The sequence below is a fragment of the Neomonachus schauinslandi genome, chromosome 7, assembly GCF_002201575.2.
Source record: "Neomonachus schauinslandi chromosome 7, ASM220157v2, whole genome shotgun sequence".
Taxonomy (NCBI): domain Eukaryota; kingdom Metazoa; phylum Chordata; class Mammalia; order Carnivora; family Phocidae; genus Neomonachus; species Neomonachus schauinslandi.
In genome coordinates, this window is record NC_058409.1 from 100,719,418 (window position 1) to 100,790,124 (window position 70,707).

Below are 70,707 nucleotides of genomic sequence, written 5' to 3' on the forward strand. Positions count from 1 at the left end.
AGATATTTTTTTAAGGTATCTCATGAAAAATGCTCATATTTGGGGCTTAGAAGAGCAGGACACAAAACGATGTATATATGTGATTACAACTTACTGACAACACGGTAATTTGGGCTCACACCTATTCAGTGCCCTGTACACACAAGTCATTATACCACCTGATCTTCGTACAACTCTATAAAGGAGGTGATCTTATTATCTCCGTTTTGCCAACGAGGAACCTGGGGTTAAGTAACTGGCTGAGAGCAGCAACTAGAAAGAAGCAAGTCCAAAGACTGAAGTCTGAGGCGGTGTCACTGAGAACCCAGCCTTACCCACTGAGCTGTCGGAGGCAGAGAGGCCAGGGTGGGAGAAGGGCAGTTCCTCGGAAACGTCCCTGGTGATAGGATTAAGGTCCTTGTATCAGATGAACACTTCAGTTTTCAGGTGCTCAGAACGAAAGTCTTGGAGGTCTTCCTGATTCCCCTCTTTCACACCCCACATCTGGTCCCTCAGCAGGACCTCCTATTAGCCTTAACTTCGAAATATGTTCAGGATCTGGCCTCTTCTCACCTCCTCCACCACGGCCACCTGGAGCCTCCGACCTAGTTTTCCTTGCCCCCCACGGTCTATATGCACCCTGCCCCCCATACCCAGAATACCATGTGGTATCACACAGTTGCCTGGTTCTGGTAGGAGGGTGGCGTTGTTTAGGATCTCAGTAATATTTTTATCATGCTTAGGAGGAGAGTGATACTTCTGTCATCAAAAAAAATTTTAAATAGAAGATTGCCCAGCCTCCCGTCCCCCACCCCAACAGCCTCAGGCTCCCCAGATGAGTGGCTGCTACCCTAATTCTTGGCCCTTCACCCTCAGGTCTCTGCCCACCTGGAAGCTTTGGAAGCACCTCACAGAAGGTGACCTACGGGCGCCCTGCTGCAGGCCGTCAGGACCTTCCCACCTTGAAGGCCCCACCTGCAGGCCCCAACAAGCTTGTCTGGTTGTTTTTTACTGTCCCGGTCTCAGTTTCCTTCCTGTTCATTGTCTTTCGGAGGAGAGGTCTGGCAGGCTCAGGGGCTTTGAAGTTAATGGCTGCTTTTATTTCCTCCTCCTGGAGTCTGGGCTGTTCTGAGGGTCTTGCTCCATTGTTCCCCACAGACTCCTAGTCAGTCTGGGAGGCTCCTTACCACACACCTATTCCAGAGCTCTCAAACTAGGGCTGATGCGGGGTGTGGCCACATGGCATTTTTTTTTTTTTAAGCCAGTGTTTTAAAAATTAAGCAGTATCTCACAGTCTGGCAATGACACGCCCAAATTCTGGAGCTGGAACAATCAGAGGGTGTTGAAGGGGCCTCTTGCTTTGGATGTGCCATAGGCTCTGGCTTCACAGCAGCCCCCCACTCTATACTGCTTCCCTGCACCTCCCTGGCCCTCCGACCTGACCCTCACAGAGAGAAAGACTTCTCTATCCCCATCTCTCTTTCTAAGTGTGTTGGCGCCGGGGAGGGGGGGGGCGGTTCAGGAAAGGTAGACTGGGAGAGCTGTGAGACTTTTCTTCTCAGCAAGCTTCTCTCACTTAAATATTGTCTTCCTGATCTCATTATGCCCCTAGGTCTATGCCTCCCCCCACCCACCATCCCATTTCATCCCTTCCTTTGATAGGAGAAACTGAAGCCCATGGGAAGAAGGCTGCTTATCAAGTCCCTACAGTGAGTTTACACAGTGCTTGCTTTAGGCTCTGAAGAGCAACATTCTAGGAAGGTTCTAGCATGTTTGTTGCTATTCTGAATGACAAATATTAGTGAGCTGTCTGTACTTACCCTCGTGTTTCTTCTTTTCACAGCCATGACAGTTTTAAGGAAAGAGTAGTTCTTGCTTTTTACTAATAGGAATAATGAGGCTCAAAGAGCATAAATGTCCACAGTCACAGAACTTTCTGGGTCTCATGTGAAAAATGGGGACAGTAACTCCTCATCAACCTGAAGTCTCAGCCAGGTGATTCCTTCAGGCCCCATTAGCTCGGCTATCTCTATGTCCCTCATTTATATACTAATTCAGTAAACCTGAATTGACCACGCCTTTATTTTTTCATAAAGATTTTACTTATTTATTTGAGAGAGAGGGCACAAGTTGGGGCAAAGGGAGGGGGAGAAGCAGACTTCCTGCTGAGCAGGGAGCCCAACACCAGTGGTGGTGGCCTACGCCGGGGGCTCAATCCCAGGACCCCAGATCATGACCTGAGCCAAAGGCAGACACTTACTCGACTAGATTACCCAGGCGCCCAACCACCTTCTTTAAATCAGGCACTGTGATTATTGTCCTCAAGGAGCCTACACTGTGTGAGGGTAAATAATAACACTGAGGAGAAAGAGGGAAAATTTTTCCCCAAGTGTTGCCCATGGAGGGGGAGGGGTGAGTTCAGATTAAGTGATACAGCATAGAATATCTTTGGGAGAAAACATAAATGGGTGTCTTAGTCCACTTGGGGTACTAAAACACAATACCATAGACTGGGTCACTTATAAATGACAGGAATTTAATTCTCACAAGTTCTGGAGGCTGGGAAGACAGATCAAGATGGTCCCAGTACGGTCAAGTTCTGTTGAGTCCTCTTCCTGATCCATAGCCAGCACCTTCTTGCTGTGTCTTCACATGGTGGAAGGGGCTAGGGAGCTCCCTGGGGTCTCTAATCCATTCATAAGGGCTCCACCCTCATGACCTAATCACCAAAGACCCCCACCTCCTAATACCAATGTACAAATTTGGGGGTGACACAACATTCAGACCATAACAGTGGATTTCCTCTGGAGTAGACTTCAGAGGGGACAGAGGTGGGAGCTGGGTAAGTGACACAATTTGCAGGACCCCGTGCAAAATAAAAATAGGGGGCTCCGGGTTCATAATGCAGAAATGTGCTGTTAAGGGTAGTAAAATATGAAGGTTTCTCCTTTCTCCTGCCATCTCTCAACTTGTCGTGGGTTTTCTTAGTTGCTATTTAATGTTCTAAATAAAAAAATTTAAAATATTAACATGAGTTTTACTATTCATCTTTATATTGTGAAATGTCACCTTTTGATGCAAAAATAAGAGTATTTAACTCATATGTAGGATCCCTGAAATTACACAATTCATGTTTGATAGCTCATTTGTCCACAGGTATTTAGTTCCTACAATAATGGTAGAAATGCTGCAGAAAGTTAACTCAATGGTTCTTAATTTCACTTTTTTGTTTTCTTTTTTGTTCTGTTTTTGTTTTTAATAAAAACTGTATCTATTTAAGGTGTACAACATGATGTTTTAATATATATGTATATACACATAGTGAAATGATTACTGCAGTCAAGCTAATTAACATATTTATCTCCTTACATAGTTACTTTTTTTTTTTTTGGTGGTGAGAACACCTGAGATCTATTCTCTTGCCAAATTTCCAATATACACTACAGTGAGTATTGACTACAATCATTGTACTGTACTTTAGATCTCTAGAACTTATCCATCCTACATAACTGCAACTTTTGTACACTTTGACCAACATCTTCCCATTTTCCCCACCTCCCTGCTCCTGGTAACCACTATTCTATTCTCTGCTTCTATGACTTGGACGTTTTTAGATTGCACATATAAATGATACCGCGTAGTTATCTGTCCCTCTGTAACTGGCTCACTTCACTTTGCATAATGCCCTCCAGGTTTATCCATGTTGCTGTATACGGCAACATCTCCTTTTTTAAGGCTGAATAAAATTCCATTGTGTGTGCGTGCACACTACAATTTCTTTATCCATTCACCCATCCACAGACATTTAGGTTGTTCGCATGGCTTGGCTATTGTGAGTAATGCGGCAATGAACTTCTTGAGGTGTGCCCATCTCATCAATACTCTACCTTTGGCTTACTGATGACTAAGGAAGGGCAAAAAGGAAAAGGAACGTGGGTTGCCCTGTCTTTTCCTTTTCAATGGTGTCATAATATGTGGTTGCCTAATACAAGGAAGCAACCCCAATAAGAAAGGATATGAGAGAGATCCTTGGTCATTCATGTGTCTTAGAATGCTATTGCCTTCTGTCATAGGTTGAACTGTGTCCCTCCAACAAGAGATGTTGAAATCCTAACACTCGATATGTCAGAATGTGACCTTATTTGGAAATAGGGTCAATCCAGATGGAGTTAAGATAAGACCCGGTAGGGTCTCAATCCTGTATCCCTGACTGGTATCCTTTAAGAAAACTGTGAAGGTGGGGGCAGAGATGGCATTTACGCAGCTGCAGGACAAGGGACACAAAGGATGGATGGCCACCACCAGAAGCTAGGAGGAGGCAAGGGAAGATCCTACCCAGCATCTCAGAGGGAGCATGGCCTTGCTGACACCTTGATTTCAGACTTCTAGTCTCCAGAACTAGAGAGAATACATTTTTGTTGTTTTAAGCCACCCAGTATGTGTACTTTGTTACAGCATCCCTAGGAAACTGATATACCTTCTCTCTGGGTTCAGAGCAAGTTCTAGTTCAAGTGGAAAGCATGGCCTCTCGGGGGTGCGTCCAGGAACTCCCATGCCTAGTAGGTCCACTGGAATTCTGTGCTCATGGGACATGGAGAATATCATATGCGAAGGGTGGCAAGGAACAGCAGACAAGGCTCCTTGGCTCGTGTGCATGCTCCACTGTCCCCTCAGACTTCATTTACAAACACTGCTTTGAAGATCAAACTCAAGAATTTCCAGTGGTGACGGGAGAGCATTAAACCAAGCCCAAGGCCCTTCTGAGCACAGGCCTGTGCAACTGTGAACTGGCCCCCAGGGGGAGGGAGATTTATTTTTTGATCTTCTACCTTTCTTTTTTAATTAAAAAAAAGTAATATGGGCCAGCTTTCCAAATGTCCTAGGTTTTGAGCTCTGTTTGCAAAATGCTGCCTTTTTATTCTTCCTGCCCGGCTCTCAGCACTAGTCTGTAGAGTTGCATCTCAAGAATTTCTAGTTAAGGACCATAAAGGATTGGCCAACGTTCTTCTATGTACAGCACACAGCTAGAAACAGTTTGAAAGTGTTGGCTTGGTTTCTGGTTAAAGACCAAAGTGGTAAGTAAACAAGGCTTATGTCTCTAGGTTTATGGTCCAGATGTCTTCCTTCTGTCCCTATAAACAGAGCCAGCCTTCATGAGTTGGGTCCTAAACGAAGCAAAGCAAACCATTAAGACCCAAAGGAAACGTTACTCAAAGTATATGCTTATCTTCCCCTGAAAAGCTGAGTGCTTGAAGAATTTGTATCACTGACTCACCTGCCACCGCAGGGTGGTCATGGCAGCAAAAGGCTGGAAACAACCTAAATGTCCAGCAGAAAAAGACTGGTTGCCCGTCTCACGATGGATCCATTCTCTGGGACACGGGGTAACGGTGCAGCTCTGCGGCCACAGCCGGGGAACCAAAAGGAAATAACAAGGTGCGGAGGGATGTGGACCATATGCTGTCATTCAAGTACAAGGAAAAAGCAGAAATGTCCACGTTATCAAATGCACATATCACTTCTGGAAGGAAACCTAAGGCACCAGTTTTCCTTGGGGAGGAGAATGAGCCCTGGGACCAGGGTGAGAAGACATACATTTCACCATATATATTTGTAGTGTGAGAGCTTGTATCCTATGAAAAAGGAGAGAAAAAGAAAAAAAGTGAGAATCTGATAATATTAGATTGACTTGTCCTCTGAGGAAGATGGGAAAGGTCAGAGAAATTTTCTTTTTCCTGATTTTATACATGGGCAAGTTGTAGGTAGGTGGGGTGGTCTTGCCCTGAATCTTTGGCTCCCAGCCTGTGAGCCTCAGAGACTGGGGGTAGGAGGGTGTTAACTGGCTCATCATAGTGAGCACTTGATAAAGGTTTGGTTTTGAATGAATGAGTGAGTGAGTGAACCAATGAATACTTCTTGGCTTGGGTGGGGTGTAGTGGTGTGGAGAGTTCCCTTGCTGGTCACGGGAGGAAGCTTCTGCTGCTAAGGGCACTGACGTCATTTCTACCTGTGGACAGTGACTCACCACCCAAACCATCAGTGCAATGTATTTTTATTCTTCAGAGATACTGGGAAAACGAGAGTCTCCTGAGAATGATACACAAAGGACAGCAGAGTATGCATGATTTTTAGAATCCTCTTAAAATCGCTCCTGGAGAAAAGCCAAGTTTCTTCCTCCCTCTGTCATCCGTCAGAACTCCCGATAACAGACAGCTGAAGTTTAGGAAAAGAGGAGTCCAAATTGGTGAATTATAAAGGCCTTTCCTCCTTTGGTGAACCCTGCACAGAGAGGTGATAATACTGCTATGAGGAATGAAGAAGAACAGCAACAGCAACAGAAAGCAAAACAATACTTTGAGTTGTTATTCAATGGAGGCCCCTCTAGTAAGTAAGTGATTTAAAAAAAATAATAATAACACTGATGTGGTGCCTGGGTGGCTCAGTTGGCTAAGCATCTGCCTTTGGCTCAGGCCATGATCTTGGGATCTTGGGATCTTGGAATTGAGTCCCGCATGGGGCTCCTTGCTCAGTGGGGAGTCTGCTTCTCCTGCTTTCCCTCTGCCACTCCATAGCTCATTTTCTCTCTCTCTCAAATAAACAAATAAAATCTTAAAAAAAAAAAAAAGGCATTGGCTTTTTTTCTGATTATAAAAGTAATGCATGTTTCTTGTAGAAAACTTAGAAAATACAGATATCCTAGAATAAAAAGTAAAAGAAAATTTCCCATAATCCTACCACTCTGATTACAGTTAATACTTCTATGGATAGTCTTCAGTTTCTTTTGCATGTGTGCTTAACCAGTCCCTGTTCTAATAGTTCACTATAATAAAAAAAAATGTGATGAAACCCCTTAAAGAAACCTTCGTACTCATCTGCTTATTTTTTTTAAATAAATTTCCAGGGATGCCTGGGTGGCTCAGTCAGCGAATCTTCTGCCTTCAGCTCAGATCATGATCCCAGGGTCCTGGGATTGAGCCCCGCATCAGGCTCCTTGGTCAGCTGGGAGCCTGCTTCTCTCTCTGCCTGCCGTTCCCCCTGCTTGTGCTCTCTCTCTCTCTGACAGATAAATAAAGTCAATAAATAAATAAATAAATGACTGAATAAATAAATAAATAAATTTCCAGGAGTGGAATAGTTAGATCAAAGGATACATTTAAATTTTTTTTGAGTTATATCTTTTAGTAAGATGGTATTTATATTCCCAACAATACTTATATTTGTCAACCTTACATGTTATGTTTTTTGTTTTGTTTTTTTTTTAAAGATTTTATTTATTTATTCATGAGAGATAGAGAGAGAGAGGCAGAGGGAGAAGCAGGCTCCCCGCTCTGCGGGGAGCCCGATGCGGGACTCGATCCCAGGACCCTGGGATCATGACCCGAGCCGAAGGCAGACGCTTAACCGACTGAGCCACCCAGGTGTCCCACGTGTTATGTTTTTTAAAAATCCTCAACAAGGATGTAGCACACTGTTTCTAAAAAATTTTTTTTTAATTTTTTTAAAAAGATTTTATTTATTTATTTGAGAGAGGGAGGGAGAGAGAGTGAGAGAGTGAGCATGCACAAGCTGGGGAAGAGGCAGAGGAAGGGAGAAGCAGACTACCCACTGAGCAGGGAGCCCGATGCAGGGCTCGATCCCAGGACCCTGGGATCATGACCTGAGCCAAAGGCAGATGCTTAACCGACTGAGCCACCCAGGAGCCCCTAAAATTTTTTTTTGTATGTCTTTGCTAGTGAGTATGAACATTTTCAAAATGATACTAATCCATTTGAATTTCTTCTTTCATGGCATGCCTGTTCAACCATTTCTGAATTTTGGTGTTAGTGTTTTATGTAGTATTGATTTCCAAGAGGTCCAGATAGCAAGACAAACTTATGTCACATTTGTTAAAAACATTTTCTCTGATTTGTCATTTGCCTTTTTGATACTCGATATGTTCAAGTCTTGCACATTCATTCAAATATATATACTCATTCTTTGGTTTTTCCTGCGCTTTGTATCTGGGCTTTCTCCTCTGAAATAATTCACCTATGTTTTCTCTTAATTGACTTGTAATTTTGTTGTTGTTGTTTGTTTGTAGTTTTTTGGGCTTGATAAAGCTAATTTATAGAAAGGGACCCATAAAATGGAAGCCACCCTGTCTCACATCACAAATCTAAACCTAAGTCAGACTGTGCTTTTCTGGAAACACCTGGCAAGGAAACCTAACATACACCAATCACGAATCTCCAAATTAGCTTTAGCTAGTTTACCTTACCTTAGAAAATAGGACCTGCTAGCCTTATAAGGAAATCCCCAACCTCCTACCTAGCCAATGATGCCCTGCTTCTGTATCACCTTTTCTAACATTCTGTAAAACTTGCTCTTGCCCAAAATCCCTCTGGAAGACCACTCCACTGCTGGTGAGGCGCTGTATTCCGCCAATCCGTGGACTGTCTTCCCTTGAATAAAGGACATCAAATTTGTTACTAAATTGTTTTAGTTTTTGTCATTTCAGGTTGTTATGTTTATTTTGGTGATGGTTTAAATAAATCTCTAGGGGCACCTGAGTGGCTCAATCATTAAGCGTCTGCCTTCAGCTCAGGTCATGATCCCAGGATCCTGGGATCAAGCCCCACATCAGGCTCCCTGCTCAGCGGAAAGCCTGCTTCTCCCTCTCCCACTCCCCCTGCTTGTGTTCCCTCTCTCGCTGTGTCTCTCTCTGTCAAATAAATATATAAAATCTTTAAATAAATAAATAAATAAGTCTCTAGGGTTTTTTCCTTCAATTAACTAATTTCCCCAGCCTAAATTATTGAAGAAATTAGCCTTTTTCCCACAAAAGTGAAATGCCACATTGATCCTAAGGTTAATATTTAAGTATCTTGTATACGTATCTAGGCTTCAATTACTCCACTGATGCTTATCCATCCATTGTTGTGTCAACACCACACTATTCTAATTACAGCTTGGCAATATGTTCTAAGATTTGGTAACGCAGGTCTATCCTCCATGCTTAAGATATAAAAAGCTTAGGTTTTCTCACAGATATTCTTCCATTTGAGTGTTAGAAGAAGTGTTATGTGTCATCCCTCACCCACCCCTATCTATCTGCAATCATTAGAATTTTATTAAAAGAGCTAATTTGAGGGGTGCCTGGGTGGCTCAGTTGCTCGAGCATCAGACTCATGATCTCAGCTCAGACCTTCATTTCAAGGTTCTGAGTTCAAGCCCCACAGTTGGCTCCATGCTGGGCATGGAGCCCACTTAGAAAAAAAATAATTTGAGTATAGTTGGTATTTTCACCTCCTTCTATTTCTTCAAGCCTTTCTTATTATGTTTCAATTTTTGTAATTTCTTCATTAAGAGCCTGCACTTAACAGTAAGTTTATTCCTAGGTATTTTACACTTTTACAAGAGTATATATATGTATGTGTGTATATATATATATGTATATATATATATTACATTAAAACTGCTCTTTAAGCTCCAATTGAAGCTTATCAAAGCTGACTTAAAAATTTTTTTTCCAGGTGGGTATGTGCTTGCAGGAAATCAGTCAGAAACTAAAGGCTCTTTAGTCGTGGCTATTTATTGAGTGTTCTTTGTACACCTGACATGGCGATTATTCTTTTACACGAATTATCTTATTTAATAATACAATATCTCCAGCAGGCTGCTGCAATTTTTGTTCCCATTTTACACAAGAAGGTTCCCAGGCTTAAAGCGTGTGAGGAACTTGACAAAAATCATCCAGTTTGTAGGTGGGTTGGAAACAGATCTGTGACTCTCCAGAAGTATCACAAAAAAAACCAATCAGCCAAGAGGACAGCCCACTGATGTGCCAATAGACCAGCTGATTCAAGGGAGTGCCTTTCCGAAAACAATCAGCTGAATTAAAATGACAATACTTTCCCGCCACCGGACCCTTCCAATTTTTTTTTAATGATACGGCGACCACCGAGATCTACACTCTGCGGGAACACAATAAATACCAGTTCACTTACTGATCCTCCTTTAGAATGAAGGACTCGTGGATAACCAAGAGTGGCTTTTCTCGAGCTTTCGTGGGAACTGTCCGTTTGGAAATCTACCTCCCCATAGCAGGACAAGTTTAAAAAAAAGAAAGAAAGAAAGGAAAAACAGGTGAAACCTACGTAAGATTGGCTACAGCAGCGCACGCGGGACACAGAACTTTCTGGGGGCATCCTGCCCGCGCGTTTCACGCGTGGTGCGCGCAGGTGGCGCTGCGGTCCCTGCGCTCCCCGCGCAAGCCCGCGAGGCGCCCAGGAGGCCACCCAGAGTCTCCGCGAAGGTGAGAGGAAGCTTTTCCACCCAGGCGGGGGAGGAGGGCGGGCAGGAAGCGGAGCCAGCACTGGCGAAAGAAAAGACTGCAATTCCCAGCCCCCCGCCCCGCGGGGTGCGGGCCGGCGGCGCATGCGCGACGCCCGGGCCCCAATTCCCCCAGCGAGGGAGGGAGGCCCCCGGCGGCCGGGAGGCTGCGAGCCGCGGCGGGACCCGAGCGCACACAGGGGCGCTGCGGCGGCGGCGGCGGCGGGGGCGAGCGGGGCTGCGGAAGCGGCCGTCGAGAGCGTGGAGCGCCCCGCTCGTTCGCCCAGACGCGTGCAGGCACCCGAGGGCACCGCCGGCTCGGCTCTGATAGGGGCCTGGCGCCCGCAGCCCCCCACGCCCGAAGAGGGATGCGTGAGTTTGGCCCCGGCTCTAGGGCAGGATGTGGGAGCAGGACAAAGGCTGGGCGGCGGGGGAGGAGTTGGGGACGGCGAGCCGGTGGCCGCTGCCGGAGCCCCAGCCTCGGGCGACCTAGCGGAGTGGACAAGTTTCTCTGCAACTTTTGCAAAAAGAAAGATAAAAATTCGGCAAGTTGTTGCACAGCTCCAGGTCACCCCGGCTCCCGCGAGCAGAGGGCAGAGGGGCACCGCACCCTTGCCGGGACCGGAGACGACCATCAGCTCCGCCGAGCAGGGCAGGAAGGGGCGCCCGTTCGGGCCCCAGCCGGGGACTAGCGAGGGTAAGGGTGCCGGGGGTCGGAGCCGGGGGGCGTGCTGCGGCTGCTCAAGTTGCCGTGTCCACGCAGGGTGCGCCCTGAGAGCCCGGTAGCGTCGGATCGCTGCGCTGCATACCCGACGATGGATGAGCCGTGGTGGGAAGGACGCGTCGCCTCGGACGTCCACTGCACCCTTCGCGAGAAGGTCAGTTCCTCCCCGGCCGCGGTCCTGGCGCTGGGCATTTAATTGGGTCTCAATTCGATGTCCTCTGGTCGTCCCGCGTAGGTACTCGAAACTCCCGGCGCCTTGCCTTCTTCCTGCCCTTACCCTTCTCCCGGAGTGTCGTGGGGGAGACACTGGAGGTTGGGAGAGCTTTAACTGGTTTTACTTATTAGGAACCCAGACAGCTAAACGGAGATAGTCACTGTACTACTTAAAGCTGTATTTCCCATAGTATTGATACCTGAGATGATTTTAAATAGTAAATTAAAAAAAAAGATTGTGCATTTATTTTAATGTGAAATTTAAAAATGTATATCTAGCAAGTTCTGCATAGGATAAATGATGCTGATTCTCATTGACTGTAACGATGTAGCAGTTTAAGATAGAAAAAGTTGTGACTCGATATAAAGAAATGTTAGGTAAATGAAAGTACACGGAATATATAGTTATGCCCCCCTCAAAAAAAAATCTCTGGGATGGGACTGAATAAAATCTAACTAGTCTAAGTGAGAGGCTACAAAACTGGGAGGATGTGGGGAAAAACAAACACTCCCCTGTCCCCTGCTAGTTTGCCTCTGGGGGCGGCTGATATGTGATCCCTACACTCACTCTGCTCACCTTAAAGAGAGAAGTGCTGATGGGCACTGAGAAGGTAGAACCTCCAGGAAGGTTGGTGGCATGGCCTGTGTGTCTTGACTCCTGCTTCTGGGCTGAGACTGGGAAGGGTGGTTTGGGAAACAGGTGTGAAAGAGAGTGTATTGGTTTTCCTTCCTTTTTTTTTTTTTTTAAGATTTTATTTATTTATTTATTTGAGAGAGAGAGAGCAGGGGGAGGAGGAGAGGGAGAGGCAGGCTCCCATGTGAACAGGGAGCCTGATGCAGGGCTGGATCCGAGGACCATATGATCATGACCCGAGCAGAAGGCAGACACAACCGACTGAGCCACCCAGGCGCCCCTTGTGTATTGGTTTTCTAGGGCTGCTGTGACAAGGGGACTTAAAACAAGAAATGTGTTCTCTCACAATTCTGGAGGCTAGAAGTCTAAAATCAAGGTGTTGGCAGGGCCATCCTAATCCTTAGCGTTCCTTGGCTTGTAGATGCATCATTGCATACTCTGAGTTGGTTGTCACAGGGCGTTCTATCTGTGTGTCTGTCTTGTTTTCTCTCCTTATAAGAACACCAGTTCTACTTCAATCCAGTATGGTCTCATCTTAACTAATTACATCTGAAAAGACCCTATTTCCAAATAGGGTCACCTTCAGAGATTCTAGGTAGACATGAATTTGGGGGCGTGGGTGGATACTATTCAGCCCAATGCAGGGAGGGAGAGGCCTTCCTAGAGGGGTACTTGGGTCCCTGCACAGACAGGTCCCACATCCAGTGCATTTGTACCTAGTGTCTGTGGAGTTCTGCTTAAAAAGTCACCAGCTATTCAGGGTTTTTTTTCCCTCATCAGGGAGTAGCTGTCTTCCAACCGTATTATTATTGTTATTTTCCTGTACCTACTAGTCTACCTCTGTCTTGCATTGGTTTCTCAGGCCATAGCTCTTTTCTGCTTCCTTTGGTCCTCTCCTGGGGGAGCAGAATGGCCAACATGCAGCCCGTTCTGGTCATCTAGAGAAGGAATCTAGGTCTTGGTGTTCAGTTAGAAAGCAGACCAGGCAGTCTAGGCTTTGTTCTTTTCTGGGTGGTGGCTAAATGAAGTAGAGAGAACTGCCATGGAAACTCGTCTTCCTTGGTTCTCATAGGCTTGAGTGTTGTCCGTTCTGCTCAGAGCTCGGGAGCAATGACTGTGACCTGATTTGTCCCTTTCATGCGGGAAGGCTCTCTGAGAGCAGTAGAAACTGAACGAGCTCAGGTACCTGAGAATCCCCCATCTTTTATCCAAGCGTTCCAGCCACTCAGGGCAGCAGGGGCAGGCAGTCCCCCACTGACTGTGCCTCAGCCACACCACAGTGCCATCTGTGGTAGTTTCTTACGGGCTGCCCACCTCAGGGGGAGGAGAGGTTGGCCCAGGTTTTACAGGTTAGAAGTAGAGACCTCGCCCGGCGGTTGATGCCCGGGGTCCCCTGTGATGCCCGGGGTCTTATCTCAGGTTCCTTTGGCTATAGTGTCCTGCCTTCCCAATATATTAACTATTTTTCTGCTTTATTTCCTCTTTCTGTTCAAAGAAGCAGATGCCCCTCAAGACAAGTTGGCTTTATGGAGAGTGTGCAGAGAAAAGTGAGGACTAGGGGGAATCCAGACCAGCCTCACCTTTCTTTCTTTTTTTTTTTTTTTTTTTAAAATTTTTTTTTTTTTTTTATGAGAGAGAGAGAGAGAGAGAGAGAGAGAAGCAGAGGGAGAAGCAGGCTCCCAAGGAGTAGGGAGCCCGACGCGGGACTCGATCCCAGGACCCCGGGATCATGACCTGAGCCGAAGGCAGACGCTTAACCATCTGAGCCACCCAGGCACCCCTCACCTTTCTTAAGGAATGAGGGCTGGCCTTTCATTTTCCCCAGAGTAATTTTCTAGTAAACATCTATTCCAGTAATACATATCTAACCCTGTAGGACAGCTTTGCAAGTGTCTGGCACACAGTCGACCCTCCTTGTTTGTCAAATGTTGCCAGATGAACACAGAGCATGTTTGCATGTGTGCTGTTGAATTGTCAATCATTGAACCAGGAGTGATTCTGCTCCCTGGATTGATGCAGGAAGCAAGGCTGGAGCACAGAGATAACGGGAGCCCCACTTTGTCAGATGTGTGATTCCAGAATAGTGTTATACTATTCGTGTGTAAAAGGTGACACTGTGGAAGTGAACTGTGGTGTTGGATGCAGACTAGTTACGGCGGTCAAACTCCGAGCCGCGTGGGCTACTTTTATCCCATGCTCAGCCTTAAATTGCTGCCTTCATCATCCTTCCTGGCCTTGCTTCTGTTGGAACTGACCTAGAATCCCTTTCTCTCAACTACTTCCTCCTGGGGGTGGGGTGCCAGCCAGTACAGGGGAGTCAGGTTTCTTACTTGTAACACCTGTGCCCTTGAACTTCTTCAGTGAACATGAGGGGGGGAGCAGATCCTCACCAGGCCAGTGGTGACAGTGAGGCTGCTGGTGATGTTTCCCCATTACCAGGTGTATGTCCCCATGAGTATCCAGATTAAAGCTGAGAGCCCATTAAAACCTGGGGCGCCTGGGTGGCTCAGTTGGTTAAGCGTCTGCCTTTGGCTCAGGTCATGATCTTGAGGTCCTGGGATCAAGTCCCGCGTTGGGCTCCCTGCTTGTGCTCTCTCTCTCACTCTCAAATAAATAAATAAAATCTTCAAAAAAAAAAACAAACTGAGAGCCACCTTTTCTTTTTCCCCCAAAAGAGGACCCCTTAAGTTTAAAATTAGCTTTAAATGGGGCGCCTGGGTGGCTCAGTCGTTAAGCGTCTGCCTTCGGCTCAGGTCATGATCCCAGAGTCCTGGGATCGAGCCCCGCATCGGGCTCCCTGCTCCAAGGGAAGCCTGCTTCTCCCTCTCCCACTCCCCCTGCCTGTGTTCCCTCTCTCGCTGTGTCTCTCTCTGTGAAATAAATAAACAAAATCTTTAAAAAAAAATTAGCTTTAAAATAAGTTTAAAATTTAAGACCCCACCCTCCCAAAGCCATGTTGATAAGCCCTACTTGGCATGATCTGGTAGCTTTATCTTCCGGGGCCCTGGGGAGCCTGCGTGTCAGAGGCTCCCTCCTTCATCCTGTTCACCTCATCCTAGAATCGGGGTCATGTGATATCTCGGAGGTCTTCTTGGCCTGCCGAGATCTGCAGGGCAATCAGCCTCCTTCCTGAAGCTTCTTTTCTTTGCACACTCAGAGAACTTTACCTGTGTGAGACCACGTTTCTTGAACCAGTAGACTGATAGAGGATGTTTTTACTGATTTGTGACTGAATTTATACAAAGATTTTCCTACACACCATCAACAAAAATGACATTTAGTGATGATAACGTTGGCAGGTACTGTTGATTGAGCACTTACTGTTTCAGGCGGTGTGCCGAGCATGCCCCCCCGACCCATGCATTGACCCCTAATGCTGGCATTGACCTTGTTATACAGATGGGAAACTACAAGACTCAGAGGGTGTAACTCTGTTGAGAGCAAACAGATCATTGTATCAGAGCTTGAACATAAATTCATTTGCAAAAACATCCATTTTAACGAAGATTGGAGATCTGTGGCAGGGGACCATCAAGGCTGTACCATCCGTGGTACTGTAGGCTCTGGGTTTCAGTCCGTGTTACGATGACTCTCCAAGTTGGGTTTTCTTTAAACCACCCTGAGCAGCTAGCAGTCCCATGCTCTGGCCTTGCTCTGGGCTTTGGAAGGGCCTTCCTTATTTGGTCCTGGACCTCAGCTGTGTGTGGTGCTTCTCACCCTGAAGCGATTTGGCCTCCGCTGTCGTGTGTCCCTGGGGTGGACATGATGGTGTTCTAACTTGTCAGGGCAGGGGAGGGACACCTCCAGGCCTTCTCTTACCCGAACTCTGACAGCTGGAGGTGGTAGAATCTCACCCCAGCTCGGTCCCCTGCCCCTGGGTTAAAGCCACATCATTTTCTAGTGGCTTCCAAAGCTTTCACGTCCTTTTATTTGTCTCTTCCGATATCAGTGTTTTTTTCTTCTCACTCTTCTCCCTAAATTCCTTAAACTTCCCCACTGCAAGGCTGACCATTTGACTCTTTATAGAAAGTGTTGATCCAAGTCCATGCTCCCAGTTTGCCTGGATCGAGCCCTAACTGGTTTTTCTGTTCTCCTCCCCTTTTGGGTTTCTGCACACCCAGGGGACAGTTCTTCCCAAATCATGAGACCAAACTGGATCTACCAATAAGAAAATGTTCTAGATACTGGCCACAGGACGTGTCTGCCCAGCTTAGTTCCAGAAATCTGTCATTTAAGCCTATCAGACCCCAATGGCTGGTTTTGACAAACCCTTATCCACCGACAGGGCTGCCTTATGGTTGTGGTCTTCAAGGGAGACCCTAAGTTGCAGGCCCTCAGGGCCCTTCCTGGAGGGGAAGGTGAGGCTTTTAGTATAAGCAGGGTTTCCTGCAGTCCTGTTGGCACGGGTGATGGGGCTGCCCCCGGGGTTGTATAGAGAGGATGGAAGACGGATTGACAAATGGGGTGGGGGGCCTGGATGAGACGTCATTCATGGTGGCATCCAGCTTTGAGACTCCCTGACTCCAGGACCCCCACCTGTATTCTGAAGGGAGCTGGGGACAAAACTGAATCAGAATTGGGTGTTTTCTCATGAGCCCCTCTGGTCTTAGACAACAGAAGCTCTCAGTGTGCCCACAACACTCACCTGAGACTTGGTCTCAGTGCACCTTACCTGTGGACGAAGCAAATTGCCTTAGAGCCTTCCTTTCGTCTGCACATTAGGATGGTGTGATCCCCGCCCCCACCTGCCTCCCGGGTGTCCCAGGAGAAAATACATGGGTATGGATGTACTCGGTCAGCTTTTGGGGCCTCTGGATTTTGGGGGAGGGCAGGGGGTTGGCGGGTACCCCGGTTGACTGGGGAAGCCTGTGCCAAGTGAGGGGAGGATGTTTAAAGCTTTGATCTGGCCCCGTGCCTCTATCCTTGACTTGTTCTTTGTCTTCCTAAACCACACAGCCCCTTGGGTAAAGGGAGTGCAGCCAACGATTCTCTGGTGTATCTGAGCACCTGGCAGAAAGAGGTGACACTGTGGGTCTGCTGTTTTCTCTCTTTTTGGTTTTTTTTAAGTTATTAAACGTACACACACACACACACACACACAGGGTGGGGTGGGGTTTGGGGGTTTTTTTTTTTTTGCTTGTTTGTTTGTTTAGGAGACTACAAAAATACATACAAGCAAACAGAAGAAAGTAAAATTCCTCCTACAGTCCCAGCACTTGGAAGTAATGATATTTTGGGTTAGGTTCTTCTCTTCCTTTGTGTGCATGTCATCATGATACATTTTTATTTTGTCTTCTGTGTTTTGTTTTTTTAGTAAAAATGGAAAATATCTTGAGTCGAAACACTCTGTTCATTTCATAGTTTATCATGCACACATTTCTGTATCATTCTTCTGCACCCAATTCCTGGTTATTGGACACTAGCAAAAAAAAATTAGAAACAAACGATTGTGCTTATTTAGAATAAGTAATATGAGAACATGGTAACAAAAACTAAGCTATATAGAGGGGTAGATAGTGGGGCGCCTGGGTGGCTCAGTCGGTTGAGCATCTGTCTTCAGCTCAGGTCATGATCCTGGGGTCCTGGGATCAAGCCCTACTCAGCAGGGAGTCTGCTTCTCTCTCCCTCTTCCCATCCCCCTGCTCATATTCTCTCTCTCGCTGTCACACTCTCTGTCTCAAATAAATAAAATCTTTAAAAAGGGGAGGTGGTAGATAGTGAATAGGCCTCCTTCCACCCTGTTCCATTCCCCTAGTTCCATTCCATTTACCCTTTCTAAAAGGTACCACTGATCCCAGCTTCTTGTCAATATTTCCAGAGTTATTCTATGCGTAAACAAACACGCGTATGTGTGTGTGTTCTAACACAAGTGTAGTAAAATTTACACTTTCTTGTACCGTTTGATTTTTTTAATGTGTATTTTTAATAATTTAAATATTTTCTGTGAAACCAGTGAACAGAAGGGTTCTGTGATCAGAAGGGTTTGGGTTTTTTTGGTCTTTTCTGCTCATTGTAACTATGAAGGAATATAGTAGATGCTGGATAAATTTTTATTGACTAAATGGATGGGATATTTCTTTTTGGCCATTTTTTATCTAAAAATATATATTTTATCTTATAAAATGCCATTGTAGTATACTATAGTTCTGTAACTTAATTTTTTTCTTTCATAACTTTATGTCATTAACTATTTTTCTACAATGCCATGCATCATGTTTTATTGTGTGGATACACCAGGATTTGGTTGACTCATCTCCTTGTTGGATATTTAGGTGGAGCTGCTTATTCATTTTTTAAAATTGAGTTGTAATCTGTAGTGCAATGTACAGATCTTAAGTGTGCATTCAGTTTACAGTGCACAGTGAGTTTTGATAAATGTATGCACTCATGTAACTACCACCATATTCAAGATACAGAACATTGCCAGAGCACCTAGCTAGCTCAGTTGGTAGAGCACATGGCTCTTGATCTCCAAGTCATGAGTTCGAGCCCCACATTAGGTACAGAGATTGTTTAAATAAATAAGCTTGAAAAAAAAATCTTAAAAAAAAAAAAGATATAGAACACTGCCATCAACCTAGAAAGCTCCCCTGTGCCCCTTCTCAGTCACTCACTCCGTCCTGCTCCCAGCCCCAGGCAGTAATCTGCTATTTGTGGATTGTATTTATCTTTCCTGGAGTTTCATATAAATGGAGTCACCCGCACGTACTGTTTTCTGTCTGCCTTTTTCTATTTAGCATAATGTAGCATTCATCTGTGTTGTTGTGTCTATGAGGAGTTTATTTTTTTCCTGCTGAGTAATACTCCATTTGTTTATATATACAACACAGCTCTTTCATCCATTTCTCACTTGTCCTTTGAGGCATTTCTAGTGGACCGTTTGATTATAAATTGTACTGTGGTGGTGATCCTAGTTTGTCTGTGCATATGGCCATGAGAATAAATTCCTAAAATAAAATTGTCGGTCATAGGGCAAAATTTTGAGAATTTTGCCTATCACCAGTTAATAAATTCCCAAAAGGTTGCATCTGTTTGCACTTCCACCAGTGGTGTGGGAGAGTGCCTGCTTCCCAACAGCTTTGCAAGACCAAGGTATTGCTTTTTTTAAAAAAAAATCAGTGCCCTTTGGATAGGTCAAAGTGGTGTCTCCTGGCTGTGTTTGAAAGGGATGGGAACCCAGGGTGGGAAAAGCACTGGAGGCTGGAGGGGAATGGGAAGGGAACTCTGAATATCTCCCAGGACCTGGGGAGCCCCATCTGCAGCAGGGAACCGGCCTGGGACACATGTCAGGCTGGGAGAGTGCTGTTGAGGTAATCTCCCGCCCTGGCCAGAAAACTCCCAGTGCCCCCTCGGTGTGTTGCTCCCGACCCCAGGTGGCACTTCCTTAGAAACTGAATCCTTCCAGATTTGCATTGTCCGGAGGCATTGGCTCCCTTGGAGGTCACAGGAGCGGGCGAGGCAAGAGCCTGGGCGTTCTTTGGGTTACAGACAACCACACTGGTACCACGAACTACTCAGTCCAGAAATGACCATCCAGTGACTTGGGTGGGTGGGCTGAAGGAACAAGAATGGGAGGGGAGGGTCATTAGAAGAGAAGCACCAGGAACTAGATTCAATGACTGTAAGGAAAAGTTGGAAAGAACCTAAATGCCCATCAGAAGGGAATTGGTTTTGCTGTGGGGGACCCATTAGATGTGATGTTGTGGAAGACAGCTTGGCACATAATGACTGCCGATTTTTCTGGTCATTGTGAAAAACCCAGACAACTCAGAGCATGTCTGACTCTGGAGTGTACCTCAGTTTGTTTTAACTTTTTATGATGGAGATTTTTGAAGATACACAAAAGTAGAGAGAATAGTAAAATGAATCCCATGTACCCTCCACCGAGCTTAGTACCTATTTCATCTGTTCCCCAGACAGCATATCATTTTACCTATAAATATCTGCTAACAGACTGTTTTTTAATGTAACAATTATGCCATTATCACACCTAACAAAATTAACAACAATTCATTAATATCTATTGTTGTCCAGTCCATGTTTAGTTTCTCCATGTGCTTCAAAAATAGTTGGTTTATTCAAAACATTATCCAGATAAAGTCCACATATTACATTTCTTAAAAAATTACTCTTGGGGGCGCCTGGGTGGCTCAGTCGATTGAGCGTCTGACTCTTGATTTCGGCTCAGGTCATGATCTCGGGGTTGTGGGATCAACCCCCGCATTGGGCTCTGCACTCAGTGGTGAGCCTGCTTGGGATTCTCTCTCCCTCTCCCAACCCCCTCCCCCAAAATAATCTTTTTTTAAAAAATTACTCTTAAGTTTCTTATTCCATGATGGTCTCCCTGCCTGCCCCCATTCCCTTAAAAACATTTTTTTCCCCCATAATGTTGCCTTTTGGAGAAACCAGGTCATTTGTTCTGATAAATGTCCCCTACCCTTGATTTGGCCTGTTACTTCCTCATGGGATCATTTAACTTGAGTACATGGTTCACAATTTGTTTTCTATACTTCCCTGCTCTTGTGGGATTTTAATATGCTGTAACCTGCTGTTGAGCTGTGAGCTCAAACATCGCTTCCTCAGAGAAGCCTTCCCTGACTCCCAGACAAGGTCAGGGCTGGGCCCCTTGTTACCTTCTCAGACCACCCCATGTTATTCCTTCAGCGCTTAGCACGATTTGTAATTATACAGTTCTTAAAGGGAATATTCTATTTAGAACTGGCTTAACCCCTGTAAAGGGCAGGCCCGTGAGGGCAGGCTGGGGCTGTGTCTCTTCAGTTCCAGCAGAGTGACTACTGCACATCACGGACACCTTATCTGGAGTCCGTGCCCTACAGCCCACACGTTGCCTTCCTGGACTTCGCTGTTGAAACAGGCTTATGGGGTAGGTAAGCATGGCTCCCAGGAATCCATCCTGCTGGTAGAGAAAGGGCCTCTGAGAGCTTAAATGCTCAGCCAGGGCTTCCCTCTTAAGTGAGAGAGCTGGGCTTTAAAACCATGCGATCTGCTGGCCAGAGTCTGACTTAGGACAGGCAGGAGAATTGCAGCCAGCCTTGAAGTCAGTGATGGTGCAACACGAACTTGCCCTTGAGCGACATGAGAATGCGGGGGCTAGTGGTATAAAGCTGTTGGCTCTGAGTTCATATCTCTTGGTAGTCTCTCCTTTTGTGCTCACTTTCTGTTTTGAAATAATATCAAACTTACAGAAGAGTTGCCAGCACGGTACAGCAATCAGGAACATTTTAACACATTCACCTTATCGTTCTCTTCCATCTTTATTCATTTTTTCTCTGGAACCGAGTTGCAGGCATCATACCCCATTATCCCTTAACACTTCAGGGTTTATTTTGCATGGTTACTTTTGAGATTGGCCATGAAGTGGCTTCTGGGGGCATTTTTGTCAGACCACTAGGAACATCTTCCCAGGTGTCGGGAACTTCCCTGGAGGCCTGTTTGGGGAGGAAGGGATTTTAGCATTCTGGTGAGAAAGGAGGAAGCCTAGGGGCCACAGGCAACCTTTCTACACCGTGAGTCTGGGGAAGGCAGAATTCTGGCTTGTTTCCTTGGACCATCTCCATGGCCTCATTGGCAGACAGCCTCTTTATCCAGCACTTACTGAGCCCCAAGTATAACCTGTAGACTTATGGGGGGCTCTGCCAGGGGAGTGTGGACTCAAGCACGATAGTCCACATTACTGTACATTAATGGGTGTTTGCTTGACAAACCTTCCCTCGACGATCCAAGTCCTCAGGCAACCCCCTCTAGTGTGTACTATAATTATCCCCATTTTACAGGTGAGACATCTTTAAATTTAGGTAGTTAAATGACTTACCTAAGAAAGTGATGGAATATCTGATAGAGGCATGACCAGGAAACACTTTTCATACTGCTAAGAAGACGGCAAAGCCAGGATTTGAAGGCAGGCAACCTGGCTCCAAAGCTCACATTGTTAACTACTGTACAGATGGTGACACCTCGTTGCCTAGAGATGTGTGAACAGCTTCAAAGAGGAGGTGCAGTTTATGCTGGGTTCAGAGGATAAGCAGAAGCTTGCTAGGCAGAGAGAGGTGTGGAGGAAGTTCATCTCCCAGGGCCCAGGGCAGTGTGTGATGGCCACTCGGGGACCTGCGAAGGGCGGTCTGGTGAGTAGGGGAGGGGAGGAGAGGGACCAGGAGCACTGGCCCTGGGGATGCGGGCCTCGCAGAGGTGTACGCATGTCCCGCGAGCGCGCAGAGTACGAGGAGGAGGGAATGCTGGATCACTGGGAAGTGGCCTTGGCCTTGGAGACCTCTGCCTTCAGCGTTGGTGGTGATCCAAAGAAATGGCATCTGAACTAGGGCAGAAAGTGGGGAGACTTGAGAGTTTTAGGAAATAGAGTCAAAGGACCAGTTAACAAAAGGAGGGAAGGGTTTCAAGCTTCTTACTAGTTGGAACAAAGTAATTTTCCATTGCTGAGCATGATTGGCTTTTTTCACAGTGAACATCGTTCTTAGAAAGCTCCTCCTAGCATGTGCTAGTTTCTGTTTCCTCTTTAAATACTTCCATTCACTTAAGGGAGTTGATGTGTATTGGGCGCCTCTGATAGGCCAGGTGCTGTTAAATGCTTGGCGCACATTATCTCATTATTTTCTCATTGATTATTAATGTTGCTTTAAAAAAAGACAAGTTGGGGCGCCTGGGTGGCTCAGTCCGTTAAGCGTCTGCCTTCAGCTCAGGTCATGATCCCAGGGTCCTGGGATTGAGCCCCGCATCAGGGAGCCTGCTTCTCCCTCTGCCTGCCGCTCCCCCTGCTTGTGCTCTCTCTCTCTCTCTGACACATGAATAAATAAAATTTTAAAAAGACAAGTTAATTGTCCTGACCAAGACACTGGCAGTTCTTAAACATCGGTGCGCGTTCATTCTTGCGTTCAACGTATATTTTTTAAAGCCCGCCACAAGCCAAGCACTATGAGCTGCTGGGAGTAGAAGTGGTGAACACAACCAAGTTCTCTACCTTCATGGAGCATGTGGTCAAGCGTCAGGCTCAAACGAAGCGCACGTAAAGCCCAGATGGGTGCCCAGCTGCGTCCCCAGGAAGTATCAGAGAGTAAGGCTGGAAATGGGGAATGCAGTAGACCACGAGGGCTGCCTCAGACTAGAAACAGTAGAATTTTATTCTTTCACAGTTCTGGAGGCTAGAAGTTCAGAATCAAGGTGTCTGCAGCTCTGTGCTCCTTCCAGAGGTTCTCAGGGAGGATCCTTCCTTGCCTCGTCCTTGGTGCTCCTTGGCTTGTAGCTGCATTGGTCCTTTCTCAGTCTCCATATTCACCTGGTCTTCCTCCTGTATCCGTCTCTGCCTAGTCTTTCCTCTGTATGTCTGTGTGTCTCTGTTTTCTGTCCTCATGGGGACACCAGTCATTGGTTATGAGCCCCCCCTAATCCAGTACAACCTGTCGTCACTTGATCACATCTGTAAAGACCCTATTTCCCAAAAAAGGTCACATTCTGAGGTTGTGCGTAGATAGGGATTTTGGGGAGACGTTATCCAAGTCAGTACAGGGGGAAGCCTCCATTTTTCTGTGAATTCTCAGAAGATCCCAATGCCTGTGATCAGCTGACCACAGTGACAGAAACCCTGGACAGTAGATCAACGGGGGAATGGCGTCCCAGCAGAGCGACTCAGGGCTAGTGGTAGTGCTTACCCTGCTCACCTGTTTCAGGCTGGTAGGGCCAGGGTGCCCAGGAGGATCCATCAGAAGGAATCTGGAAATCAGGGACAGGATCGGGAAGTGTCACATGAAGAGCTGTTGAGGCCACCGCTTAGGAATGGTGAACCAGGAGGGAAGGTAGAGAGATCCAAGGGTTGGACCTGTTACAGAGAACTGCCCCTGCACCTAGATAATGGAGGGTGTGGGAGAATGAGGGGCACCCCCAGTTGAGAAGGTGTGAGGGATGTGGTCATATCCAGAAGCTGCCGAAATGAAGAACAAACCTCGGGGACATTTTATAAAAAGGCCACGAGTGTTGTGGGGGCGTTGGGAGGTCTCGGGGGCCGGAGTGGGAGAGGGACCACGGAGAGGTAGGCACACATGTCTTTGGCCACAGCTGGGTGCCCAGCAGCCATAGCCGGGCCTGTCACAGTCTGCTCTGGAGGGCAGAGGCTCTGGCTCCTGGGAATGAGGCGGTGTGTCCGGAGCTGACCCTTTCCTGAGTTCAGAGGGCCCGTGAGAGATGCGGTGGCTTGGCTTGAACTTTCTGTCTGCTGGCAGGAAGCCACAGGCCGGAGGTCAGCAAGAGGGGATGTCACTGGCTCTGTGTGCCGCGAGCCACCCTCTCGAGAGTGTTGAAATAGTTTTCTTGCAGAGATGTTGGTTCTTTACCGAAAATACCTCCCAGGGCTTTATGAAGCAATTGGGGCAGAGAGGGGAAGGAGGGTGATCCTCGGGCCTCACAGGGCCTCCTAGGTCAGTGGTGTGTACTCCTGAGGCCTCTGAAGAACCAGCCTACCCCCCTCCCCTTTCTTTTTCCCTTTCAATTTGCAAGTCTCCACTTCCTGTTGGTCACCTTGGTTACACATGGTATTTCTTCCTGTCTTGCTACCCTTTGTTCTCAGGCAGACAGGATCCCTCAAGCTGTTTCCCAACCAGCTGGCCCAGTGCCTGGAGGCCCAGCCTCCCTAGGGAGGCAGTGGTTGGCAGCACTGAGGATGAGCATGGCGGGAAGCACAGAGGAGACCAGTGTGGTTTTTAGTCAGTGGCCGGTGTGGGAGAGCCCCTCAGCCCCGCTCTGACCTTGGCCATTTATGAAGTGGTTGTCACACTCAACGCAGCATCACACCCCAGGCCCAGCCAGTTCCTCTGATGTCCAGGTCCAGGATTTGCCACTAACCTGCAGTGTGGCCTCGGTTTTCTGGGTACCGACCAGTCCTGGGGTGGTACCACTGACTGGGCCCACCTCAACAGGGTGAGTGCTGGGATGGAGAGCCTAGATGGAGTTAACAGTTGTCTGTAGGGCGATAGCACAATGAGAGACAGAAGTTGGGGGGGCACGTGTGTGCAGAGAATCAAGACTGTGTACATGCTCACATGTGGGATTGCTAGTGAATTTAATTTTCTTTGTATTCATATCTGTGTTTTCTAAAATTTCTATAGTAATAAGATATCTTACAATCGGTTAAAGATGACATCACTTTGGAAGGAAAACACAAACCTAAACTATCCCATGGAAGCCACAAAACCGTGTTATGAGCATGGAGTCAGAAAGGCCAGATTCAGATCTATCACTTATTAGCTAGGTGACCTTAAGCAAATTCCATCGCCTCTCTGAGCTGTCCTCGTCTGGAATACTGGGATGCTGATAATCCCCACCTTGTGGGCTTGTTGGAGGATGAGAGGACAGAATGCATGGGACACAGTATCTGACAAATGAGATACATATGTATTTGAAATTATGTATGTAACACATGTATATAAAATGGAAGGTTGTATGGAACTCTTCATCACAATGGGTGATTCCAGATACTTGTGAAGACCAGAGAGGAGGTGTAAAAGCCTGGGGATGCTGAATTCTAGGGGAAAGAGAAAGCTCTGTCCTTGCCTTGGGGTGGCACGTGCCTCAGTCTACTCAGTAGCAGTAGATGGCTTCCAAGGAGGAATCAGGTGTTTGCAGAGGATCGGGAGTTGAGTTTCTATAGAATATATAGAAAAGATATGTGTATATAATATCTGAGGTGGGGCAGTTGGTGGGTTGGTGGGGGGGGGATTTAATTTGGAGCCGAGTCCCTAGACCCCTCAGGGCAGGGCACCCAGGGCTGCCTGGGTGAGCTGGCATCTGGAGCCTCTTGTGCTGCTCCTAGGCTCCTAATGGCATGGCTGTGGGGAAATTCTTACCAGGGCAATTCTGCACGTGAAAGCAATGGTTTTTGATCTCAGCGAGCTTTTCAGTAAATCTCTCAGCTTAGCATCATCAACTTATTGGGAGTTGAGCCAGGAATTTTCTCCGGAGTCTCACCTTGCAGATGCGTTGGGGTTTAATTTCCCCAGCACACCCATGCCCAGCTGCCAGCACCCTAAAGCACCATCTCCCAGAACGAGCTCTCTGGGATGTTGTTACTCTGCCCGCCACCCCCACCCCCGCCCCGAAAGGGATGGCGGTAATGGTGATCTGTGGATAAACAGATTGAACCTAGAGTTTCCTAAAACTATGTTAAGTTTTTCCCTGAACAAATGTTTCAGGGCTTCCAGTGAGCTTTTAGGAAGGAACAAAGTAGTATGCAGTATATAGTATGGCTCACAGATCCCTCTTCTTCAGGGAGTGAACCTTGGGTCTGGGATGTCACGGAACACACATCGGGAAACACTGCCTTGGAAATGACTGAGTGTGGAGTGTGCATAATTTATCATTCTTGAAGTTCCCAGTCCCCTGTAAAACACTGCCTGCTTCCTCTGTGTTCACCCTCTGCTGCTATTGGGTAGACTGAGGCACGTGCCACCCCAAGGCAAGGACAGAGCTTTCTCTTTCTCCTGGAATTCAGCATCCTCAGGATCTTACACCACCTCTCTGGTCTTCAAGAGCATTTGGAATTGCACATTATGATCGTTTCATTCAATCTAAGATCAGGAGCAGATCATTTTTACTTACCTTTTCATTTCAAGTATTTGCCTTTGTCCAAGTTTGAACATTTTGTTAATTATTAAGTATCGTTTTTGTGTCAAGAATTGAGGTCACAGAGCTGAACAAGATGAACCCATCCCTTTCCTCGTGATGTTTACAGTCGAGGAGTGAAGAAAGACACTAAAAGTAAATGGATGGAAGGACGGATGAACAGATGGATGGATGGATGGATGGAGAAAAGTTCTAGATGCTTGGGGAATATCTGATAGAGGCGTGACCAGGAAACACTTTTCAGAAGTGACTTTTAAGCTAAGATCTGAAGAGTAGGTTAATGATGAGAAGTAAAACCATAAGGCAATTAGAAAACAACTCAGTGCAGGACACCAAGGGTTAAAATGAAGACTTCCCTTCCTCCCTTAATAGGAGAAACCAGGGGTGACTGGCTGAACTTTTACAGTGCATGTGACCTTCAAACTTCTCTGAGGTTAGCCTCAAAATGCCGGCAGAGCCTGTGTGTGAAGAACACAGGCTGAATTTTCTCCCCCATCTGTCCTGCAGCAGTGACAGGCCGGGTTCCCTGCCCAGCTGGATAAGGAGACTGGGGTGAGGCAGGGATGGCCATGGCCACGGGCAGAGAAGGCATTTCCCCAGCTGGTGTTGGCTGAGGTCACATCTGTGTTCATCACGAAAAACACTCCATTCATTCAAACATTCATTTACTCATTCTAAGACCTGGAGGGAAGAGTGACTCCCTCTCTCTGACAGAGGTCACATTCTGCAGGATGGAAGGAGGAGGACAGTTAATAAGCAAGCAAACCCTTTATTCGACAGCCACCGCACAGTGTGGGAAGACAGGCTGCTGTGGCAGGGAGGGCGGCCAGGGAAGGACCGGCACGGACACCACAAGGAAGAGAAACGGCCCAAACATCCAGAATGGGGGTCTGATGGAGTCACGACACAACCGCACAATGACGAAACGCTCGGCGACCATTGAAAACATGGTTTCCAGTGCCATCTTGAAGGGGAAGTGGGGTACACTTGCAGATTATGGTCTCCTGTTGTGGACGTTTGCACAGAGAAAAACATCTGAAGAATCCATGTAAAACTTAACACGACTTCTCTGCATGAGGGATCAGAAGTGATATTTGTTATTTTTTTCTACTTTTGAAAATTTGTCAGTGAATATATAATTTATAACTAGTAAAAAGGAAAGAAAAAGATCACTACTTGTGGGTTGGACTTGGGTGGGATGTTGCGTCTTGTGAGGACGAAGTGGGATATTTAGCATAGTGCTGGCATGGGGCATGTTCTTATGAAAGGGCTGATTTTCTCACAGTCATGATGTGGGATTGCCAGAGAATCCTTGGGGATACATTTTGAGCTGGGCCTTAATACAGTGGGTATCTAGTCCCTCCCTCTTTTTCTTTTCAAACTGGAAATACAGTAATTGGAATTCAAACTGATTACACATTGAATGTTTTTTTTAAATTTGTCTTTTTTTTGGAAGTTATTTTTTAATTTGTTTTTAAAGGTTGTTGGACATACAATGTTATGTTAGGTTTCAGGTGTACAACATGGTCACTCGACAGTTTTATACATTAAGCTATGCTCACCATGATAGTTACCATCTGTCACCATACAACGTTATTATAGTATATTGACTATATTACCCATGCTGTACTTTTCAGCCTCGAAACAATCTTTTTTTTTTTTTTTTAAGATTTTATTTATTTGACAGAGACATGGCGAGAGAGAGAACACAAGCAGGGGGAGAGGGAGAGGGAGAAGCAGACTCCCAGCTGAGCAGGGAGCCCAATGCGGGGCTGATCCCAGGACTCTGGGATCATGACCCGAGCCGAAGGCAGACGCTTAACGAATAAGCCACCCAGGCGCCTACAATCTTCTTTTATTGACGTAACATTATATTAGTTTCAGGTGTACAACATAAGGATCGAATATTTGTATATATTGGGAAATGATCACCACAGTAAGTGTCGTTAGCATTTGACACTTAACATAGTTACTTTTTTTTTCTTGTGATGAGGACTTTTAAGATTGACTCTCTTAGCAACTTTCAGATGTACAAGACAGAATTACTAACTGTAGTCACCATGCTGTACATTACATCTCCAGGATTTATTTACCTTATACTTATAAATTTGTACCTTTTGACCGTCTTCACCCATTTCGCCCATCTCCCACCCCCTTGCCTGTGGCAACCACCAATCTATTCTGAGTTTGGATTTTTTTTTTTACTTCGAGTGTTTTTTAAAAATCCACAGTGTTGAAAGCATGAAAATAAAAATCACACAAGATCTGAGCCGTCCAAGATACCACTGTGAACATTTTGTTGTATATCTAATAGTTTTTTCTTGTTCTTTGTTACTATTTTTATTTTTTTCATTATTACTATTTTTTTTTAAAGATTTTATTTATTTATTTGAGAGAGAGACTGAGAGAGAGAGAGCATGAGAGGGGGGAGGGTCGGGAGGGTCAGAGGGAGAAGCAGACTCCCTGCCGAGCAGGGAGCCCGATGCGGGACTCGATCCCGGGACTCCAGGGTCATGACCTGAGCCGAAGGCAGTCGCTTAACCAACTGAGCCACCCAGGCGCCCCATTATTACTATTTTTAAAAACCAAAATAAACTATTTTGGTAACAGAGGCAGTTTTTTGTAAGGTGGATTCCACCCCCGCACCTGAACTCCTCAAGGCCACCTGTCCCTGGCCCCAGCCTGCTCATTTCTAGGTGTAGCTGAGGAACCCGTGCTCTCCTGTTGGGCTCAGGGGATAGAGGGCCCGCGGCTTGGGAGGGAGAGTTTCTGGAAGCCTCTGCCTGTCCCGATGCCCATCTTCATCTGTGCCCTGCCCCCACCCTATCTGCTGGCCACAGCGATGTTGCCCCTGCCCTCCTGAGCACAAGGTCACTCTGCCTGGCCCGGTTCCTGCCCCTTTCCTCCCACACTGGCAGCCGAGTGCCTGCCTAATCCGGGAGGGCTTTACAGGCCGCCCCTCACAGGCTGCTCTTTTGTTTCTGGAATCCAGGCCCCTCGATAGGAGGGGCTGGCTTCAGGCACCCCTGCTGCCGGCTGCCGCGGTGGCCTTTAAGCTAACTTAGGTCAAAAGTGCTTGGGGAGGAATGCGGATCTTTAGAGCAAAGCCCTTGGAATGAAGGCCTTTCCCCCCCCCAATTGGGTTAGGGAAGGAATCAGCTGGGCTCTCAAACTAAACAGGGGAGGCATGCTGGCGTCCCACACTGTTGTTCATCTGCCAAGGAATCGCCCTTCTCGGCACCAGAAGCTGAGGCTGAGAGCCCCTGATTCCACTTGGCTTGGGGGTTCTCTGGAAGACCTGGGATGGGCGGGTTGGTTTCCTTTCCTGCAGAGGCACTCAGGCCCAGCTGTAAACCCTCAAGTCGAAAGCTGCATTCCACCCGACAGAACAGGTTCCTTGGAGAGTCCAAAGAGCTTTTCACAGAGGCAGATAAGCTCCGTTTATCCGAAGTTTGATTGCCTAGCTTGAGGAAAAGGCCACTAAAGCTTGTGGATTGCTGTTAAGTGCCACATACTTTACAGTTGTGGCAGTGTGCCCGCCCCCCCCATTTTTTAGGTTGAGGGCACTGGGGTTCAGAACTCACACGCCCAAGGTTAATAAATAGTGGAGTTGGGATTCCACCCCAGAGCTGCTGACTGCACAGTCTGTGCCAGGCTGCTCCCCAATATGTGGGGAGAGAAGTGTATTTGGTGCAGGGAAGCGTATTACTGTATTCATTCTTTTTCTTTTTTTTTAAGACTATTTGTTAGAGCAGTGTGAGGTTCACAGCAGTATTGAGCAGAAGGTACAGAGGTGTTCCATGTACCACCTGCCCCCACACAGGCACAGCCTCCCCCATACCCACATGCCCCACCAGAGTGGTACATTTGTTATAGTCGGTGAACCTCAGTGACACACCATTGTCACTTAAAGTTTATGGTCCACATTCGGGTTCCGTCTTGGTGTTGTACATCCTGTGGGTTTGGACAAATGTATAATGACATGTATCCACCATCATAATATGATACAGAGTAGTTTCGTTGCCCTGAAAACCCTCTGTGCTTGGCCGGTTCTGTCCCTCACCCCCCCAGCCCCCAGCAACCACTGCTCTTCTTACCCTCTCCATAGTTTTGCCTTTTCCAGAATGTCACATAGTTGGAATCCTATGATATATAGCCTTTTCGGATCAGCGTCTTTCCCACAGTAATGTGCATTTAAGTTTTCGCCTGCCTTCTCCTGACTGTTCGTTCTTCTGAACTCGTGCCCATAGTTGCAGAGCAGCTGCCTCTGGGCCAGGGACGCCCTGGACTCCAGCAAATGGTACAGGCCCGACAGACCTGGCCCCCACCCTCAGGAGCAAGAGCTTAGCAGGAAGACACATAAATAAGTAAATATTTGGCCACGAAGAATAGCATGCTCTGAGAACCAGGGGGGGACCTGATTTGGAATGGTGAGGGGTCAGAGGAAACCTCTCTTAGGAAAGGACATTTATTTATTTAGTTAGTTTAAAAGATTTTATTTATTTTATCTGTCAGAGAGAGAGCGAGCACAAGCAGGGGGAGCGGCAGGCAGAGGGAGAAGCGGGCTCCCCACTGAGCAGGGAGCCCGACTCAGGACTTGATCCCAGGACCCCGGGATCATGACCCGAGCCGAAGGCAGACGTTTAACCAAAGGAGCCACCGGGCGCCCCAGAAAAGGACATTTAAAGCAGGATGTGAGGAACGAGCAGAAGTGGGGATAAAGAGCCTCACAGGCCTAGCTTTCAGAATCCTGCCCGCTTTTGGCACCAGCCTCTTCTGGGAAGCCCTATCTGCTAATTCCTCCTTGGCGTGTATTGTTGCCTGTTCCAAAGGTCCATAGCTTTTTCTTTCTTTTCTTTTTTTTCTTTTATGCACGAATGGCTTCCTTTGAGAATCTGCTCAAGCCACTGGACCCTTTTCCCAGGAAAGTATACAAGACCTACAGTATGTTGCTCTGAGCTCTCTTCTCCCAGTTCACCCAAGAGAAAATTCCAGAAGCTGTTAAGTTTGGCTGAGTTGAGCAGGGAGGGAAGTCAGGGCTTTGCATCTCTTCCTTGTTGTGTTTTGGGACTTTGAACTGCCTCGAGGAGGGCCGTGCTGCCAAGGGTCAATTGTCTGATTTCCAGCAGCAGCTGCGGACGGAAGCAAAGATCTGTGATTGTTGTTGCTTCTTGTCAAGAGCCTCCTAGCCCTTGGTTGAGAGGAAATACCCAAGTAGCCTGCAAGCTTGTGGGGGCTGCTGGGGGGTGAGAGGGAGGCTGCTGTTGGAGCTGTCTGGCCACAGTCCTAGAGGAGCCTGGCTGAGAGGTCTTCACGTGTGGCCATCCTGCCCATCTTGATGCCCAGCTCCGAGCCCTTCCGTGGTTCTCTGGTGCCCTCAGGGCAGGCTAGATATCTTAGCATGGCACACAGGATGGGACTGTGCCCAACCATCCCCACCTGCTCTGTCCAGGCACACCCTACCTGTCTGTCTGTTCCAAGTGCTGCAGATTCCCAGGGCGGAACACGTGTAGCTTTCTAAGTGCTGTTTTTGCTGCTGAGCTTCCTTCCTTCCTGCATCTTCAACAGGTCAATTCCTAGATGTCCTTCCAAATCTTGGCTGGATACATCTCTCCTCCTTGAAGTCCCCACTGACTGCTCCTTAATGCCGATGGGCTCAGGGCATTTGCTACTCACCACTACAGTTCAGTCCCTCCTTCTGCCCTGGTTCTCCCCCTCCCTGCCTTCATTCCTTCCACAACTGGTTATTGGGCACGTGACGATGTTCCCTGTCACTCTGAGGTGGTGACAAAACAGTGAGGAGCCAAAGCAGACCCAAACCCTGCCCTCAAGGAGTTTGAAATCCCATGTTGGCCACATAAATTCATCAACGAAGATGAATAATACACAAAGAAGTCAAGTCTTTTTTTTAAGGAAATTAAACTAAGGATAAATCTTTAACATGATTTAAACAAACAAAAAAATTGGGGAGCCTGGCTGCTTCGGTTGGTGGACCTTTTGACTCTTGATGTCCGGATTGTGAGTTTGAGCCCCACATTGGGCATAGAGATTACTTAAAAGGAAGGGTTGAAAAAAAAGATACGTTGAAAGTCTTGTGGTCTCAGGTCTGTTGCAGGTTAAGTAAAGCCTGGGGTCTCAGGACTTTTTCAAACTCAGTTTCTTTAGGTGTAAACATAAGGGAGAGGCAATAACTTACTCACCTAGGAGCACCTTCCATGAGCCAAACTAGGGTTACCAAGAGAGCTGTCCCGGCCTCGGGTCTCTATGAGGGAAGGAGCCAGACGAGAAGAGATCCCCTGGCTTTGCTTTGTAGTGTTGATCACAGTTTGGACTTGTGTGATTGCCTTATCATTTGATTTCTAGCTCTCTCTTACTGGGCCATAAACTCTGTGAGAATGGGTGATGTGTCCATCTTATTCTTTTTACAACAGCTTTATTGAGATATAATTCATATGCCATAAAATTCACTCTTTTCAAGTATACAATTCAAGTATACAATTGTATACAAGTATACAATATACATGCCTTTAGTGCATGCAGAGTTGTGCAACCATCAACACTATCTAATTTCAGAATATTTTCATGATCCCAAAGAGAAAGCCCATATCCATTAGCAGTCACCCCCCATTAACCTCCACCCACCCCTAGCTCCCAGCAGCCACTAATGTACTTCATGTGTTTGTATGGGTTTGCCTATATTGGACATTTCATATAAATAGGACCCTCACAATATGTGGCCTTTTATGACTGGCTTTTCTTTGCATAGCATGTTTTTAAGGGTCATGTTCATGTTCTTTCTTCTTTATGGCCAAATAATATTGCATGGTATGGATATACTACATTTTCTTTATCCATTCATCAGCTGATGCACATTTGGGTTGTTTCCATTTGGAGGCTATTATTGATTCAAGCTAGCTGGGTCCGAGGACCCAGAGGAGGTCCCGCAGGGCCAGCCAAGTGGGTCCTGGGCTTCTCGCAGGATAGAAATCAAACATGAGCCAAGAGGAAGTGAGAGCAGTTTGTTGAAGACAGAGCAGATACAGACAGAGCATCTGGAAGACTCGGAAAGGAAAGAAGAGTGAGTCTCCTCTTTGCTTGGGGCCTGGGGTTTTTATTGAGGATGGTGGTCTCGTGCAGTGTCTTTCTCGGGCATCCAGGAACAAAGAGGAGTGTTTAGGTGTCCTCCGTAAGTCACTTATGCCCGGAGCCAGGGGTCTTGGTGACTCATTGGTCTTGGAAAACGTTCATGATGATCCTGCCCCATCACTCCTGAGATGTTATCTGTTGTGCTGAAAGACTCCAAAGAAATCATTAACTCCTTGACCTTTACAAGGAGGACGTTACTGTACCATAAGGTGTGGGGTGGGGGATAGGTCCTAGCAAGAAGAGAGGCAAGAAAAAAAAAGTAGTTTTTCTTAGGGTCCCTTCAGTTTCCCTATCTCGTGTTGGATAATGCTGCGAGAAACATTCCTATACATGTTTTTGTGTGGCCATATGTTTTTAGTTTCTTCACATCCTCACCAACACTGGTTTATTTTCTGATTTTTGTTTATATAATGGCCATTGTACGGGTGTGAGGTGGTATCTCAAGGTGGTTCTGATTTGCATTTCCCTAGTGATTAAGTGTTGCACATCTTTTCATGTGTTTATTGGCCATTTCTGTCGTCTTTGCAGAAATATCTGTTCAGTCCTTTGCCCATTTTTAAATTGGGTTGTCTTTTTATTGTTGAGTTGTAAGAGTTCTTTATATATTCTGGATACAGCCTCTTACTGATGCATGATTTCCAAACATTTTCTCCCAGTCTGTGGGTTGTCTTTTCACTTTCTCGATGTTGTCTTTTGAAGCATGAAAGTTTTAAATTTTAAAGTCCAATTTAAGTATTTTTTTCTTTTGTTGCTTCTGCTTTTGGTGTCATATCAAAGAAACCATTGCCTACGTCATAAAGATTTGCTTCTGTTTTCTTCTAAGAGTCTTAAAATCTTACCTTTAGGTCTGTGTCTGTCTTACTCTAGATTATATCTCCAGTGCCTGGAATAATGTCTGATATATAGAAGGTACTCGATACTTACTGAGTCACATGAATGAATTAATATATCTTGAATGAGGGTGCCGAGGTGGCTCAGTCAGTTAAGTGTCTTCCCTTTGGCTTAGGTCATGATCCCAGGGTCTCACGTCTCCCCGGGCTCTCTGCTCAGAGGGGAGTCTGCTTCTCTGCCCCTCCTCTGGCTCGCACGCACACTCTCTCCTGCTCACTCTCTGTCAAATAAATAAAATCTTTTAAAAAATAAGCATTTAAAGAAATATCTCTTGAATGAATGAATGAACAGATATCTCTTGTCCCAGGACTGTTGCTACCTGCGTAGAGCCCCAGGGCTAAGAAAGTGGCAGTATACCGCCCAGGGGCTCCAGTTTGTTTGAATCTCACCCCCAGTGAACCTGCCAGGAGTGAGCTCCCACAGTTCCTTTTCTGCCATCTCCTTCTTGCCCGTTTTCCCTCAGTTTTGCTTCTCTTTAGTTTCTCCACTTGACAAAATGTAGCTACGGCATTTCCTAAATAAATCGTGTCTGGCCTACTTTGGTTAAAATGCCAATAGGGTAGGTATATAAGAAAATTTTTCCTGTCATAAAAGTCTTGGTGGGTTTGGTATTTCTCTTGTGGGCTTTTCTTGTGTCAGAGAAATACATTCAGATAACATGGCAGTGTCCGAATGACAAAGTAAAAGTTGCCTCCTGGCGGGGAAGTATGTTTGGAATTTACTTCTAGAAGAAAAATGTGTACGTGCAAGCAGATAAAAATGAAAACTAAGGAATCTGGGGAAGGGTATTTTAGGAGTTCTTTGTACTATTATTTTAAACAGCTTTTTGTACGTTAAGTATTTTTTAAAGTCATCTCTCACCGTCCCACCCACAGAGGGAATTAAGCCAGGGACTCTGAGAGGTGCCTGTGTGCTGGGCGTTTACATTCATTTTCCGTCTAATCCTCAGCTGTTGAGGAGGTGACAAAAGTGAAGGCAGGTGACCAGGCCGGCACAACTTGGTGGAGTAGTACAACCAGAATTTGGACGCTGGTCCCCACCCTCCAGGCCTGTACATATTCATCCTTTCCCCAGGGAAGGACTGGCATCTTGGGGGCCTGTTATGTCCGTCACCTGCCTCTGTCATTGTATCCTTGGCACATCACGAGCCTGTGCTCACCGAGGGCAGACGGGGGACAGTGCAGGAGTTTCTGGAATGGGGCGGTGGGGGGGGGGGCTGCCATCCTGGGACTTGAAGGAAAACGGCCAGGGTATGGAGGGAATCGCTGCCCCTAACCAGCCAGCAGGCGGGCCCCCGTGTCTCGGCTTTTCTGGGGCATCCGAGGCTCTCAGGAGGCGGCCCTGACCCCCAACCCCCTTCTGTCCTGCCTGTCCTCCAGGAGCTGAAGCTGCCGGCCTTCCGAGCCCACTCCCCGCTCTTGAAGAGCCGCCGGTTCTTTGTTGACATCCTGAGCCTGCTGAGCGGCCACTGCCAGCTCTGTCCCGCGGCCCGGCACCTGGCCGTCTACCTGCTGGACCACTTCCTCGATCGCTATAACATCACCGCCTCCAAGCAGCTGTACACCGTGGCGGTCTCCTGCCTCCTGCTCGCAAGTATGTGCACTCACCACTTCCCGCCGCCCCCTCCCTGGAGCCGGGTGCTCCCGAGTCATTTCACGTTTCCGAGATCTTTGCACGTCTTCTCTGTCCGTCCTTTGCTGAGAGCGAACTGTAGTAATAATAATCAACATTTTCTTTAGCGTCTGTAATGTACCAGGCTAAGCGATAAGGATTTTCGCGGCTTGATCTTAATCTACACAGTGACCCCAGGAGATGGATACCATAGTCCCCCCCCATTTTACCGACGCACAGAGAGATTAAGAAGCTTGCCTTGGGTCGTCTAGCGTAGTAGATAGCAGCCAAGATTTGAGCCCAGCAAGGCATGGTGCCAAAACCTCTGAAGTCTATGTCACCTACTTCCTGGCATTGGGCCTCTGAGAGTGTGCTAGAAGGGAAACCTGAGCAACCACTGTTCTTAGAGCTGTTTAGAAATGGGACTGCTTGATTGGGGCCTAGCAGGACCCACTGTGTGGTCACCAGTCCTGAGCACTGGCCTCCTAGGGTTTGCATCTTCCAGCGAGGCCTCACAAAACGCGCAGCGTGGCTTTGACCATCCGTCCGTCTGCCTTGGGAGAGACGACCGCATGACTATGCTGCTCGAGTCTTGCGCTTAAAATACGGTTCTGTCCTGCCATCCTGCCTCTTAGAATCGCGCCCTGGTTCACCAGCAGTCTGAGGCTAGGGATCAGCTGTCAAGGTCCTGTCTCTCTGACCTCAGGCATCTTCGGCCAAGCCCCCTGCTGTCACAAAACTTTGCACATGCTGTCTTTTCTGCCTGGCGAGCTTCCCTACCCCACCCCGCCTGTGTGGTCCTCGTTAAATGTCACTCGGGCCCCGCATCCTGGGCAGGTGGGATATCCCTGATACACGTTTCCATGGCGTTGTGTACTTTTAATTAACACCCACCTCCCCTACGAAACAGTGAGCTTCAGGGAGGGTAGGGGGCCCAGTACATCATAAGACATCAAATATATATATATATATATATTGGTGGAGTAAAGGAATGAATGGAGCTAGGGGTTCCTTCCGCGCTGGGCCCCGCGCTTCTCCAAGGTGCCCTGCCAAAGAGGGGTGATATGCAAAGTGGTCAGCTGTGGTCATGACCTTTCCTTGACATCTAGTGTTTTCTCCTTAGAATTCAGTCAGATTTGACATTCCCCTCCACAATATGTTATCGTCCTGTTTTATTATGTCGGCCCCTCCCCAGTCCTTGAGTCCCAGGGGGGCCTCAAGAAGATAGTACCCATTTTCTCCTGTGGCTTTGTCTGCTCTTGGCATGCTGCCATGAACCCTTCTAGAACGATCACCCAGTTCTAGAAGCATGGCTTTCGAGTTTTAAACACTCTGTATTGTTTTCCACCATGGCACCATCCACTTGCTGTTATTTGTAATCCCTTTCAGGGCTTTGAGTTTACAGCCTCCCAGTTTGTGATTTGCTCTACCTTGGGCCAGCTGGATTTGCCGTGTTCTACAGAGAAGGCAGTCTTGCTGGGTGGGAATCCCGCATGCCTGTGACTTCAAAGTCCCAAAGCGACATGCCACTCTCTTCCATCTTGGGCTTACAAGACATCCCCATCAGCCTCAGCTGAGGGCAGAATGGGCATCGCGTTTCAGGCGGCCCAGGAGGAGTCTGCGCCGTGGCCTTTGGCCCGCAGCTGTCTGTGATCTGTGGGCTGCATTGAGGCTGCATGGGGGCAGGGGACTTCGATTTCCATGGGGCCATGGAGGCTGTCCCCCAGCGTCTGTCTGGGGAGCTGGGACGTGAGGCGCACACTGGAGACTCCTTTGTGCTACTGCTGCCATGGTGGAGGGAAGGGAAGGGGGCCCTTCAGACGGAGAGGCAGACGCCCCCACCCACAAGTCTGAGGGCAGCAACCAGCCTGGGGCGGCAGGAACGGAGTTTTCAGGACACCTGCCATATGCTCAGAGGCCTCAGGAAAGAAAAGTTTCCATGACAGCCTGAAATTCTATTCATTGTTCCTTCCCCTCTCCCCAGGCTGACTGTCGGCCACAAGGGGGGGGGGGGCACCTTGCCTCAGGAAGCTTTGAGTTCTGCTAATTCAGTACCAAATAATTCCTCAATAAGAGCTACAGTTCTTGCCCCCACCTTTCGGTTCTTCAGGTTTTAGAGCTGCTTCCAGATAAGGGCCTTGGCACAGATGGAACCTTCTCACCTTCGTACAGCCACCACGCCCCCATGCATAAATCAGGGGTCGGTCAAGGGGTCCTTGTCTAGAGGCCAATGGAGGGAGGTGGAAAGAGCAAGAGCTTATAGGTTGTTCCGTGGCGGACGTGTGGCAAAGCCACCCCATGGGCTTCCTATGACGGGGTTACCTGCATTTCCTATACAGGAGAGCATCCTAATCTAAGTGTAGTCTAGATAGAAATATAGTAGGGCCGCGCTCTCCGCTCTCTTCTTCATCTTCTACAGCTTCCCTCCCCCTGTCTTTTTGTGGTTGTTGCTGTAGGTGCTTAATTAAAAGGGTAACTTGACAGCATGGAGACCGCACCCCTTCCAGGTGAGTTGGCTTTGATAGCATGCCTTTACTGACGTCCCAGCGGGGGCAGCTTTGCTACTGACCGGTCCCTCTCTGTGCACCCAGCCCTGCGCCGAGCACTTAACAGTCACATCACGTGGAATCCTCCCAACCAGCTTACATGGTTGTGTTGTCATCTGCCCAGTCCAGAGGCTCAGAGAGGCTGAGTAACTGGCCTAGGGTCACACAGCTCACGGTTTTATTTTTATTTGCGGTAAAATTCATATCACAACGTGAAATTTACCACTTTAACCAATGTACAGCATACAGCTTCATGGTGTTTAATACATTCACACTGTTGTGCACCCGTCCCCTCCCTCTAGTTCCAGAACATTTTCATCACCCCAGAAGGCACTCTTGTATCCATTAAGCAACCACTTCCCGCTCCTTCCCACTCCCAGCCCCTGGCAACCACTCGTCTGTTTCCCATCTCTATGGATTTGCCTATTCCAGATATTTTGTATGAAAGAGACACAACATGTGAGCTTTTGTGTCTGGTTTCTTTCACTTACCGTTTTCAAGGTTCATCCACGTGGTGGCACTCATCAGTACTGCATTCCTTGTTGTGGCTGTTGTATGGATACACCACAAGTTGTTGATCCTTTTATCGGTTGTTGGGCATTCAGGTTGTTTCTGCCTTTTGGCCGTGAGGATTGGTGCTGCTGTGAACATTCACTGCTGGCTTCGTGAGAGCACCTGCTCTCAGTTCTTTTAGGTATAAACCTAAGAGTGGAATGGCTGGTTGGAATGGGTTCTTCGGTGCTGAACTGTTGAAGGAAACTCTAGAGTTTTGCTTTAGCCCAGCTATTGCTGCTCAGAGATGACCGGGTGTTGAGTCCTTGGCCCCGGGGCCTGGAGCGGCCGGAGGCAGGGGATAGGGAGGGAGGGGCGCCTGGGTTAAGTTGGTTAAGCGTCTGACTCTTGATTTCAGCCCAGGTCATGATCTCAGCGTCGTGGGATGGAGCCCTGCCAGGGCTACGCGCTGAGCGTGGAGCCTGCTTAGGATTCTCTCTCTCCCTCTGCTCCCCTCCCCCTCCCATGTGTGCTCTCTCTCTCTAAAAAATTTTAAAAAGGAGAGAGGGTGGGAAAGAAAACCAGAAAGGCCAGAGGCATGACCGGGGTGGCCTTTTTGCTAGGGCAGCCTGGCCTTCAACGTAAGACATTACTATGACGATTAAAAAAAAAAAAGTATGAGATACATTTTTATTGCTAAAAAAAATTTTGTATAAAAAAAAAATTGGTTTCCCGAAACCTGTAGTCCCGTTGCCAGTTTGGTGTGTATACTTCCAGACCCAGACTTATTTATGTGTTTTCATAATTGGGAAAATAAATCTATTTTTATTTACAAGGGAGAAAAAAATGAATCCTAGATTACACCCATATGAACTGCCCAGTAAACAAAATTGCAGGATTCCCTTCTTTTCCCCCCTTTTTCATTTTTTTCTCTCTATATATATAACCCCAATTCCATCATACTTTCTCTTCTGGACCGTGAGCCCCATCCTGCCCCTAGCTGACTGCTTCTGGTACATGAAAGGCAGGAAAAGCTAAGGATGACAAGTCTGTTTCTTGGGGTAGAGTTCTGACTTTCAGGTTTTTGTAGGTGAGGCCAAGTCTTCTGCTACCCTTCATCTCAGCTCTCATCCTCCTCCCCAGGAGAGGGAAGCATCAAGCAGGAGGGTGGTCCCGTGGCCTTTCTGCAAGGCACTGGTCCCCATGCAGGGCTGGATCCTTTAGCCCAGACTGAATCTGCCATGCAGTGCTGCGCGTACCTGGAGAAAGGCTCCTTTTCCTACTGTACGTTTTTATTTTATTTTTTTTCGAAGACTTTATTATTTGAGAGAGAGAGAAAGCGTGCGCACGAGCAGGGAGAGGAGCAGAGGGAGAGGGAGAGAGAATCTCCAGCAGACCCCACACACTGAGCGCAGAACTCAGCACGGGGCTCCATTCCCACGACCCTGAGATCATGACCCGAGCAGAAACCAAGAGTCAGACGCTTAACCTTCTGAGCCACCCAGGTGCCCCTCCCCTACAGATATTTTAACAGTGAGATTCAAAGAATAAAGTCAAAAATCTGTTGCCCATCCCACTCGCCAAAGATAGCTTCTGGCAGTACTTTCTTCTTTTCCCAAAATTGAGCTGGTGTATTTTCTAGAAATGTTCTGTGCATATAGAGACATAGGGTTAATCCTCACGATTAAAAGATTCTGTACTTGCAAATTTTCCTATCCACTAAAATTTATTTGTAACCTCAAAATCGGTATTCACAGAACTCTGGTGGTCATTCGCGGACACGTGCAGTCACCCCATGTGCACATTCTCAGCTGAGGTCGAACAAGGCAACGGTCTGCCTTCTTGTTTTCAGCTCTCGTACTTACAAACAAGGGTCTTTTTCTCAGTCTGTTTAGTGCCACATTTTCTCGTTTTTCTGCTTGTTGGTGGTTTTACTGTTTAAAACAGCCCTCAAGGGGCACCTGGGTGGCTCAGTGGGTTGAGCATCTGCCTTCGGCTCAGGTCATGATCCCAGGGTCCTGGGATCGAGTCCCACGTTGGGCTCCCTGCTCAGTGGGGAGCCTGCTTCTCCCTCTCCGTCTGCCTGCCGCTTTGCCTACTTGTGTGCTCCCTGTCAAATAAATAAATCTTTAAAAAATAAAAAAAAAATAAAACCCTCAAGGGGCTCCTGGGTGGCTTAGTCAGTTGAGCGTACGACTGTTGATTTCAGCTCAGGTCATGATCTCAGGGTTGTGGGATCGAGCCCCCCCCCTTGGCTCCATCCTTAGCAAGGAGTCTGCTTCTCTCCTCTTTCTTCCTCTGCCCTCCCCCTGCACGAGTGCTCATGTGCTCTCCCTCTCTCCCCCTCCCTGCCCCCCTCTAAAATAAATAAGTAGATCTTTTTAAAATAAATAAATAAATAAATAAAAGGGCCCTCAAGCATCATGCTGTCTGGCGTTCCTGAACACAAGGCTGTGACGTGCCAAACAAAGGAAATCTGTGTGCTAGATAAGGTTTGTGCAGGTGTGAGTTGTAACGTGCTGGCTGTTGAGTTCGGTGATATTGAATCCAACAGTATATTGACCAGAAATACACAGGTTCTGTATTGATCGATGGATGAAGACGTAACCAGAGGCTCACAGGAACCTAACCCTGAACTTCCCCTAGGAGCGTGGTTCTGTGTTTACTAGGGCAGTGTCCCCAGTGACTTTATCGAACACAGCTTCTGTGAATAACCAGAATCAACTGTGTGTTTACACAAGTGGGTTAATACCAAAAATGCTTTCTTCGTAGTGCATCAGGGAACATTTTCCTGTCAGTCTGCAGGATTTGCCTTATGCTTTATCGATTGCAGAGTTCTCCGTATCATGAACACTGCCGTCTCTGTGATGACTCATTTAGATTGCCATCCATTTTTTTCCACTACTGTAAATAAACAGTATGACAACAACTATCATTTTCCCTATAACTTTGCCCATGTATGTGTGTCTGTGAGAAAAATGCCCCGCCGTGCAATTGCTTTGGTCAAAGGTGTGTGCGTTGTGTGCATTTAAGATTTTGATAGATAGCATTAAATTTCTTTGCAGAGGCTTTAACCAACAGATGACGAGATCCCTTTTTTTCTTAAATTGAGCTTAATTTGTGGGAGCCTTTGGAACCATGCTTCTCTACCTAAATAAACGAGGAGCAGTGTCCCTCCCCCATGCCGGCCCCTCATGGGTGTCTCCTTGTGACTTTTCTTCTGTGCTCCCAGCACGGAGTACATTTGCATCCCACCTTTCTGACTTGTCCTGTCCAGGATGCCCAGATGAGAAATGAGTTTCCCAGACCCAATTGATTTGAAAACTCTTTGAGTCAGAAATCAATAGCCTCGGGACGCCTGGGTGGCTCAGTCAGTTAAGCGGCTGCCTTCGGCTCAGGTCATGATCCCAGGGTCCTGGGATCGAGTCCCACGTCGGGCTCTCTGCTCTTCGGGAAGCCTGCTTCTCCCTGTACCCCTCCCTCTGCTTGTGTTCCCTCTCTCGCTGTGTCTCTCTCTGTCAAATAAATAAAATAAAAAAACAAAACAAAAAACAAAATTCTTTAAAAAAAAAAAAAAGAAATCAATAGCCTCATCTCTTAGTGAAGGTACAGGTAGAAGCCGTTGCCCGTCTAGGGCTTATGCTCTGGACCTCAGGAAATTCTGGGAGAGGCCCAGTGCATCTCTTTCCCAGTAAAACACCTTCACTCCCCTTCAGTCACCCCTGCATCCCTTCCTTTCCGCACCCCCCCTGCTTTGATTACTTAGCAACTGCTGCTTCTGAGAAGCAGCTTCTCTGACAGCAGGGCAGGGGGGTAGGATGGGGTCTGTCTGTCAGAGATCTGGAAACTTGAAAGCAGTCTTAATCCCTCCTGGTAGACAGGAGTGAAGGAAGGCCTGGGGAGGTTAAGCACACCAGCTATCCCCCAAACTGAGAACGCTTGAGATGCCTCTAGGGCACTAATTTAGCCAGCAGATGCGAAGGGGGCATTTTCCCAGGTGGCCTTTTTTTAGGGGTGTACTTTGGACAAAGCATGAGATTTATTTACAGGATTAAACCCAGATCTGCAAGGACAGAAATATGGCTGCCCCCATGCAGGAGGTAATTTGTGTAAGGGGGGCTAGGAGGGGGGCTCCTGGGTGGCTCAGTCGGCTAAGCGTCTGCCTTCGGCTCAGGTCATGATCTCGGGGTCCTGGGATCGAGCCCTACATCGGGCTCCCTGCTCAGCAAAGAGCCTGCTTCTCCCTCTCCCTCTGCCGCTCCCCCTGCTTGTGCTCTCTCTCTCAAATAAATAAATAAAATCTTTTAAAAAATACAAAATAAATTTAAAAATTAAAAAAAAAAAAACTTAAAAAAAGGTGGCTAGGAGGAGTACTACCATTTCCTCCCTGCCGTGGCCTTCCATTTCAGAAATCGGGATGGGTCTTCCGTTCGATGTGTGCACTTCACATGACAGTCGTTGATTATTTTTCTCCAGAAAGCTGCTGCAACATCAATGGTGCCTCTTCTAATCAGTGGCATTTTGGTGGTGGCCACACAGCGCAGGGCGGACTGGAAAAAGTGGTCTGTCTCATGAGGGCCACACCAAGTACATCCGGGCTCGGGGCTCTGATGTTGTAGTGCAGTGAGCGAGGCCATGGTGATTTTCCATTTCCTGTTCCCATCTCTGCAGACTGGCAGGCTTAGAGCTATTTTCAGGGAAAGGATTTTGGGTGACGTGTCGGTCAGGAAGCTGGCTGGGCCGGAAACTCAGAAGTGTAGTTTGCTTTATAGCAAGTCTAGTGCTTAAGCCTGTTGGTCCAGGGCCTGGGGTTCTTGGATCCAAGTGGGGTTTTTGGGTGTGTGGGTGTGTGTGGGTGTGTGTGTGTGGCTGGGGAGAATAAGGGAGGAATCTTAAGATGTATGGGTTAGTTGGAGATGCAGTGTTCAGGAGTCCTTGACCCCCACGGGTGAGTCACTCAAAAAAAACATTTATTTGACCTCTACTGTACACCTGGGGAGGCGGTGGCAAACAGAAGGAATATCTACAGTCCTTGTCACTGAAGATAATTCATTCCACACACACGTACCTACATGCGCTGAGCCTGGGAGATGGGGGTGGGGGGGCACAAAACAGATCAAGTCCCCGTCCTCATGTTGCTTATGATCTGGAGGCATCTCCCAAAGAAGCAGCCTTCAAGCCAGGGATTACCAGCAGGGCTCCCGGCACCTGTCCAGCGCAAGCTAGTGGCCCTTCTAAGAAAATCTAAGTGTCTTTACTGTCAGGAAAATAGGCTGGCCCACATCTTAGTGGGAGGATGACCAAGACATTGACGTCAGGCACCCTGTCTGATCTTCACACTTATCTGCAGCTTGGCTGCTGGGAGCTAGGCGTTCATCTTTCTTTTCTTTTTATTTACTTTAACCTTGAACCCTCTCTGGAGTGAAGAATTGTGTCTTACTGTACCCTGTCCTCTGTTACATCCAGGATTGCGTTATGCACATTCTCCTGTTAATGCTGATGGGAAGAGGGCAGAGCTAGCGAGTTCTTATTCATTGGACCCCTTCCCCCCGGGAGAGCCACTGCCGAGTTTATCAGATTATATCTCTTCCTTGTCTTGCCTCAGAGACTCAGGTTCTAAGTGGTGGAGAACGTTTGCTCCCCTGGTCCCAGCGGCCTGCCCTTCGTTGGGCACACCCCACCTAATCAGCGCGACTCGGGATACTACCAGCAGGGCAACTTCGGTTGGTTTTAAAATAACTTTCAGACCCAGCCTGTTACACCCTTGCGTGGGGAGATTAGAGATGATTTTTATGTTAGGTATGTTTGCCTGGATTTTCAAGATTGTCTTAAGGGAGTATCTGTTGCCTCTCCCTGCCTCCTGAGTCTTCATTTTAATTATAAGCATTTCAGTGTCTAGACAGGAAAAGTGTCGTCTTTGTCACTGACATGTTGGGGTTCCTGGAACTCTTCTAGGAAAGTCTGATTTGTGGGCATTTGTAAAGCAGATTCACACTGAGTAGTCTTGGACTAAGGCAGACCCATGTTCTGGAACCTTCTTTGGCAGTTACTCTGCTGGTTCTGGCTCCTAGGGTCCCATCAGTGTCATTTTCTGAGAATTTTAAACTGTTTTTCTTCAGTGGGAAAGTGATATTTCTTCCTTGTAGAGAATTAGAAAATAGAGAAAACTATAAAGAATAAAACAGGGGGCACCTAGCTGGCTAAGTCAGTAGAGCACGCAACTATTGATCTCAGAGTCGTGAGTCTGAGCCCCACGTTGGGTGTGGAGCCTACTTAACTTAAAAAATAATAATAATAAAGAATAAAATAAAAATTACTTACAAATTCACTACATTATTTTTTTCTGTAATCAAAATTTGGGGGTAGAGGGCAGATCCTGGCCCCAGTGATCAGGGAATGGCTAATATGTTGTTTATACGCCAGGCAGTTCTTTGAGTTCTTTGCATGGATTTACTCATTTGATCCTCAGAGCAATCCTATAAAATAGGCAGTATTATTTTCCCCACTTGATAGAGGAGGAAGCCGAGGCCCACTAAGTTAGGTGACTTGCCCAAGGGTACGTGGATGGGGCCCAGGGAGGACCAGGTCTGCAGGACCAGGTCTCGTGTCTGGAAGCCCGCTCCCCTTCTAACCTTGAGAGGAGTGGCCAAAGCGGCCTCTCCCCCTCTTTTCCCCTGCTCCAGCGGAGGTGCTGGGACCCCTGATGTCCACACCTCTAGCCCTGCAGTCCAGAAGGACTGGCTCCCTGCTCTCCCTGCAGCCGAAGCCCCATCAGACCTGGTCCCGAGCAGCCCCTGGCGAGCTGGGAGTGAGCATTCTGCAGAGCAGTGACCTCTGTTACCGGAGAGAACTCTGTTCCCCCGCAGGGAGCCCTTGCTCAGCCCTGGCCCCAGATGCCAGCCGTGCACCTGACAAGCCCCCCCGCCCCCCCGCCCCTGCTTTTAGGTAGTCAGTGAAATAGTTTGTAAAGCGGAGCACAAAGGAGCCCGGGATTTGCCGGGGCCGGCGTGTGACATCCTTGCACCAGCGGCTCCATTCTGAGACGGGGAAGTCCTCGCAGCCAGAGGGGAAGCCGCTGTGTGACCCAGCTGGCCAGATGCCAAATCTGACCTGGGAGGCCTTTTTACAATTTCTTCCTGAAGAAAACAACCATCCGAAACCTCACCTCTTGTCACTGTTTCCAAACTTGGACTCAGGAATTGGCTCAGCCGACCGGAAATGTGCTTTCATTCATTCCTTCGTTCGTTCATTCCTTCATTCTTCCAGTATTCACTGAGCCCTACTCTGGGCCAGACTGGGGATGCCGCCATGGGTGGAGCCGCCATGGGTGGAGCCGCCCGCTTTAAGGGAGGAAGGGGACAGGCGCTGGGAGGAGGGACGTACTGTAAGGCAGTGTGTGGACGGGGACTTGATCTGTTTTGTGCTCCACTGTGTCCGAGGCCCAGCGCCTAGGGGGTATATCTGTGTGGGATGAGTCCTCTTCGGGGACAGGGACTGTCGACATTGCTGCCCCTCCTGCCATCTCCCTGGGGTTGTCAGCCACTGTAAGGACCTTTCTTTGTGTCCTGAGGAAGGATGAAAGTCACCCAGGGAAGGTCCCAGGTCCCCCTTCACGCCAGTCTCCCCAGCTGGCCCCTGAGATCAGAGGCTTTTTCTCCAGGACACTTCCCAACCTCCAGACCCCTGCAGCAGGTCAAGGGCAGAGAGGGAGGGGGCGCTCCTTGCTGCACCCCCTCCCCCTGCGCTGTGGGCCTCACAGCTTCCTCCCTTCCTGGAAGAGTGCCAGCACACTGCCTTTAGCTGGAGGGGTTTCGCACCCGTCCCCGTATCACATCCTGTCCAGAAACTAAGCTGCCATTGTGCTTGTGACGAAATTGCACAGTTGGCCCTGAATCGACAGGAGTGCCACCTGCAAGAGCAAGGTCCAGTGTTGGTGGGGCGCTGGGCACCATTCCAGAGCGCTGCGCTCTCGTGCCCCCTTTGCCACAGGTCCACTTCTGTTGTCCCGGTTGCAGGGGCCAAGATGTTGAGACTTCGCCCTCACAGCCTGCGAGTGGCTGGGCCTTTGTAGAACCCCGGGGGGTGTCATCATCAGTCATCATCCTGCCCTCTGTGCTGCATCGCCAAGTAAAACGGCCTTTGAGAGGGTGTTGTCCTCAGAGCGGTTTTCCTGGCTTCTCTGTCACGTTGCTCAAAATCTGTCTCCCATGGCTCCTCAGAAAGACCCTGCCTGCCGGACGTACGAACAGTGTCCCCTAGGGAGATAAGTAGGAAGCCCCCTTCTGGCCTCCAGTAACTACAAAAAGCCAAAGAAATTTTTTAATGGAAAAGCTGGTGTGGGTGGGTGGGTGGGGGTGTGGTCCTTTATTACAGAAAGTATCCCCTTAGAGATATGCTCTTCCACTTCAGTCCTGTCATTGGAAGAAAAAAAGTAGGTCCTGCTGTCGTACAGATCTTTGTTGGAAAGGCTCTGGGATTAAAGTGCTAACTAGTATAAGCAGAGGGGAGGATGACGACGAGAGTATGTGTGCAGAACAGAGCCATTAGGTGGGGAGGGGGCATAGCTGGGCTCGTACCCACATTGGTGGGAATCCAATCCATGCGCCCAGGCAGCTGTGGAGACTTTCTGGGATCGCAGGGACCCTGGTGACTCTGAGAGGCTCTGGACTTTGGAGCCATTTATTCATCATTTTAGCAAATAAATTTGTATTAAGTTTATGCCAAATGCCGTGCTGGGTGAAGGGGATCTGTGACTCAAAACACACGTGAGCCCTGCCCTCCTGGAGCAGATAACCAGATTTCCAATTTTCCTTTGTCCCTGACCAGCTGGGTGATGGGAGCAACTCACTCAGTCCTTCTGAGCTTCTGATTCCAAGTGGGAGACACTCCCAGTCTCCAGGCTTGTTACCAGAACGCACTGAGCATGCAGTGACAGGGAGATCCCCCCCGCCCCCCGGGGCAGCCTGTGTTTCTTGATGCCGGTGGTGCTGTGGCAGAAGCTAGCATGCAGCAGAGACCCGAGCGTGGGAGTCCCAGTGCCCCTGGAGCTCACATCCTGGTGCGCCCACATTCTGCCTCTTGCTGACCAGCTCGGTGACCAGGAAAGTCCCACCCCTGTGGGGAGGACCCATCCGGGAAAGGCTGTGGACCCCAAACTCCCCTTTGCCTCCCTCTACATGAACCTTGGGACCTCCAGCCCCAGCGTGGTGTTCAAGGTCACAGTCCAGGGGAAGGAGGCTGGAGCCACTCTAGTGTCCAGCGCAGCCCGGCAGGGGGTAGGGGAACCTTTTATTGAGCTTATTTCTACCCCTTTTTCAGAGCCTGTAAGAAAATGTCTGGTAGCGCTGGCTACCAACTTTGGTTCATCTGTACCTAACTAACAGGACTTTAGAAGAAGATCCCAGGTTTGGGTGCAAAGGATAAATACCGTGTTCCGTAACTCATAGAGCAGCAGCTGCTGCCGTTTATGGGGTGCTGTCTGTGCCCGAGGCCCAGTGCTGTCTCCTGAGCCTCCCTACCACCATTGGAGGTCTGAGTTTCCGGGTGATGGCCCGAAATCCCACAAGTTATATATATATATTACTGGGGCGAGGATGGAAAACTGGAGCCTGAGCCTGAACTTGATTGAGGCTTTTGGAAAGGGCATTCCAAACCTGTTTCCAGTCAGGACCTCCCCCAGAATCTGGGCTCCCCAGGTCACAGGATGCTCAGCCCTCAGTAGACACACTCAGCTCACATTAAATACTTGCCCCTCCTGATGGCCACTTCTCTGCCTTCGGAAGAAGGAAGAATCTGTGGAAGAAAGAATTAGCATCGGAAATGTCTGCATTCAGCCTGGCCCTGTGTGGAACTCATGGGCCCGTGCTTCCACCCCTGGGTACAGGGGAAAGCTCCCCACCAGAGCTTCCTCATTCCCCTTGGGCTCCCGCTCGCTACCTCTGCTGCCTAGCCCTTCCCACAGTCACCTCCGAAGCTGTCCGGCCCACCCAGAGGGCCAGGCAAGACTGTGAAGCCACTGGAGCTATCCCCCAGACCTGCTTCCCTCCCTCTCCCTTAACATCAGCACCTTACAGAGCAGGACAGAGGGACTTCTGAGGGGTGTGGGGCAGCCATGGGGGTCTCAGTTCCTAATCTGATTTTGTTCTTGTTCTCAGATGACAAGAGTGGGGAAAACTTCAAAAATAGAGGAGAGTGACCCTTCTTGGGGAATAGTAGCTTTGCCTGTTTTTTTAAAAGCATTGCATTTCAGGGCGCCGGGGTGCTTTAGTCCGTTAAGCGTCTGAATCTTGATCTCAGCTCAGGTCTTGATCTCAGGGTCCTGAGTTTAAGCCCTGCTTTGGGCTCCATGCTGGGTGTGGAGCCTACTTAAATTTTTTTTTAAAGCATTGCATTTCTTGGGGCGCCTGGGTAGCTCAGTTGGTTAAGTGTCTGCCTTCCACTCAGGTCATGATCCCAGGGTCCTGGGATCCAGCCCCACATCCACATCGGGCTCCTTGCTCAGCGGGAAGCCTGCTTCTCCTTCTCCCTCTGCCCCTCCCCCTGCTTGTGCTCTCTCTCTCTGTCAAATAAATAAATAAAATCTTAAAAAAACAAACAAACAGGGCGCCTGGGTGGCTCAGTTGGTTAAGCGACTGCCTTCGGCTCAGGTCATGATCCTGGAGTCCCGGGATCGAGTCCCGCATCGGGCTCCCTGCTCAGCGGGGAGTCTGCTTCTCCCTCTGACCCTCCCCCCTCTCATGTGCTCTCTCTCTCCTCTCATCCTCTCTCAAATAAATAAATAAAATCTTTAAAAAAAAAAAAAAAAAAAAACCTGGTTCTCCTTGGCCAGGAATCTGTGGCCTCAGATCGGAGCCTAGGTCTAGCTCCTGAATGGGCAGCAGGTAACCCTGAATGAGTCCGTAGACAGGCGTCTTGCTGGGCCTGAGGACTGACGGTGGGAGAGTTTTCACGGGGAGCAGGGTGTAAAGCAGCCTGCTTAGTAGCGTGTGAGCAGCCGTGGACCTGGACATCACAGACGGGGCCGCACTGACTTTTTACAGAATTCTACTCTGCATGTGCACCTTTTCGTTTCAGAATTTTTCTAAAGGCCATCTAAATGTTGATGATTGTTGGAGATGGGTAATGTCTTCTTGGGGGTTCATTATAACATTTCTCTCTTTTTCCAAAATAAAACATTCTTTCAGCAATTAAAAATATTATTTCTCTTGGCCCTCATTCAGAAAAGTCAGGAATCCTATTTGGCCTGCTTGAGGCTCGTTTGCTAGGACCTTGGGTGGGAGAAGAAAAGCCAGGCTTTAGAAGGAGTCAGTTCATAGAGACAGAAAATAGAATGGTGGTTACCAGGAGAGGGGGGAAGCAGGGACAGTGAGTTACTGTTTCATGGGGATACAGTTTCAGTTTTGCAAGATGAAAGGAGTTCTGGTGATTGGTTGCACAACCGTGTGAATGTACTGAAGGCCGCCGAACTGTACGGTTAAAATGTTAAATTTTATGTCATGTGCATTTTACCACAACAAACAAAAATGCTATTAAAAAAAGAAGTGGGGGGGGAAAAAAAAAGCCGGCCTGTGAGAGTCCCTCCTGAGGCTTGCTGGATTGACAGCATCTTGCCTCTGTGGTTGAGTTAGGCCACTTGGCTGGACTTACGGTCGTCGGTCCAATAACTGTGGGAATGGCCGGGGCCTTCCAGGTTGTCTGTGCACCAGCCCCCGGGAGGAGCAGGAGTGTGCAGAGGGTGTGCAGAGGGTCCTCAAGGGCATTATTTGGAGGTCCCACCACTGCCCCCTGCACTGAGGGCCCACGCGCCTCTCCCTGAGCTCCAGACCCGGGGTGAGTGCTTCAGTAATTTTAGGATTTTTTTTCTTAAATCTTACAAGTAGATCCATATGGTTCCCCCTGCTCAAATTTGGGACAATGTGAACATCCAGAAAGAAAAATGTAGATAGAATGATAGAATTATTAAAAATTCATTTCAACCCCAATGTAGTTATTTATTCAGGAAAGACTCATTTGTGGATGCTAAAGCATTGAGGTAAAGGTTGTTGGGAGACAGGATATTCAGAGTCTGAAGGTGTCACCTCACAGATTACTTATTAATTTCACAGGAAAATGGTACCTTTAAAATGGAGAGATCTGGTGTCACCACCACCTTAACCAAGCGATCAAACGTAGCATCGCTCTTGCCGGGACAAACTGACGTTATATAACTCCTGATGTGATCCGGTAAGAAGGACAAAACATCGCTTCTGTGGTTTTCTTACCCAAACTGTTTGATCCTGAGGAGACAATCCAGAATATGGGGCATATATATATATATATATATACATACATATATATATATATTTTTAAGTAAGCTCTATGCCCAATGCGGAGCTTGAACTCATGACCCTGAGATCAAGAATTGCATGCCTTACCAACTGAGCCAGCCAGGCACCCCCAGAATATCGGACATTTTAGAAGAAAACGGGCGTGGATTCATCCAGAGTCAGTGTCTTGAAAAACAAAGAATGGGACTAGAGAGATATAACAGACACCATGTGTGAGCCTTGTCGAATCTGGATCCAAAAAAACAAAAGTTATAAAAGACATTTCGGGCACTCCTGGGGGAAAGTCAAATGTGGATTGAATATTAGAAAATGCAGGGGCGCCTAGCTGGCTCAGTGGGTGGAGTGAGCGGCTCTTGATCTCAGGGTCATGTGTTTAAGTTCTACGTTGGGTGTGGAGCCTACTTACAAAAAAAAAAGGAAAGAAAAGAAAAGAAAATGTTATTGCATTAATGCTGTTGTTCTTAGGATTGGTAATAGCATTATGATTATGTAGGAAAATGACTTCAGGGATGGACGCTGTCCAGGGGTGGCATGTCACGTCTGCAACTTAATTAGAAATGGTCCCGCAAAACCAGTATGTATACACACACACACATGCACACACACACAACAAATGTGGCTCAAAGTCAGCAGTTGGTGAATCTGGCCGAAGGATCATCTGTGTTCATTGTTTACATCATTTCATCTTTTCTGTGGATTTGAACGTTTTCCAAATAAAATGTACATTGAAGGAGTCAGAGTCTGTGAGTCTGTGGCTCTGGTCTGCTTTGGAAAGACTCAGACTTCCGTCCCCCACACATCCCGGGGGACCCGCCTGAAGACTTCCAGGCATCTGGTGTCAATGCAGTTTGTCGATAAGGAGTCAGCAGCTGAGTGGCGGCACTTGGTGGTGGCGGCACCGGGGACAAAGGGCTGGCCGCTCACAGCCATGGGAGGAGGGGAGGAAGTGTCTGCCAGGCACGTGCAACACCAGGAAACTCATAAAATCTTTTCTGGCTGCGAACTGTATTGTGCTGGGGAATAGTTGCCGAGCTGGGGTCTGCCGGCCAGCAACCAAGAGCTGGGGCTATAAGGTCGCTCCTAGATGTGGAGCGAATTTCTCCGAGCCTTGGGGGATCTGAACAGAAACTGCCTGGGAGGACCCAGTGCCCGGCCCAGCAGGAGGACTCTGTCCCTTTCTGTGCACTGGGCACTCCAGAAACATTTTCCATCCTTCGTGGCCCTTTCATCTCCACGGGGGCAACTTCCTAAATAGGAAACAAGCAGCCTGTGGCGTTTAGAGCCGTTAGGTCCAGAGCAAAGTCCTTGAGGATTCAGACCCCACCCTGCCTGGCCCTGGCCTACAGAAGCTTCTCCAGCCTGGGGAGCAGGTGAATTCAGATTCCTTAGTAACCCGTGACCCCTTCCACTGGGGGGTAATCCCCTTGGGCCTGGTGACTAGGGAAGAGGCAGAGGTCTGAAAGGTTTGAAAAGCTCTGAGGGCAGGGAAAAAACTAATCGCATTGAGCCCATCTGCCGGTCAGAACAGATTGCTGTGCTAGGGTCTTAGTGCCACCCCCGGGGCTGTGACCTTCGCCATGGCACCCTCTGCTCTGGGGGAAGAAAAGAGCACTTGTATCCACTGAGTGTCTGTGAACAGGGTTGGCTTTGCTCAGCACAAGGTTCAGGGAAAACTTCACAATTTTGCAAAAATATCTTTCTTTTTAAATTGCACAAAGATACGATCATTGGAGAAAAAATTAGGGAATGCAGGTAATCGGAGATAATCAGAGAACAATTCAAATGGCCTAAAATTCAGCTATCAAGAGAGTACCATTCATCCTTTCAACAAATATTCATTGGGCAGTTACTCTGTACCAGGCAGGGTGCTGGGAGCTGGGGGCCCAGCTGCAGGGGGGTCAGACGTGGTTCTTGTCCTCACGGGCTTCGACCTATTAATGACCTATTGGTCAGGTGCTAGCCGTTAATATTAATAGTTGATATTAAGCGATCTGAGCGTGAGAAGTGCCTTGATGACATCCAGTGGCCTCTGAACCGAGCGCCAGAGGACACATGATAAGGTGAGTGAAGGGATGAGCACGCCCAGCTGGAGGAGGGGTCCCCTGCTTAGGGAGGGCGTGGGGGGCTGGCAAGGCCTCGTCAGCCAGGCCCCACCCCAGGATTTCCAGTCATACAAGAGGCTCTTCCCCCTTGGGCAGCATTGACCTTGCTGTTCCTGCCGGAGTTGCCCCTGCTTGCAAGACAAGGGAAGGTGTGTGCCTGAAGGTGGCGCCACGCCAGGCTTCGGTCCTGACGGAGAGGGCTCTGGAAGGAGACTGTCTGGGCTTGCTGTAAGCTGCGTGGGGGCCGCTCGGCCAGCAGTCTCCGCTCCTCGCTCTTCTGTACATTTCTACCTGCTCACTCCTGCCTGGCAAGGATCAGAGCTTCATGTCACACCATCTTTGCCCGCTTAGTGGGTTCCTTATGGCTCGCTGAGAAAATCTCAGGGACAATTTTGGAGGCCTGCCTGGGGAATGCATTTCATCCGCCGTAAGGCAGCCTGAAGTGGTTACTTCTTCCGTTTCCTAAGAAGGGTGAAAGTCTGATGGGAACTGGGTCACGAGCTCGCAGTTGTGCACAGGTGTGTGGATGCTTTGTCGTTCTTTCAGTCGGCGCAGACAGACGCGTGCTTTCTGAGCTCGGCTGGCCGCCCTGTCTCTTCTGACACTCGCTCAGCAGCATTCTGCCCCCAGTGAGCTTGGGCGCCAAGGCCAGGCCTCAGGACTCACCGTGTGATGTGCAGGTCAGGCAGGACAGGGACTGTGGTCGGGGAAGGCTTCCAAGGGGCAGGGACTTGGAGGGTGAAGGACAGGGAGAGGTCGGCGGAGTGAAGAGGGGAAGGGGAAGGGTGCCCCAGGCAGAGGGCTTTGTAGATGAAGGCTCGTGGGCGAAGGGGGCACGGGGGGGCCTTCAGAGAACTGCAGGGACAGAGGCCACAGCCAGGTGTGTGTGGTTTCCACAGGGCCAGGTGGGTTAAGGCTGGGAGGCCCGTGGCCGCCGCACCTGCAGAGCCTCCCACCATGGAGGACGCTCCTGGAGCTCTCCCCCATTGCTGACTGCCAGGGATTGCGGTGTAAGTCAGTTCCCTTGACCCTCGAGTGGGATAATCGAGGCTCATGTTTAATTTGTGTTTGTTATCTAGCTCCGTGCGGCTCTATTTCATGCTGTTTATTTCCAGGACCTTCCAGTATCTATTCGTTGTTCCTTCAGTACCTTCTGAGCCGTGTGACTTACCTGTTGGTGGGGTTCCACATCTTTTTCGCCACCGCCATTGATAGGAATGTATCGCAGTTATCTCTTCCTGCCAGACAAATCATGCCCACACTTGGTGATCTAAACAACAGTGATGTGGGTCGCATGGCGTTTCCTCTGCTGGTTTCACCTGCGCTCATTCATCCAGCTGCTGGAGGGACGGGGCTGGAAGGTCCGGGATGGTCTCATTCGCATGTCTGAGAGTTGGTGCTGGCTGTCACCTGGGTACCTCTGTCCTCCTTGTGGCCTCTCCACCACCAACAGGCTAGACCTGCTTCCTTACATGGCGGTCCCAGCATGGCACTCCAAGGGAGGAAGATGGAAGTCCATAATGTCACCCACACACACACCCAGTTTCGTTGACATGTAATTGACATGCAACGTTTTATTAGTTTAGTATATGTGCCTCCGAAGCGAGCACATCATTGTATTAGTCTCAAGTATATAAAAATCATTTGATATATGTACATATTGTGAAATGATCACCACAGTAAGTTTAATTAACATCCATCACCTCACATAGTTACAGTTTTTTTTCTGGTGATGAGAATTTTTTTTTAAAAAGATTTTATTATTTATTTGAGAGAACGTGTGCATGAGAGCTCAGGCTGGGGGAGAGGCAGAAGGAGAGGGAGAAGCAGACTCCCCGCTGAGCAGGGAGCCCGATGCGGGGCTCGATCCCAGGACCCTGAGATAATGACCTGAGCTGAAGTCAGACGCTTAGCTGACTGAGCCACCAATGCACGCCTGGAAGTTTTTACTTTTTGACCACCTTCACAAGTTTCCCCCACCCCTGCCTCTGGTAACCACCAGTCTGTTCTTTGTGTCTATGTGTTTGGCTTTTTTAGATTCCACATATAAGTGAGATCATACAGTATTTGTCTTTCTCTTCCTGGTTTATTTCACTTAGCATAATACCCTCAAGGTTTATCCATGTTGTCGCAAATGGCAGGATTTCCTTCTTCGTACAGCTGAATATTATTCTATTGTATATAAATAACCACATTTTCTTTATCCATTCATACCCCAGTGGACACTTGGGTTATTTCCCTGTTGTGGCTATTGTAATTAATACTGCAGTGAACATAGGGGTACAGATAACTTCAAGATAATGTTCTCTTTTTGCCTTTCCTCCCTTTCCTGTCTTCTCCCACGTCTCGCACTTACGGGTCTCTCCTAGGCTCACCTCCCAAGCAGACCGTTTCTGAGGGAATCCAAGCTAAAAACCTATTGCCGGGGTTTAAACCCAATGCTCAGGGCAGTGGGGAGCCATTGCAGGGGGGGACAGGGTCAAATTTGCAAGGTCATTCTGACTCTGGCTGTCTGACCCCTGACCAGTCCTGAGATTGAGCTAGTGAGGGCCAGACGGTGGAGAGAGGGCTCCCTTATTCCGCAGGCCCTCACTGCTGTGGCTAAGTGCCGTTGAGCGCCTCCCGTGTTCCATGTGCTGGCCTGAACATTTGGTGTGCATGTTCTCATTGTCTCTGACAAACTTGATGAGGTTTAGGCTCCATTTTACAGAGGAGGGAACTGAGGCACAGAAAGGGTGGGACACGTGTGCACGATCACACAGCTGGAAGCGGTGGCTTGGGGGACCCAAGCTCTGGTGTGTCAGACCCAGAGTGTGTGCTGTTAGTCCCTTGGCAGTGGGGCCGTTTTGGCTTTCCTCCCTGCCCGCACTGTCCAGCCACTTTAAGGTGGGCCTTTACCTCCTGGGTGCAGGCAAGGGCCATCGTCCAATAACCTCTGCTTCTCCTGCAGGTAAGTTCGAGGACAGGGAAGACCACGTCCCCAAGCTGGAGCAGATAAACAGTACGAGGATCCTGAGCGGCCAGAACTTCACCCTCACCAAGAAGGAGCTGCTCAACACAGAACTGCTGCTTCTGGAGGCCTTCAGCTGGAACCTCTGCCTGCCCACGCCCGCCCATTTTCTGGACTACTACCTCTTGGCCTCCGTCAGCCAGAAGGACCACCACTGCCACAGCTGGCCCCCCGCCTGCCCCCGCAAGACCAAAGAGTGCCTCAAGGAGTACGCCCACTACTTCCTAGAGGTCACCCTGCAAGGTGGGGCCCGACGGCGGGACCTCTTATCCCTTCCCCACCCACACAGATGCATGTCCGCCCACAGAGTCCTTCCTGACCGGGGCCTGTCCACCCAGAGCACCCCCACTTCCGAGGGGATACACAAGGAAGGGGCAGCGATTCTCCCAGCATGTTACCAATACTATGTGATGACAAATAGCTGCTCAGATCCTGGCAGCTGGCCCCCTACAAACGTACTGATCACCTGCTAATTTTTCTTACGGTAACCTGGAACGTTGCAAATGATCTAATAGGATAGATTTGCAAGTAGGTCATCCAGAAGAGCTGTCCTCATGTTATGTTTCAGTAATGAAGTTTAGCAATAAAGTTACCCTCTTTGGGGACTTTGTTTGAATCCCACTCTTCCCATTGTCTTAAAATCCAGGTATTAGGTAGACTACCAGGTCAGAAATACTGTTGATACAACCACCCGATAACCCACCACAAACCAAAATGGTCCTGAGTAACAAGATCAACAGTTATGTCGAGCATTAATTGAGCATTTACCGTGTACCAGGCACCTTATTTTAGTGCTTTGAGTTATGTCATTGGAATTTCACAATGACTCCACGTGAAAATCACTTCTGTTATTCTTGTTTTACAAATCTGTTTCCTCAACGGATGCTCAAGAGGTGAGGTAACTTACCCAAGGTCATTGCTAAGATTTGAATCTGAGGAGCATGGTTCTGTGCCCGTGCTCATAACCATAATGCCACTCTGCTTGACCCCTACTTTAACTGGCAAACGTTGAAGTCATCAGGAATGATAAGCAATGTAAGACAGAACAATGATGCCCTGATCACCAGTGTCATTCGTGAAAATCCTGGGCATCTGAAGTTTGCCTTTGCACATAAGTAGTGCTGGTTTCCCCACGGTGCCAGACATCTTAGTAGGACATTAAGATTCATTTCGCACTGTATACATGTACCAAAACATCACATGTACACCTCAAATACGTGTAGTTTTTATTTGCCAGTCGTATGTCAGTAAAGCTGAGTGGGGGGGGGGAGGGGAAGGTTCTTCAGTAAACCTAAGTCAAGTGCTAGTTTTAGTTATGAGCATCAAATGCTTATGACCACTCACTCACTCATTCAGCGGATTTTTATTGAGTGCCTACTGTAGGCCAGGCTTTGTTACTATTAGCAAGTAGCCTATAGTCCCACCCGAAACAGAAGCTTTTGCAATGTTGTGTCATTCACCCCTCACAGCCAAAGAAAGGACACGTGTTTTGTGATGCTCTTTGTAGCCATTCAGTGAGCCCCTGGCAGCCCCCTGGAAGCTCTGGGTGAAATTTTGAAAATCATTACTCTAGGCTGACACCAGAAATCCCAGACTGAGAGCCAAGGTGTTTAAGATTCAGGAGTGGAACTTCACGCTGTTTCTAATTTTTCATCCTGTGTGTGTATGGCAGCCATGAACAGGCTTGAACCGAATCATTTGTCTGCCATTGCTCAGGAGGCACAAGGTAGGAGGGGCACTGGGACCCCAGAGCGAGGCTCTATGATGCGGACTTCTGTGATTCTCTTTCAGATCATATTTTCTACAAATTCCAGCCTTCTGTGGTTGCTGCAGCCTGCGTTGGGGCCTCCAGGATTTGCCTTCAGCTTTCTCCCTACTGGACCAGAGACCTACAGAGGATCTCAAATTACACCCTGGAACATCTCAGCACATGCATTGAAATCCTGCTGGTGTAAGTTTCACCCCTGATCTTTCCATGTTTCCAGAATATCGAGGCACTTGCTCTTGAGACCCACCCAGGCAGTTTCTCAAAGTCAGAGGGTTGTGGTGGTTCCCCCAGGTAGTGTCTCCCATAAAGTGGGCCATGGTGAATCCTGATAGAATTGAGGTTTGCAGAGGTGGTCCTTCCTATTTTGGGTAGCTTTGGGTTTGCAATTTTAAGGTCAAGGGGTCGGGGAAAAGAGAGGCTATGTGCACACCCTTCTGAGTGTCTGGGCTGTTTGCTCTGAGCCCGGTGTATCAGTCAGTCTTATGGATGATTACACTGAGTGATTACACTCATGATAAGCTGCTTTTCTCAGACATGGCCACAAAGTTGACCTCTTAGCCAGCCAAGCCCAGAGTGGCTTAACATTAGAGGCCACAGCCTCCTTGCATGGGTCCCTGGGAATACTGGGGAGGACATGTTGAGTGTATCAGAGAAGATGCATAAGGGCAACATAGACCCAACACCACGAAACTGATATTGAAGGAGGAAGTGTTCAGTGGTGACGGCAGGGAGGAGACAGAGAGGACAGAGAACCCCAGGCTGGCTGCACCCCTTCCCTCTTCCACCCAACAGGTGGCAGCACCTGCTAGATGCTGGCCCTACTCACCATGGGGCTGGACCCTGGAAAGCGACTTCTCAGCCTCCTGATGCGGGAAGCTTTGCTGGTAGCTAGCTGCCTCTGTCTCGTTGCTCTGAACTGTCCACCCTGCTCCCTGGACCTTGTTTTAAAATCTGTGTTTGTTGAAGGTGCCCAAAGCCAGAGCATATGGTCTGGTGTGAATGCAGATAGGTGACCCCAGATGCTTAGCCACCAGCCTTGCCTCTTCACCAGGGTGGTGGCTCTGGGATGGCCGCCTTCTCAGATCCACAGCCTCCCTGTGCTCCTGTCTTAACCTTCCTGTCTTAACCTAAGTCTCTACCGGATTAATGGATTTGTTATTTCAAAAAGCTTTATGGGAAGCTTTCTTTTTTTTTTTAGATGGAAATAAACATGTTGATTCCCTTTTCAGAAGGTGAAACTTAGGCCCCAGGGGCGGCTTGCTTGGGATCTGTTTGGGGGTGGCTCGAAAGCAGAGGTTGTACTTACCAAGTGCTGGACCCCTCCCCCCTGGAGCTTGCACTCGGCACCAGGAGGCAGGTGGTAACCCAGAAATTATCAGCTAGGGGTTGACTGCTGAGATGGGCAGTGTAGCAGCGTGGGGGACAGCAAGGCTAGTCTCGAGGGTCCAGAAGGGGTTTCCGTAGGAAGCAGATCCAGGCTAAGGTCTGCGGGCTGAGTTTAGTCAGAAGAGAGCCGGCGGGTGGGGGAGCGGGGGGGAGCAGCACTACAGACAGTGAGCATGGGCTGGGCGTGGCCCTGGGGTCACAGCACACAGATCTCGAATCCCACTCAGGGGCACACTCAGGGGTCTGCTGCTGTGGACTTTGACCTCAAGTCTCACCCAGGTCATTTCCTTTCAGAGCTTATGACAACGTCTTCAAGGACGCTGTCGCGGTCAAGAGCCAGGCCTTGGCAATGGTGCCCAGCACAACCCCCGCCCCCACCCAAGTGCTGTTCCAGCCGCCCGCCTACCCCACCCTCAGCCAGCCAGCGACGCCGGGCCTGGCCCAGTTCCAGACCCCCGTGCAGGACCTCTGCTTGGCCTATCGAGACTCGCTGCAGGCCCACCGCTCTGGGAGCCTGCTCTCAGCGGGCTCTGGCTCATCCCTCCACACCCTGTACCCCACCCTCCAGCCCCTGGATGTGTGCCCCGTGTCCCTCCCCACGCCCCTCAGCATGCAGATGGCCATCACAGCTGAGCCCAGACACTGCCTCACCACCACCTATGGAAGCAGCTACTTCAGCGGAAGCCACGTGTTCCCCACAGGCTGTTTCGACAGATAGGGCACCTTCGGGCCACAGAGGGAGGCCTTGGAAACTCACCTGGGCAGAGGAAGAGGACACAGATGAGGGGAGCTCAGCCGAGTGAGGCAGTGGGGAGGCCGTCCCCACAGAGCCTCGCTGACTTTGAACACAGAGGGTTCATGTTCTTTTTAAACAAAGCCGACCCAGAGCAAAGTGGTCAATGACATCCCTCCCCCGAGAGAATTCCTCTGGAAAACGTCTTCCACATGTGCAGCTGGGGTGCAGGGGGACGGCTCGGCCACCATCCTCCGGAGGAGGAACCCGGTGGATTGAGAAAGACCTGGTGAGAGGCCAGGAGACTGGACACAGGATGCAGGCTGCCAGTCCTCGAGCACGTCTGGCATCTAGCATCAAAGACTTCTTTATTCCTTGCCAGTGGCAGCTACACTGAACAAGAAGGGACTGCCTGATGTCTTCTCAGGACCCCCAGCAGAGGCCGGCTTGGGTGCTCCTTCCCTGGCTCCATACGGAGGAGCCTGCGTGTGTTTAAGCCTGGGCGTCGCCTTCCGAGGCACAGTGGGTGGCTGTCATGCCTTTGTTGTCCAACCTAAAACCTTATTTGGCCTTTTAGATATTTCACATGCTGCTGCTTCCCGAAGTGACCTAGCTTTCTGTTCAGTAACGTATCTTGTTTACATACTGTATCAGGGATTTTGTGATACTTGAAAATTCCTTAGGAGAAAAAAAAGGTTGATTGCCATCCCACGCAAGGGCTGTAGGTTCTAACCCAGCTTGTAACAGCAGAGCTCCGTTTTCAAAAGCGTATGGTTGGGGAGAGCCACTTTCCAGGCTCTCGGTTCCAGAAGATTCCACGTCTTAGATGCTGTGTTCACCTGTAGAACTTCAGCAACCACCCAGAGGAAAAGGTGGTTGAAGGGTAGACAAAGGTTTACAACTAACAACCCCCACCTCCCTCCACCATGGGCTTATGGTGCGCGAGGTTAAACCCAGCCTTGGCTTTGAGTTTGGCTCACAGGGAAGGCTGAACATGCGGAATATTGGCTTCATGCCAGCTGGATTTGGGGAGCAGGACACATAGGTGGGTATATGTCACAACCACTGACAGGCAAGCGATGGGTTAGATCGAAAGCCAGTATTTGGGTCCCCGCAGCGAATGGGCTCTCAGGAAGACTCTTGTAACCATGTGCAATATGTTTTTATTCTGACTCGTGGCTTGTGCTCATTGTATTTTTTTTTTTTTTTTTGGTTCGGGGTCAGGGGGACACATTGTTCACCCATCAGAACTGGGAGGTGCAAAGAACCACAGAAGCATTTTTTGTTTGTTTGTTTTAAAAAGAACCCATCTTGGTTTTCTTGGTTTTCTTGGTTTATGTGCCAGTCCAGGAGACTGGCTCGGGGACTGGCAGGGAGGTGGCTGTGTGCTGCTCAGTTGGATCCGAAGGTGATTTTCAGAGTGAATGGAAGCTTCGGCATAGAAGCAGAAGAGGAGATGACGGGGATAAGGCGCTGCTGCCACTTTGTCCCACGAGTGTGGAAAAACTACATGTTTGTTTGTTGCTTTTCTCTTTTTCCTTTGCCAACCTCCTTCTATTTATGTGAGACTGGTTTGGATTCCAAGTTAATGTGTCTGTTCTGGGACTGGGGCTTGTGAGGGGCCCCCCAGGAGAACCTCACAGCCAGCCCAGCACCCAGAAAAAGGCGTCCTGCAATAAACATAACATATCACCTGCTCTTGGTCTCTGTTCCCTTCCTGCCCTTGTCCTCTCAGCCAACCCCGGGGATGTCTCCGCTCCTGCCGGGAGGTTGCGGTTGGGTGGGGGGGGAACGCAAGACTGGCCCCCGTGGAGCTGGGTGCTGCCCCCCAAGTTGGCGCTGGGCCTCCCTGGGGACACCCATGGCAGGAGTAAGGCTCAACATCCAGCTCTTGGTACCCACTGTTGGTCAAGGTTCTCTCTCCACAGAAACAGCACCCATTATATACGTAGCCAGAGAGATTGATTGTAAGGAATTGGCTCACACAGTTGGGGCTGACAGGTCAAGAATTTGGAGGGCAGGCCAGCAGGCTGGAAATGCAGGTAAGAGTTGATGTTTCAATGGAGTCCAAAATCTGTAGGGCAAGCCCGAAACTCAGGACTTCTGTGATAGCCTTTGGGGAGAATTCCTTCTCCAGGGAACCTGTTTTGGCTCTTAGAGCCCACACCTGACCGCATGAGGACCCCCGCCACATCCCCCCAACACACACACACAGAGTAGTCTCCTGTACTTAAGGCTTACTGATCGTCAATGTTAATCGCATCTACAAAATGCCTTCATGGCAACATCTGGACTGGTGTTTGACTAAACCGCCGTGTGCCACAGCCTCGCCAAGCTACCACATACGATTCACCACAACCACTTACTGGCTGTTGGGAGGCAGTTGACTCAACTGCTCTGGGCCTCAGTCTTCTCACCTGTTGAAATGGGGGTGATAACACTTGCCTCACAGGGTTCTCAGGAGGATTAAGCGACATAATGCACGTCAAAACCAAACATAAATTCTCCTTCAGGATGCACTATTATTTTATGTACCAGTAAGAAGAATTAAAGAAAAACCTGCCAACTAAACTAGGGCACAGGGTTTGAGAGACTGCTGATTAATATTTCAGGAGGGTTAAAAAGTAAAAATATGTGTACCATAGAATCGATGGAATATGGTGTCAGCTATTACGGAAAGTGTCAGACTCTTTCTGAAAGGAAAAAGAGCCCCACCCTCCACTCTCCCAGGTTCCTGCAGGAGAACCATCCTGGGAACACGGTGTAGTGTGGAGCTGAATGGTTCTCTCGAAACATGGATGCCTTTAGTGAGGACAGGGAGGTGTGGGGAGAAACACGTTCAGGGCATGAAGCTGAGGTCCGGCCCCCGGAGCTGGGGCAGTACTCCCCATCTGCCATGTGCAGGCCAGGAGGCTCTAGATTTGGGGGATTTGATGATAAGGCAAGTCATGGATTTATCAAGAACACCCACTTCACTATCCCTCTGTCTTTAGGCCTCGGTTTCTCCACCTGTTAATGTAGAGATGGTTGAGTTGTGTGGTTTTGAGCTCAAGAGGGAAACAGCCACAGAGGCCCTGGGCTTCTGCCTTCCTTCAACCCAAGGGATCTGCTCATACTTCTCCCACACATGGGTGTTCCGTGTTAGATTTTGTTCTTGCCCATGCTGGGCAGTAGTTCAGAAAGCTTGAAAAAGCACAGAGATGGCTTTAAAGGTCCCTCCGGGGCTGACAGCTATTTCAGTCCAGAGATTTTCAAACATGAGCAAGCTGCACAATGACCTGGAGTCTTCCCAAAAAGGAGTGGGGCCTGGGAGTCTGCATTTTTAGCTGGCTTCCGGGTGACTCAGATGCGTGTTTTCTTTGACGTTCCAGCAGAGGACTTCATGCAGGACCTGGTTTCCGGCCCAAAGGACAGAGTAAGGAAACCACATCCCAGTCTGAATTTCTGAGCCACCTGAGTTCTAGACTTAGACCTTGTTCCGTACTTAGCTGTTTTTTATTCTATGCAGTATTTCTTCAGCCAAGCCATGTGAAGGCTTGGGACGTGCAGATCCATTTTCCAAGGACAGCCTGCTTCCTCAGGTTTAACATCATAAGTGCCTGGATTAGGGTTGGGGTCAAGGTTCCACTTCCTCATGCCCTTGGGGTTCAAAGTCCACCCCTCCAGAGCCACCTGTTCTGTCACCTGCGTGCTCCTCTCCCTTCTGCCTCTCTATCTTCGTTTCTCAACTGGGCTCATTCTTGCCCCTTAGAGGACATTTGGTAATGTCTGGAGACATTTTTGTCTGTCACCACTGGGGTGGGGGGATGGCAGGCATATAGCGGGAAGAGGCCGGGGACGCTGCTGAACATCTTACAGCCCAGGACGCCCCCTCAAAAAAGAACTATCGAGCCCCAAATAACTGAAATAGCAAGATTAAGAAGCCTCAACATGTGTTACCTCCCAAAGAGGTCTCTGTAAGAACCCTAGTCACTCATTACTCTTTTTATTTTCTTCATAGCTGTTAAAGCCATCTGAAATGATCTTGTTAGTTTGCTTACTTGCTTTGATGTTTGTGCCCTCAGCTACTTTCCCCCAGTAGAACATGAAGAATATTACCACTTGGTGAGGGTGGCATGAATCATAGCTGTTGGCGTTTATTGAGCATTTACTGTGTACAAAGTGCTATGCTAAGGAATTTGCTCCTATTGTTGATAATCATCCTAGTAACCCTATAATGTAGGAACTATTATTAGCTTGTACAGATCAGAGAACAGGGGCATGGAGAGGTTATTTGCAGTGGGGACCTCAGGAGCCACAACTCAAACTCCGGCAGTCTAAATCTGCCCTGCCACTTTGTAGTACCTCAGTCAAGGGCTTTGAATGAGTAAAAGGCTCTGTGATGGTCCCAGCTGGCCACCTCGCTCACCTGGTGGGGAAGACATGACAGCATAATGGATACGGGTTCATAAAAGAAAAGGGTTACCAGGCATTCGTACTCCTGATTTACGGCGTGGCAGGCGTGCTCTCAGAGCGCACTCGCCAACAGACAGAAATACAGAAACGGCTTCTTGCACATCTGCCCCAGGCTAACGTGATTTACGGCTGCATCTCTCTGCCCCCAGCAGGCTCGGATGTGGGAGGGGTTCCCTGAACCCCATCTGAAGGTGGAGATCTGGGGCCAGGCTTGGGGTTTCCCCAGAGCATCCCCTGGGAGGGACCCTACCTCTGGGCTGGCTCTGGCAGTCCTGGCCCCACGAGCCTCGGAAAGAATCTTACCAGCCCTCATTCACCTCATTCTCTGTTCCTCAGGGAAGACCTTTGTGACTTGAATTTCAGCAGAAAGGCCATAGCATTTCACAGGAGTCTCAAGGCCAGATGCCCACCAGGACCAGGCAGGTAACGTAGTGGACCCAGCTGGGTGACTGAGACAGCGTGATGGGGTGACTACTGCATTGAAACCAGTGTCTTCCTAAAGGATATGGCTTCTCCTCAGCTCTGGTCAATTATTACCTTTCAGGGGTGTAAGCTCTGCAGTGCTGAACCTTCAGATTTCCAGAACAACTGGAAATCTGTCTTTCCTAGGAAACCTACTAATTTTTCATTTAATTTAAAATTAAATTAAAAAAATTCTTAACACAATAGATGACCAATAAAATACATTGTAAGTCAGAATAGTTCTTGGGCTGGAAGCGTGAAGCTTCTAGTATATAGGCAAGAGCATTGGGCTTCAAAGGTGGAAGATCTGAGCTTGTCTGCTCTTAGCTAGATGACCTTGGAAAAAGCCAGCTCTCCTCTCTGAGCCTCTGTCTCCTCATTTATAAGGTGGGAAGGCTATCAGCTTGGGTTTATGATAACTAAGCATGGAATGTATAGTATCATTATTTAACAATGAGTTCTCTGAGAAAGAGTGTAAATAAGTGGGACACAGGTGAGTCTCTGGGCTTCACTTCTGACCTAGCTCTAGCTTCTAAGGAAGAACTCGAGTGGTCTGGCTTCTGGTGGGCCGGCTCTGGCCAGTGTTTCAGGCTGCTGCCCTGGCCAGGGACACAATGGGCAGGATATATAGGAAGTCATGCTTTCTGCAAAAATGGGAGGATTGGGACCCGAAATAGTCTCCAAAGTCATGTGTGGCTAGCCGGGGAGCACTTCACAGTGACAGGTCGCTGGTCTTCATCCCTAAGAGTACAGTTCAGGAGGACTGGGGTAGGGCTGGGGCTATTCTTTTAAGAGGACCCTCAGGAGATGCTCATGCACAGCCAGGTTTGGACCCTTCTCCCTGCTCTAAATGCTCTGACCCTGTGTGTGCCCGTTCTCCCCAGTAGAACCTCCAAGAAAGGCCCTTATAACTGTTTAATGAGCATTTACGATGTTCCAGGGCCCGTATTTGACACTTTGCTCATGCTCTCTCACTCATTTTCCAGACAAAGACACTGGGGTTCCGTCAAGGTCTCAATATGGGCAACTGGTAGGAATTGGCTTCAAATTTAGAAATGCCTGACTGAGGAGCCCATGTAGCCTCCAATGCCATGTCACCCCTAGATGACACATACCCTCGGCCACCAAAGCCCAATCACTCAGTGTCTCACTGCCCGCCCTTCGCCCCGCCCCCAGCAGCCACGCCCACTTTGGCGTTCTCAGGGCGGCAGGTGGGAGGTGGAGCGCCACCTAGTGGTGGTCTTTAAAGATGCTTTGGTAAGCCGCTGCTTTCGCCAGATGAGCTTGGTGGGAGGCAAGCAGTTGCCCCGCAGAGTGAAAGAGATGACTCGCAAGAGTCAGGATGAAAGTCACGAAGAGCCTGGGGTACAGGGCCCCCGAACTGAGGCCTGTGGAGTGGGGAATCACTATAGCATCTCGAACAATGCAGCAAAGTGGTGAAGCTCCTCTAACTTCTAGGAAGCCGTGGACATGGGTTTTTACCCTTTATCCTTGCAACTCCCTAGTGACCCAGGAAGGAAAGGTCTTCTTGGTCCATTTTACACGCGGACAAGGTAAGACTCACAGAAAGCCAGCAGCTTGGGCACGTGCCTTGAGTCAGTGAAGGAGGCAGCTAACCCTCTCGTCACGCTGGTTGAGAATGATGGTGGTGATGGTTGAGGTGATGGTGGCTGGTCATGGCGGCAGTTGCTAATATTTAGTGAGCTTGTAGCATCACAGCTCTCTAGGAGTACAATTATTATCCCCACTTTCAGGTGAGGAAACTGGCTCAGAGGAATGGGTGAACTTACCCCAAGGGGACACAGCTTCTAGGCAGTGGAAGAGGGATTCAAACCCTGGCAACAACGTGTCCCCAGCGTCAAAGCTCTTAACCCCTGTCCCTTCTACCAGCTGAGGAAGCCTCCCTGCCAAGATGCCAGCAAAATGGATGCTTTACTCCAGCTCCCCTTACTCCATCCACCCCCCATAAGCTGGACTGAGAAGCTGTGGCCTCCATCAGGTGGCAATACCCAAACCCACATTATTCTCAGAGACACTCTCTGCCGTGTGACCGTGGGCAAATGTCTTCCCCTCTCTGAGCCGCTGTTTCCATATCTGTGAAATAGAGTTCAAACTAGTTGAGCTCCGAGGTCCTGCTATTCTATACGTCTGTGACTCTATAACAAGACTGGCTTAAGAATTTCTCCCCTGCTAACAATTTGAATTTGTCCTTGAATCAGTTGCCAAAGTAAAAACAGTCTCTCTCCTCTCCTCTCCTCTCCCTCCTCCTCCTTCACCCTCTCCCCGCCTCCCTCTCTCCCCTCCCCCTTTCCTCTCTTCTCTCTCCTCTCCCTTCCCCCTCCTCCCTCTTTCTCTCAATCTCTCAATTTTCAGCCTAATTATGGTTAACTCTCTGTTATTTAGAGACTTATTATCCAAGCTCATTATGAGTAATTATTCAGTCTGGACGGGAAACAGCAACACTGCTAGTTTAATTTAATGCTTACCTAGTTCACTTAATTAGCAATAAGTCTTGGCAAAACGATGGAATGCACGGGGTCCTGGCTTGATGGGGGGTTGGGGGGAGGCTGAGTGCTGTTCTTGGGAAGATAAACAAGTTTCAGGGCAGAATGTGGGAGGAGGCAGGAGGGAGCAGCCTGTAAGCTGGGCCATGCCACCTGTTCAGGCTGAGGATGGCCTGTGACAGTGAAAGGTTCATTACACGGGCTGGAAGGGCCTTGGGTCAGGTAGCACTGCTGTGTGCTAGACCCTGTGCAAGGCACTGAGCAAACCTTATTTCTAATGCCCCATATCTGGGACTTGGCATTCAAGGTAATTTAGATAATCGGCTCTCATAGCAGTACGTTCTCTTTTCAGTAGCCTTGCAGTAATTTTGGTTTTGCCGAGGACAGCGTGGCCCATTTAATGCTGCTGTGTCTGTTATATCTGTCTTCACTTAGGGACACCACAGGCTCGGGGCTTTGGGCAGGCAACAGGATCTAGCTGTTGTTCAGCTTTGGCTTTTTTGATAGTTTTCATCTACTTATGGCAAATGATGTTGAAATATAGAAGTGGTCTAAAGTTTCCATTGCAGCAAAAATAAGTGAATTGTCAGACAGAAAAATATGGGGTAAGAAGGCAGGGTGGGGTCCTTGCCAAGGAGGAAGGAGAATGGAAAAAAGGACCGTTCGGTGCTCTGGGTTAGGGATTATCTAGCCAGGGAGCAAGCTGCCACCACCACCCCCACCCCCGCCCACTCCCATGCCCTGGAGAGACAAATAATCAGGCAGGGATTACCCAAAGGCTGCCTCAGGATCCTGGACTTGGCTCCAGGCACCCATTAGGAAGTCAGAATGACCCTCCCGACCACCTTCCCCAGCCAGCCAAAGCCCCTCACAGTTTCTCCCAGGCATCGCTGTCCAAATGAGGACGTCCCAGGCCCTTCTTGTCCCTCTTGTCACTCCCCTGGCCCCTTTGCCATATAATACTCTCTCATTTCTCCTCAGTCCCTCATTGGTCCTCCTGGCCCCCTGTTGTACCAGTGGTTAAACTGAGGCCCAGAAGGATGCTTCCACAGCCAATTAACAGCAGAGCCACGGCCATGCCAAAACACCTTTCTGGCCAAGTCCTGTCTTCCTCCTTCATCTGCCAGCCTTGGAGCCCAGCCGCAGGGCCCTCTCCTGGAAGTGCCACTCCTCGTACCCACCATCTGATACACCTGTCCTGTGGCCCACAGGAGAGTCGGTGTGTTAAAGGAGCCCTGTGTCTCTACCCACAGAGAGGTGGGTGGCAAGGTGGGGCAAGGGTGCACGGAAATGTGGCCACCGTGTTTCTCGAACACCAGGGGGCCGGGAGTATTGCAGTCCACATTCAAGCCTCCCTCTGCCATGTTGCAGAGCCCACAGGGGTCTCAGGGCCAAGGTTTGGCCTGTGTAGCCATCCTTGGGCCTTTCCCACCCCTACCCAGCTAGAAGCTGCCCAAAACACCAGAAAACAAAAACAAAGACAAGAGGTTTGGACAAACAGAATGTCTGTTCTTTTTTTTTTTTTTAAGATTTTATTTATTTATTTGACAGAGACAGAGATAGCGAGAGCAGGAACACAAGCAGCGGGGGTGGGAGAGGGAGAAGCGGGCTTCCCCCCAAGGAGGGAGCCCGATGTGGGACTCGATCCCAGGACCCTGGGATCATGATCTGAGCCGAAGGCAGACGCTTAACGACTGAGCCACCCAGGTGCCCCAGAATGTCTGTTCTTATCCCAGCTTTCCTGGTGGCTCTGTGCCCCCACCCCCCACAAGAACCGTGCCTGGTTGCTCAGGCCAGCCTCTTGCTCACACGCTCATAGGTCACGCCTCCGATGGTGGAGATCTGAAAGAAGCAGCCAGAACAGAGGGAGTCAGTGCAGGGACCCCTAAGTGAGATGGAGCACAGCTGGGGGAAGACAGGCCTCCAGTCCCAGCCGTGAGCGGAAGTGAACAGGTTGCACCCGTTCTCTTAGCCTCAGTTTCCCAATTTGTTATGCAAGCCCCTGTGTAGACTCAGTATGGCAAAAGTGCTAAACAGATGTTAGGGCTGATGTGGCTCTTTGTATTGTAACCTTCTATCTGTCCACTGAAATTCACCTACTCCAGGCACTTCCTTTGTGTTATCCCATTTAATTCTCCCAACGACACAGTAGGGTTGTACCCATTGTACAGATGAGAACACTGAAGTCTAGAGGAGTCAAGTAACCCCTTTAAGATCTAGAGGCCACACTCAGCCTCTGCACCACACAGCATTTATGGGACACCTGTGCTTGGTGATAGAGTCCCTGCCCCGGGGGAAGGCAGGCAGGGGGTGCTGTTCAGTGAAGGTGCTGTCCTATGTCCTGGGCTCAAGGCCCTCGAGACCCACTGTCAGGGGGCATGCGAGTATCGTGAGTTTGTCCTGATAGCCAGCAGAGGAGGCAGCCTTCTCACAGGAAGTGGGTGGGTGGCAAATGTCATCTTTGTGAGCAGTTCTGTCAAGGGCGGCAGTGTGAAGTGATGTGTGATTTGCACCTGGAGCAAGATGGAGGAGAGGGAGAGCTGCAAGCAGGGAGGAAGCTAGGCCTTGGTCTAGGTGATGATGAGAGCATGGCGAGGGGTGCTGGTGTTGGCCTGGAGAGGGAGGAGGCATGCCCACCTAATGCACTCCCTGTTGGTGGAAAAGGACAGAGGTGTCCAGGATGATTCTGACAACCCTGGTCAGGAGCCTCTAGGCATCAGGAAACAGGATTGTTCAGTTTGGGAAGATTGGTCCTCCTGTTGGGCACAAAC

General features: G+C 48.8%; 2 protein-coding genes across 2 annotated transcripts in view; one reads left to right on the plus strand and one right to left on the minus strand.

Annotated features, from left to right (window-relative positions):
- Nucleotides 1–11,105: 11,105 nt before the first annotated feature.
- Nucleotides 11,106–60,729, plus strand: CCNJL (cyclin J like). Its single transcript, XM_021697910.1, has 5 exons — nucleotides 11,106–11,168; nucleotides 35,921–36,134; nucleotides 56,569–56,871; nucleotides 58,420–58,579; nucleotides 60,077–60,729. The coding sequence occupies exons 1-5, from the start codon at nucleotides 11,106–11,108 to the stop codon at nucleotides 60,498–60,500; spliced, it is 1,164 nt and encodes a 387-aa protein (XP_021553585.1). The 3' UTR covers nucleotides 60,501–60,729.
- An 8,927-nt stretch (nucleotides 60,730–69,656) lies between these two features.
- Nucleotides 69,657–70,707, minus strand: part of FABP6 (fatty acid binding protein 6) — a 5,228-nt gene continuing 4,177 nt past the window's right edge. The window contains exon 4 of the mRNA XM_021697900.1: nucleotides 69,657–69,778. Coding sequence (XP_021553575.1) covers nucleotides 69,725–69,778 — 54 coding nt within the window. The 3' untranslated portion in view covers nucleotides 69,657–69,724. The remainder of the gene's footprint in view (nucleotides 69,779–70,707) is intronic.

Coding starts and splice junctions, on each gene's coding strand:
- CCNJL (XM_021697910.1), top strand. CDS start 11,106: ATGGATGAGCCGTGGTGGGAAGGACGCGTCGCCTCGGACGTCCACTGC. Junction 56,872..58,419: donor CCTAGAGGTCACCCTGCAAG/GTGGGGCCCGAC, acceptor ATTCTCTTTCAG/ATCATATTTTCTACAAATTC. Junction 58,580..60,076: donor TGCATTGAAATCCTGCTGGT/GTAAGTTTCACC, acceptor ATTTCCTTTCAG/AGCTTATGACAACGTCTTCA.